The 65,404-nt window shown below is 34.7% G+C and overlaps 4 protein-coding genes across 4 annotated transcripts; all 4 read left to right on the top strand.

Annotated features, from left to right (window-relative positions):
- Nucleotides 1-7,482: 7,482 nt before the first annotated feature.
- Nucleotides 7,483-18,169, top strand: LOC143245954 (abnormal spindle-like microcephaly-associated protein homolog). Its single transcript, XM_076492206.1, has 8 exons — nucleotides 7,483-8,420; nucleotides 9,351-9,638; nucleotides 10,791-10,881; nucleotides 11,921-12,043; nucleotides 13,348-13,540; nucleotides 14,942-15,096; nucleotides 16,701-16,853; nucleotides 17,768-18,169. The coding sequence occupies exons 1-8, from the start codon at nucleotides 7,483-7,485 to the stop codon at nucleotides 18,083-18,085; spliced, it is 2,259 nt and encodes a 752-aa protein (XP_076348321.1). The 3' UTR covers nucleotides 18,086-18,169.
- A 15,163-nt stretch (nucleotides 18,170-33,332) lies between these two features.
- On the top strand, nucleotides 33,333-37,586 carry LOC143245953 (uncharacterized). The gene is made up of 5 exons (XM_076492204.1): nucleotides 33,333-33,352; nucleotides 33,488-33,596; nucleotides 35,674-35,874; nucleotides 36,616-36,810; nucleotides 37,023-37,586. The coding sequence occupies exons 1-5, from the start codon at nucleotides 33,333-33,335 to the stop codon at nucleotides 37,584-37,586; spliced, it is 1,089 nt and encodes a 362-aa protein (XP_076348319.1).
- Nucleotides 37,587-44,452: 6,866 nt separating this feature from the next.
- Nucleotides 44,453-50,340, top strand: LOC143247720 (abnormal spindle-like microcephaly-associated protein homolog). The gene is made up of 5 exons (XM_076496138.1): nucleotides 44,453-44,514; nucleotides 45,828-46,020; nucleotides 47,416-47,570; nucleotides 49,205-49,357; nucleotides 50,021-50,340. Exons 2-5 carry the CDS (start codon nucleotides 46,011-46,013, stop codon nucleotides 50,336-50,338), a joined length of 636 nt encoding a protein of 211 aa, XP_076352253.1. The 5' UTR covers nucleotides 44,453-44,514; nucleotides 45,828-46,010; the 3' UTR covers nucleotides 50,339-50,340.
- A 10,530-nt stretch (nucleotides 50,341-60,870) lies between these two features.
- Nucleotides 60,871-61,797, top strand: LOC143245952 (uncharacterized). The gene is made up of 2 exons (XM_076492203.1): nucleotides 60,871-60,995; nucleotides 61,204-61,797. The coding sequence occupies exons 1-2, from the start codon at nucleotides 60,978-60,980 to the stop codon at nucleotides 61,795-61,797; spliced, it is 612 nt and encodes a 203-aa protein (XP_076348318.1). The 5' UTR covers nucleotides 60,871-60,977.
- The last annotated feature ends 3,607 nt before the right edge of the window (nucleotides 61,798-65,404 follow it).

Below are 65,404 nucleotides of genomic sequence, written 5' to 3'. Positions count from 1 at the left end.
CGCCAAATCTTAGGCTACTCTTTTACCTAGTGGAAAAAGAATAGTTGTATTTACCCTTACATAATAACGCCCCTACGGCTGAAAGGGCGAACATGTTTGGTGCAGCCTTCAGGTTACGAGTGGAACGCCTTAACCCACTTGGCCATGCCGGGCCATTTATATACATTATTATGTGTTTTTTTGTATTGTTTTAATTTCGCGCAAAGCTACTCGAGGGCTATCTGCGCTAGCCGTCCCTAATTTAGCAGTGTAAGACTAGAGGGAAGGCAGCTAGCAATCACCATCCACCGCCAACTTTTGGATTACTCTTTTATTAATGAATAGTGGGATTGGCGTGTAACATTATAACGCCCCCACGTCAAAAGGGCGAGCATGTGTGGTGTGACGGGATTCAAACCCGCGACCCTAAGATTACAAGTCGAGTGCCGTAACCACTTGGCCATGCTGGGCCCATGATTATGTGTGCGTGTGTACATGTTTTCTTATAACAAATCCACATCAGGCTATCTGCTGTATCCACCGAGAGTAATGGAACCCTCATCTCACCGTTGTGAATCCAAAGACTTACCTCTGTCCCACAGGGACATATGTGATTAAAAGCAGTCACTTCTTTAATTTTCCGCATGTTTATATCAAAGGGAAAAAAATAACAATATGCATTGTGGACAAAATTAGATTTCCATGTATTAAACAACTTACATTAATAAATGTACATTTACATTTATATTTATTCCATCTTTTTTGTTTTGTTTAGCTGTTTTTGATTTTTACTAAATTATTTTTTACATACGTAATATTAGTCTCATGCCCCAAGTGACTCAGTGGTAAGTCTGAAAGCTCAAAACGCCAAAATACGGGTTACGATATTCGTGATGGGCACAACACAGGTAGCCCATTGTGTAGCTTTGACCTTAATTCCAAACAAACAAACAAAATACTTTTACTAATTTATTTTATAGCTGCACTGGAAGATACGAAGAAAATGAAAGCTACGTTACAGAGGTAGAAGAAGAGATAGATGATCTTGTCGAAGAAGCCGAATTTGAAAACTTCAGAGAAATAACCACGGTTAGTCAACCACAGGAAAATGAAAAATATAAGTTGTTCTTTTATGAAGAAAGCTTGTTGCGCAACAGTTTCTGTTCACTTGAAGGTTCATTTAAAAAGCTGAAATCCATCAAGCACCATACAGTTTTTCAGTCCAGTAAAGAATTAGAGGGCAGCTATAGAGAACTAGAAAACATGAAAAGTATTTTACAATTTGGATATTCAACAACTCAGTCAGCCACTGTTGACTGTGTTCCAATAAGAACCATGATAAACAGTCAATTACAGGAATATACAGTTACCTTCCTAAAAATAAAAATAAACCTATGGTACAACGGTGGGTATTCCCTTATTCAAACAGCACAGATACTTATAACGAAACCCGAAATGGAAAGAAGTCTGACACATAAAATCGGTAAGATAATTTTAAATTTGATGAAATGGAAATTATTACACAATATTTTTCCACTAAACAAGCTCCATACTGTGGGAGAGTGAATACAGTTACTATTTTAATCAAAGATTAAACCTCTGTAACATTTTGTTCAAAGATTTCGTTGTTTTGCTAAAACAAGTTTCTGTTAATCTAGTTTTGTTTTTTTTTTTTTTTTTTGTTTTTTTTTTCAGCATCTACATCATCAGTGCAACCGTACAGTTCTTTCCTCAATGTCAGCAACTTGAGAAGTTGTTCTTTATTCACACTCCCAAATATCAGCAAAAGTTTCATTTACAGCAGCATCATTTTCATTCTCTTCTATATTTTGGCTTCTTTCATAAATTATCTCATATCATAAACTTTACAAGACTGAGGATCAGCATGAAAATTTATTACTGTACTGAATGCAGTACCTTACATTGTTTTCCATTCCTTCCTGTACTACTTTATATGTTTTAGAAATTGTACATATTTGGTTTGTTTGTTTGTTTTGGAATTTCGCACAAAGCTACTCGAGGGCTATCTGTGCTAGCCGTCCCTAATTTAGTATTGGAAGACTAGAGGGAAGGCAGCGAGTCATCACCATCCACCGCCAACTCTTGGGCTACTCTTTTTTACCAACGAATAGTGGGATTGACGGCCACATTATAACGCCCCTCGTGTTGCTTTCAGCGAAATTCCAAAACAAATGAATTATTTTTTACATTTTGCATTTATCCACAAACGTTTGTGACTCGTGGTTTAAAATGTACATCTTTAATGAGATAGAGATTATAAAACAGATAGAGAAGATTGGATATTTAAATTTCATCTATAGAATTTAATTAATATAATTAATATTATTACTAATCTTCAGTAAATTAATATGAAATAACTGCTAATTTTATATAATTTTCTGAGAATTATTTAGTAATTGAATATCTAAACTTTAGTTAATATTATTTAGTTACCGTATTGATTAACAAAATCACATTTTAAAGGGTTAATAAATTTACTTTTGTATATAATTACAAAATTCTTTTAAAATGTGGTTGTCTTGTAAATTAATAAATACTGTAACTAAATCTGTCATATCATATTTAATGACCTAAAATAATTCTTAAATTATTTTGCCATTGGTTTTGGCCTATTTAGGAATACGGTACAACAGTTCTAGAATGTTGGACTACTTTCTATTCTCTTGAATGAATTTTTAATTGTCCTTCCAACATACAACTTTATTATTTCATGTATTAAGTTTTACAAGACTTGAGTATTATTAATATTTAATTAATTTGTTCTTTGACACTGATATGTTTATATAGAAGACCAATATGCAACTTTAACTCTTATAACTATGTGACCTTTGAAAAACGTTTAAACAGATCACTGGCATACCTATGGAAGCTGACTTTTCATTCAACATGACTTATGTTTATCATTAGTTCAACTAAAATTTGTTGTTAGAAGAGTGAACCTTGTCCCTGTACCTTTGCTTCATCATATTAGAAGCTTAATTTCTATTAAAAATTTACATTATGACTCATCTGACATCTATCTCACAGAACTTAAATTATAACAAAGTAATAACACTAATTATATTGTAAATAATTTAAATTTGAATATTATTTTTCTGGAAGAAAAAAAATGAATTGAATTTTTCATACTTGGTTTATTAATCAGTTGTGTAGAATGGTTCACTTTTTTATGAAACTTAGCACTGACATAAAATGTCGGTGTTTAAGAAGGTTTAACTCATTTTAGATGCAAGAGCTTGGAGGTATTCCCATTTTGACTAAACCAACAGATATGTCCAATACTATTCCTGATGAGAAAGTGGTCATCACCCTGGTAACGTATCTCAGTGCACGACTGATTGATCTGAGTGAAGAAATTCGTGCAGCCCGAATTTTACAACTTGCGTGGAAGAGACGACAAATTAGGAAGGAAGAAGCCAAGAGGAAGGTAGGTTCTGGTCGTGACATTAAATATCATTTTGTTTGTTTTAGTTACCCTACATAACTGTTAGTATGACATTTCACTTTCTTCTAATAACAAATGTTATGGCACAAAGAAATAATAAACTTTGTGTAAAGTCATGATATGGTAGATCTAGACAGACTGAGAATTACTGAAGGTCAGGGTGTTATGATACTGGTAAGAATAACCAACAAGGGACCCTCAGTAAGACAGTGTCTACTGCATCTTTATGCAGAGATGAAGATTGTGACGTAAATGGAATATCTGTAATAAGGCTTAATGTACCTTGTAAGATGGTTTCTGCTCTCGTGTTGAATAAAGTTTTAAACAGCACTAGCATTGCTCTTGGTTCATTGGAAGACAAAATGTACATTTAAAATAAGGGTAAAATATAAGCCAAAACACAAGACTTCAGATGTAAACAAACCTGGTGCCTCAGTGCTGCTAACAGTGCTGTCCTTGTAGCCAATTTGCAAACTAAAGTTTCAACTGTAGAGTACCTCTTGTTTGACTCTGTTGAAAACGTTAGATGTAAGAGACAAACATTTGGGGAATCTTAATAAACAGCTTCCTTATCTAAGAAAACTAAGAAAAGCATATCTTGTATCTCAACTGTATTGAAACATACTTTAAGAGAGAGAGAATGTACTGTATTGAGTATTATTTCTCTTGTGATATTACTCTTTTATCTATATAAGCCATTTACAAAGAGAGTTTACATAGAGTATCTACACCTCACAAATGGTTCCAAATTGAAAAAAGCGTTAGATGTACCTTTTTACAAGCTATATATATATTGTAAGCGACTTTTATTCCAGTTTAGCAGTTTGAGCGTATCATGTGGAGACTATTAACTTGTAACAGTGATAAGTAAGTAACCAAACTGTTTTCATAGTGTGTTGTACTTTTGCTTTATATCTATACATGTATTGTCAGTATTTGTATTGTTTGGTAATATTGTACTTTATGTTGCAGGCCAAAATTAAAGCTGCAACAGTAATTCAAAGAGCTCTTCGCAAGTTTTACACCGGCAACAACTGAACAAACAAAACAGGGCAGCGACCATCATTCAGTGTGCCTTTAAATGTTTTGTAGCAAGGAAACGTTTGCAAAGCTTGCGTATAGAGAAACTATTCCAGCTACCAACAGCTGATGGCTGTTGTTATTCAGGTTTGTAGTAATATATTGTGGTAGAGTACTTAATTAAGGAAAACTTAACATATTTTCCTGTAAACAGCATTGAAAATATGACGTGCATTATGTTTTATTGTATAAACAATGAGGTTTTCATACATCTGCATTTAAACAACTGAGAAAATTTGCTTTGTAACTAAAGTTATGTGCTGTACATTTTCCGATATCTTGTTTGTTTCTTTCCAGGCTGCTTACAGAGGCTTCAGAACAAGGAAGGAAATGAAGGAAAGATTAGTTGCTGCTGTTACCTTACAGAAGTATATCCGCTCCTGGAAGGCACGGAAATCTTACTTGAAATTCCAACTGGCTGTTAAAACAATACAAAGCCAATATCGTGCCCACATAATAGGGTGTACACAGAGAAGAGAATATATCCGTATAAGGTGTTCCATCATCTTCATCCAAGCTCTTGTTCGTGGTTGGTTAGTCAGGAAAAGACTGGAAAGACAGCAGCGAGCAGCTGTGGCCATTCAAGCTGTTGTGAAAGGGTGGTTAGCTAGACTAAAATACCATCAATTGTATGCTGCTATTCTTAGACTTCAAAGAGTCGTGAGAGCTATATATCATGGTCAGCAGTGCAGAATGGCTTATCTGAGAATCCGTTATGCAGTAATAAACATACAACGATGGTACAGGACGAAGAAAACTCGACGGAGTTTTCTGGCAAAAGAAAAAGCTGTCGTTATATTGCAAGCACACGCAAGAAGTTATTTGGCAAAAAATTTCTTTAAAAAACAGAAAACAGCAGTAGTTTGTATTCAGAAGTGGTGGAGGAACACTAAGACGGGACAGAAGGTTAGGCAGGATTATCTTGCTCTGAGAAAAAGTGTTGTCATATTACAATCTTATATCAGGTCCTACCTTCTCCGAAAGAGGTACCTGACCCATAGGTCAGCTGTAATAAAGTTGCAGAGCTACTTTCGTATGTTAATGGCTAGAAAACGTTTTCTTCAGATAAGGCATGCAGCAATCACTCTGCAGCAACATTTTAAAGCTACGTTAGCAAGAAACAAAGAGAGACTGAGGTTCCTTCTACTCCTAAAACTAGTGGTTAAAGTACAAGCACAATTCAGAATGAAAAAAAGCTCGAAAAGACTTCCTGGCTTATAGACAAGCTGTATTGGTTTTACAAGCCAGAATGAAAGGGTTTATTGCACGCAGGCATTATTTGTTAATCAAGAATTACGTTAAGAAAATAGAAGATAGACGCATTGCTACTCTAAACTGTCGGAAGGAAAGAAAAGAGTATATTCTGAAAAGAAATGCTGCAATTCTCATCCAAGCTGCATATCGAGGATTCGTGGAAAGACGAGAGTTCTGTATGCAAAAGAAAGCTGTGATAAAACTTCAAGCATGTGTACGAATGTACCAACAAAGATCACGATACATGGAACTCTGTTTGGTTACCTACAAAATGCAGGAAAGAGTGCGTGCTTGGCAGTGTGGAAAAGAAATTCGGAGGAATTTCTTGAACTTAAAACAAGCCACGATCACTTTGCAGACACAGTTTAGAATGATGAAGTCCAGGAAACGTTATTTAGAGCTTCAGGTAGCTTGTAGAAGGATCCAGAAGCTGATACGAGGATTTCTAGTTAGAAAAGGTTTAGAATTTTAAAATGGGCCACTCTTGTACTCCAAGAAAGGTACAGAGCAAAGAAACTAGCTGTGGTTTGTCGAAGAGAGTATTTACTTGCTCAAGGAGCTGCTATCACTCTGCAAGCTGGAGTCCGTGGCTGGAAGGTCCGGAAAGAAATCCGAATTCAGTCTCATGCGTGTATTTTGATCCAAGCTCAGTACAGAATGTTTCGGCAGAGAAGTAAATATCTGCTAATGCGAAGATCAGCTGTAATAATACAATGTCGTTACCGTGCTTGGAGTTTGGGGAAAAGAACCATGTTACAGTACCACATCAGTAAGGGAGCTATTCTAACAATACAGGCTTGGGTACGGGGGGGTGGATATGTAGACGATTGCTGCAGAAGTATTGCAATAATATTGTGACAGTGCAAGAATGCATCAGACAATATTTGGTTAGGAAGAAATACATTCAACTGAAGCAAGTGGTCATCAACCTACAAAGAAGATACAGAGCTGTCAAGGCTTGCAGGTCGGCAAAACACGAGTTTCACAAGGTTAAAACTGCAGTCGTAACAATTCAAGCGGGTTACAGAGGCTGGAAAATTCGGCAAGAAGTTCGTCAGTGGCATTTTGCTGCAACAAGGATTCAGACTTGCTTCAGAAGATACTCAGATCGCAAGTCTTTTCTTAAACTTAAACAAGCAGTAGTAGTTTTACAGAAAGCTATCAAAGCATATTTGATGGGACAGAAAGATAGAGCTTTCTACTTGAGCTTGAAGGAGTCTGTGATAAGAATCCAGGCAGCATATCGGGATTGGAAGCTTCGATCAGCACTGAAACGCAGACGAGATGGTGCTGTAATAATTCAAACTCTTTACAGAGGATATATAGAGAGAAAGAAATATGCTGCAAGAAAAAGAGCAACATTGGTACTTCAAGCTCATTTCAGAGCTTTTCTGAACGGAAGAAGGGAATTGGAACGTTACTTAGTAATGAAGAAAGCAGTGTTGGTAATCCAGAGCTCTTGGCGAGGGCACCAGGTAAGACAACACTTGAAGAAAGAACACCATGCAGCCATAATCATTCAGAGATACATCAGGGGATTTATTGCTAGAAAGAACTTTCAGAGAAGAAAAGTCTGTTCATCAGGATCCGACAGCTTGTAACTGATGTTTTAATACTCCAGAAACTCAAAAGAGAAATTCTGAGGAAGAGACGGCTACCACATTGGTACAGGCTTGGTTTAAGGGATATTTAGTCAGGAAAAAATGAAGGAAGAAAAGGCTTCAATTATAATTCAGTCCTACATGAAAATGTTTATAGCAAGAAACAAGTTTCTGGAAATGAGGGCTGCTTGTGTTACTTTACAAAAGTATGTCCGTGGTTTGATAAAGAGAGCAGAATTTTTACAGATGTGTCGTGCGGTTACATTCATTCAGCAAAAGTTTAAAGCAAAGCTCTCTGGACGAGCTGAGTACAGAAGGTACCAGTTGCTACGTAACGCTTGCATCAAGGTGCAGGCTTGGTGGCGAGGTTACGTTGTAAGGAAAACGGTTGGTCGTAATCGTTGGGCTGCTACCACAATACAGGCTGCATACAGGACACATAGGACAAGAAAACAATTTGTTCAACTGAAAAAGACAACTGTACTTCTTCAACAGAGATGGAAAGCAAAGTTACAATGCAGGTTGTATCATCAGCAATTTGTGCAATTTCGTCAGAGTGCCATAATAATCCAAAGCGCTTACAGAGGCTTCGTGGCAAGGAGAATTACGAAAACCATGGTTTCTGCACGTATTGTTCAGTCTGTCATACGTTGCGTCATTGTAAGAAAGAAATTCTTAGTAATGAGGTCCTCGGCCATGAAGTTGCAGTCTTGGTATCGCATGGTGCTGGCTAGGGGGAAGTACCAAAAGAAACTCAGGGCAGTATATGAAATACAGAAATACTTTCGAAGTTGGTTGTTAGCAAAAGAAGTGAGAAAAGGCTATCTTGAGCTTCGAAAGAGTGTTGTGATAATTCAAGCGTGCTTTAGAGCAACAATATATAGAAAAAGGTTTCAGGTTGTGAGAAATCGTGTTGTTTACATTCAAACCTCATATCGAGGGCGAAAACTAAGACAACAGTTTCTTCTCCAGCGAAGAGCTGCTGTGGTGATTCAACGTTGGTTTCGGGCAATACGTGAGGATCGAACACAAAAGATTAGGTTTGTTATACTTCTGTGTTGTTTGACCATTGTAGCTATTGTTGCCTGAAAAAAATTCAGTAAATTTGCTTGTATATATTATTTGTTAAGTGAATCATTTAAAGTTTTTCAATTAAGTTTGTTAAGCATATCATAACTTGAAATTTAGTATGCACTGCTGAATTGTTTACAAAGTGTTGGTTTTATAGAATAATAGATACAACTCTATTTTATGTTAAATAATGCAAGTTGAACAACGTGTTGAAATATATACATCAAGATTTGTTTGGATTCAACAAGTGATTTAATTGGAATATGATGTGTACCTGTTTGCTTCTATCAATAATTTGTTTTACTATAAAATTTAATGTAACACTTAAAGTGTATTGGTAAAGTTACTTAGCCAAATAATAGTAATGATTTATAATTTAAATAGATTAAACAGATGAGGATCCCACTGGGTGATTAACTTTATCACGAATATCTTTAAAATGTAAATATGTATTTATTGTAATTAAAATCAACATTTCTCCCTATAGAAGCTGGCTATTTTGAGGCATTTTTTAACAACAAATCTTGCAGTTCATGGAAATTTCTTTTGGCCTTAAATGGTGCGGTTTTAATTACAAAAATAAAGATTTCCACTGAAAGTGTTCATTATATCACATTATATCCAGTTTGTTTCTCACTTGGTAATGTCTTCATGATATCACATTATATCCAGTTTGTTTATCACTTGGTAAAATCTTCATGATATCAAATTATATCCAGTTTGTTTCTCACTTTGTAATGTCTTCATGATATCACATTATATCCAGTTTGTTTCTCACTTTGTAATACTTTTATTCTGAATTTTTCTTCCAACTTGAAGCGAAGATTCATTTCAGTTGCATGTATTACAGAAATTGTAATGAACAGTTTGTGTGAAATAAGTTTAAAAAATGATTACAGGTTTGAGAGATTACAAAGCAGCACAGTGAAGCTTCAAGCAGCTACAAGAGGTTGGTTAGTACGTCGACAAGTGAAAAGGTTAAAGGCAGCCATTACAATTCAAAGATGGTACAAAAGTGCTCTGATTAAAAGACGTTATCTGAAAATCTATCGGCCAGTGTTACTACTCCAAGTCAAGGCACGTAGTTGGTTACAATGCCAGCAACTTCTTCAGATGGACCAGCAACTTGAAATTAGAGTAAAATTACAAGAAGCTGTTCGTGGTTTCTTGGCTCAAAACACCTGGATGTAAGTAAATCATTGTTTCAGATGTTGTTTTTTATCAGCTACTTTATGTATCTATATTAGTCGAAACATTGTCGAGGTCTGTTCATTAGTTGAAATTGTAGATTATGAAATGCTCTAAGATCTAGGTATACTAAATGTGGCACAGTTTACCAATGAGTTTAAGCTGCTTTAGGATGCTAAATGTTGGAAAAACAAACATTAAAACGTTTGATATTTAGTCCTAAAAATCTGTATTCATATCAAAACACTGATTTAACAAGTTTTCATTTTAATCTTTAAATGTTTTGAAACTTGATTTGTTGAATATGTTACTTATGGATATCACTGAGTACCTCTAAAAATAATAAATAGAATGTCTGACCTTTCCATTTACTTATCACAAAAAGTGATAAAACTGAATGTTATATTTAGATTTATAATTAAATAGGGGTGTTTGTGTGAACTTGCTGTGTTAATAACAAAGTTTTTATGCTAAAATTTCTGAAATGTTGAATTTCTTGTTGGTCATATTACTGTAGTATATTTTGTATTATTGAATATTGATAAATAATTATCTTTTGTTTATTTTAAATTATAGGCTTTACTTATGGCAAGAACTGTCAAAGTGGAATGTTTTGTAGCCATGGTATTACGTCATCTATCGGCTGTACGAGTTCAAAGGTTTTACCGACGAATATTAAATTTGAGGTTGGCGAAGAAACAACTGGATGCAGTTGTTGTTATTCAGGCTAGTAATCTTAGTTTTTAAACATTAAATGTTCATACTGGTCAAAGTATATGGGCATTATTTTTATGCATAAAGAGTGCAACTTGATACACATCTGACCCCAGAAATTTGGGAATAAAATCACTTGTAAGCTACCATAATTTCCACACTGCTCTACAGTTTTTCAATTTAAGTACATTGAAGAAAATTTTTGTGGTAAGACTTTTTTTCAGACATTTCATTTTAGAGTTTATTTTGTGTTTGGAAGATTGAAGTGTCTTTGCACTATATATAGTTTTTCTTCCAAAAGTTAAAACTAAGATATGTTTTGGGTGAAAACTATTAAAGTTAAACGTGTTTGACTGCATTTGCTTTTATTTCGTTTATTATTAAATAGTGATTTACAGGTTTTGTAACATTTAATACAAGTTTTTGTCTGTCACAAGTTGCCATCAAGAAAACTTGTCATCTGTACCAGATCTCTTCAACAGAGCTGGACCTGTGAAAATCAAACGTATATGGGAATTCTTATTGTCTGTAAAACAAAACACGTAACAGTTTTGTAGAAGTATTAAAATGATCTTACCAGTCTCAATGTAAGGCATTGTTGTTTTCAAAAGAAGTGGGTGGGCCTGACACTTCTAGGCAGTTATATCACTCAAATCACAATCTGTGGGTTGCGGCTTGTGGCTTGAATCTTCATCCCACCAAACACGCCAGCCCTGGGGGTGGTTTTTGTGATGGTCAATCGTATTGTCTGTTAGTAACAGAGTAGCCCAAGAATTAGCAGTGGGTGGTGATTACAAGCTCCATTTACTCTAGTCTTTCACTGCTAAATTAGGGATGGCTAACACAGACAGTCCTTGTGTAGCTTTATGCAAACTTCCAAACAAACTACAAGAAGTGTGTGACAAGTTCAATTAATATATCATTTATGTTTTTAAGATAATGATTGGTTGAAAGTTGAGCTTGAAAAAAGTTTGTCATGTGAAAAGGTGTGGAAAACTATCAAAAGGATTGTGGAAATGTGTGGTAGGGGGGGTTACTTACATTAAATGGTTTTTTTAATGTTAAATATCAAATTAACTCATCAATGTGAATACTGTGTGATAATCCCTACAGGTATGACTTGCACATTTTAACGTTTTTCTAAACAAAGACAACTTATAAAAACAGCACAATAACTGTTGTATAACCTAGAACAAAACTAATATTTTATTTTTGAGTGTTTATAAAAAATAAAGACAATTTTGTTATGTTTATTTTATTACTATTACTGTAGTTAAGAAGTTTCCTTATTTGAGCTAATATGGCATATTTTAAATTATAAATATGTATCTCTTTGAACAGTGATATACTTCTTAGTGGTTTTGGAAAGTGAAACAGAACATGCTTCTATTTTTATAAGTACTTCTGATTTTTGTAAACTTGCTTTTGCCAAAATTTGATTTATTGTAACTGTACAACTTGTGATGTCTTACATTAAGTATTTCATGACTTCTCCAGAGGTGGATGAGAGGACGCTTGCAGAGACTGTGGTTTTTTACGTCTGCGACAGAACGTAATACTGTTCCAGAGAGCTGCTCGAATTTATCTCCTTACACAAGAAAAGGCAGCAACTGTGATACAGGCAAAAGTGCGTTCATGGTTGGTTTATAGGAGGTTGGTAAAGGAACAAAATGCAGCTACAGTTATACAGGTTTGTACAATCAAGTGTAGATTGGAAGGTAAAGTGTGTACACTGAAGTTTAGCATAAATATTGAGTTGACCTGTTAAGTTTTAGTGGTCAGATTTTTTATAAGGATTATTAGAGCTTGCATAATTCATGTGTGAATAAAATGTTATCCAGATCTTAAGTCAAGAATGGAACCAGTTTCTTCCTGGTCTGTGTAGAGGACCAGATAGAGATTGATGGAGAAGTGGGCTATGTCTTGTAGGTATACATGCTTTAATATTTAGCAGCTGGAACAATAAAACTGTTTGTTGAATGCAGGGGCTACAGAGGAGTCGAAGGCACGTTTTAGGATGGCTTTAGCCCTAGAGAGCTGAACCAATTTGAGTTGTGATAATGGAATTTTGGGTAAAACCAAATAGGAGGCTATTTTTCAACCAAACTTGTGTGTAGTGTAGCCATAACAGATTTGCCCTGTGTCTAATACCTTTGACCTTGAAGCTGTTTTAGGCCTGCCATTCTTGTTCTGATGTTTCCTGCAATGAGACCAGGGCGTTGCAAGTTTATTGGTTTTCTACTGTGATATGTCTACAGTTATCTGTTAACAATGTTTATTATTGGGTGGTATTTTATCACATAAGTGAGAAATAGATCTGTTATTTGTTGTTCATTGCCTTCTACAGGGATTTTTGTTGTTGTTGTTGTTGCAATAATCAGATTTTTGCAGCTAACGAATCATGCTCAGAAAGTGCCTGTTAAATTGGATTTTGTAAAATGAATCTTGACTGGTCTGAGCAGGAGATTAGGGTATGTTTGTGTGGCACCATCCATACAGAAGAGAAGATATATTTAAGATGGCTGACCATTGTGTTGATCCATAATTATTTTATTATAATTCTGCTCATATCCAAAAGTTTCTTGCAATTATTTTATCTAATCAGATTATTTGGTCTGTTTTTCATAACCATCAGTATAACAATTTCAGGTTTGTTATAGTCTCTTTCTCTGGTTCAGTAGATTTAGTTCCTAGATTTGTCGAATCGTGTTGCCTAGTTCAATCGTGTGTTATGTCTGTTAACGAGTCAGGTGGTTCCGGGAATTTCAAAGGTCATGTTTCTGTTATATTACTAAAAATGTTAAAATCACTTACATTAAGTTGTAGTGGTTAGATTATTATTAGATGTGCAAATTAATCTGTTTTCTTTAGATATGTAACAGAGAGAAAAATTAGAACTCTGACAACATGTAGGTAAGTGTATCAGTTTCTTTGTATATCATTTGTCATTGTTTAAAAAATTAATATTGTAGTAATATGTTTCTTTCACATCAGGCTGCTTGGCGAGGGCACGTGCAGCGTTGCAAACTCAAGAGTCGTCAACTGAAAACAATAAGAGAAAGATTGAAAACCGTTAATGCGAACGCTACTGAAGATAAGAAATTATGTAATCGAACAACTTCGGCTCTAGATTTCTTATTACGTTGCCGAAATCTATCCTACATCTTGTCTGCACTGATGCATTTAGGTGAGACTGAGATTTTTTAGCTCTCATGTTACGACACCCACTTGTTTTAATTACTCTCAAGATTTGTAATTAGAAAACAGGAGAGAAATAATTTTTCAAGTTTTATGTATGACCAAACGTTCTTGTGGGTCTTAAATCCAGGAATTTTGTTTTTTAGAACAAACTTAACTAAATTTCTCAATGTTGACGGATGACGTAGCGAAAAATGTCAAAGTTTCACTTGCTTCGGACACGGTGTTGGTTTATCTTTGCTGATGGTTTAATGTATTAAGTCTGTTACCTTTTAAAAAAACAAATTAATCATAATAGTACTAATTTCTGCTTTTATCTCTTCCATTCTGGTTATGAGAAAGTGCAAAGTGCTATTTTATTATCTTATGGATTTCTCTGTTTCTTGGAAATACCAACATATTCAATACATTTCTGTTATATTCTGATGCTCACATTCTAGTGTGACCACTGAGAAAATGTACTGGAAAACTAAATGAAACATTTTGTTTAGTAAGAAGCCTGAGTGTTAATAAAATATTGTGACAACTTTTATCACGAACACGTGCATGTTGTATAATGCTCGAGTGTTTGTGTATGTCGTTCTATTCTGTGCTGCTAGGCAGTGTCAGATCCTTTAATATATGGCTTACAAAATGTTTGTTTTGAATATAAAAGTTGAGATTTTTGTAAGTTTAAGAAGAGTTGTACATGTGTAGTAAGTATTTAATGAATTACAAACGATTTTGTTTGTTGCATTTGCCCTCTGTCTTTATATCTGAGAGTGCATACATTACATAAAAAGTAATTTTTGAGACTAGCAATTACACAAGATTCCATCTGTTGTTGGAATCATTTTTGCAATCACTTAAACGCTAGAGTTAACATTTTAAAATCATGAAAATTTTTCTGTTTCTGGGACCAATAATAATTTTTTTTTTTACATTCTGGAAAAACTGTTAAAATGTTTTTATTCTGCGTAAAGATTTTAATGGTTTTACCTTCACTTGAACTAAACCAGGAAAACTTATTAAACACTGGTGTGTGATATAATAACCATCTGAGGTTGTCTGTTATAGAATGAGTATTGATGTAGAATGTCTAGGATGGAAAAATATATTTTTAGGCCTAACAAAAGTGATAAATTCAGGTTAGACTGTAGATATTTTTTCTTCACGTTTCTCCTAGTAAGTTCCCTTAAGAAATGTAGGTGGAATTTTAAAATGAAACTTTTGTTTAACCAAAGAAAACGATTGTTTTAATTATTTCACTATTAATCTTTCTTTCTTCTAAAATTTTTAAATTTCACTTACTGTGTTTATACCAAAGCTTTTTATGTTGTCCATAATTTCCTTGTAAGGTTGTTTTACATTTTTTGAAAGTTGTGCTAAACCATTTTATGTAATTGCCCAGATGTTGTTACCCGGCTCTCGGCGTCATGTTGTGAGAAGATAGCAGAAGGCAGTGCAGTAGAAATCCTTTTCCAGTTGATACGAAGCTGTAACCGAAGCTTGCCTCACATGGAATTGATTAAATATTCCACAAACATCTTGTTAAATCTTGCCAAGGTTTGTATTCTCCAACAGAGATTCTGTTTCACTTGGGTTGTTACCATGACAACATAGGTTCTGCTTCAAATGTATTATTGTTCATTGATCATTTTATTTCTAAATATGATCTAGGAAGGTCGAAACGTTGGTCTTTGCTTATCAGTAAGTGTTAATACCAGCCGTTCTAAAATACATTTTTATTTCAAGTGGGTTTCTCGTCATCAAGAAAGGCGAGCTGTTTACATTGTGTAACGTTTAGCTTCTTCAATCTTCCTCTTATCCAGTACTGCATGTTTCTGCAACACCTCTATAATACTGAGTTATTTCTTGTTGCAAGTTAACCTTATTTTATTTCATTTCTAAACTGGTTTTTATAAACCAGATGCTTCTGTAATGACAGTTTAACACCCGGCTTTAAACTTACATTAAATATTTTCTGCTATTTTCCTTTATTTGTTTTCATGAAATCTTTGCATTGTTTTATTATTACCATAACAAACAGACCTTAACAAAAGAACTCTGAGAAAGTCATTGTTTTATTATTACCATAACATACAGACCTTAACAAAAGAACTCTGAGAAAGTCATTGTTTTATTATTACCATAACAAACAGACCTTAACAAAAGAACTCTGAGAAAGTCATTGTTTTATTATTACCATAACATTAACAAAAGAACTCTGAGAAAGTCATTGTTTTATTATTACCATAACATACAGACCTTAACAAGAACTCTGAGAAAGTCATTGTTTTATTATTACCATAACATACAGACCTGAACTTTGAAAGTCATTGTTTTATTATTACCATAACATACAGACCTTAACAAAGAACTCTGAGAAAGTTTGTGTGTGAAACTGAAATCCTAACCATTCACAGAGCTTTAAAGGAGTATTATAGGTGGGGGCTAGGGTGAAAAAAAAAAAAAACCCCATTTTGTGGTTTCACTTTTTTGTTTTTTCATGATGGGCTCTGTATAAAACGTTTAGCCTGGGACCTAACTTACCCTTAATTTGTTTCCGTATAAAAACGTTTTTTCCTCAGCTATTACTATAAAAAGACCAACTTAACTGCATCATTTTGTGACTTAAGTTTTAATTTATACCATTTTCATGAGAGTAAGAAGTACAAGGGATTAAAAAAACACTTAAATTGCATTGAAATGAACTTGTAAATGTGTTTCAAACTTTACTACTGAAGAAATGTGTTAATTTCTTTGTTTTATGTATGCATGTGCAGGTATTACTCAAATATTGTATATATCTTATAATTCTGTTGTTTAAGCTACATTATACAATGTTATTGTATTTAAGATAAGTGTCATGTATTTATGGCCTAAGTTATCTTTAATACTGAGAGTACCCTTGTCTTTGATGAAACAAAGCATTATAGTTTATATAATTACACATGTAAGAAAAGCGTACTTAATTAGCTGTACTCGTTATCAAATTAGATTTCAGTTTTGATGTAAGTGGGCATCTGGTTCTTATCACAAATTAATAAGTGTAACTTGATAGCATTCTCTCTCTCTTTGTGTAATAGATGCACAGTGTGTGTTTCACTTGATTTTCTCATCATATTGTAACACAATCTCAATGAATTGTTTTCTTTCCACATCAACAGTATGATAAAACGGTGGATTCTGTGTGGACAGTGACTGGTTCTCTCGATACTCTGCTGGACCTCTTGCGAATCTACAGAGAGAAGGGTGAAACTATTTTTTCGAAAGTCTGTACACTGTTATGGATCTTCTTCCAGGATCCTGGGAAGGCCTCGGTAATAACGACTATCGACCAGCTAGTAGAAATTAAAATCTAGATAGACTTTTATCTTTGTAAACTTGTTACAAGGAAGAGAGCAGCCAAACAGAAATATCCGAAAATTATGGTGTCTGAAATGTGTCAGATTTGTTGTGAAGTGAGATGGTAAAAATGTGATTACATTAATAGGGTGGTGATGGTATACAATTAATTCTTAGTGTTTTAACTACACTGTTGTTTTGTTGTTTTAATAAATGTAAAACAAGAAATATATTACAAAGGATACTGTTTACACACTAGGCTGTAAAATGGCACAGAGGATACTGTTTGCACACTAGGCTGTAAAATGGCACAGAGGATACTGTTTGCACACTAGGCTGTAAAATGGCAGAGGATACTGTAGGCTGTAAAATGGCACACAGAGGATACTGTTTACACACTAGGCTGTAGAATGGCAGAGGATACTGTTTGCACACTAGGCTGTAGAATGGCAGAGGCATACTGTTTACACACTAGGCTGTAAAATGGCACAGAGGATACTGTTTGCACACTAGGCTGTAGAATGGCACAGAGGATATTCATCACAGTTATTAACAGTCTAACAAAAGATTATTTTAGTGTTCATTTTACCTCTACAGTGTTTATATTTTGTGTTCTTAAGTGTTGTAATACTTTGGTTTTTTTCTAACTTGAATTTACATGTGGTATATTTGCAAATTTTCTAATTTGGGTCAGCTTTGATATTGTCCTGGAGAGAACAAACTGTGTAATAATTTTGGTTTGTTTGAAATCTAATTAATTGTGAATTTCTTGTAATGTCTTCTGTCATATTTTTATTTTTGCAACTGTCAACTGTCTTTATTATCTGAAACATATATTACTTGAAAGAGTGTATGAACTTAACTGAATGCTGACTTGACTTTGTTGTAGGTGATGAAATCTAACAAGAATGTGATGGAGAAAATCCAAAGTCTCCATTATCTTACCTGTAGGCGACACAAGATGGAAGAGGAAAGGAAACTGACCAAAGCTCGGTTGTCCACCACTCTATCGTCTTCATTTCTTTCATCTTCTGTGTGTTCCAAGAGCGTGATTTCCAGCATGTCTGTCTGCATTCCCCATGTCACCAAAACCCAGCCACAAATCCAACCAGACTGGATACTTGGACACAAACACATGCGAGAATTTATTGATCCAGTTGATGCTATAGTTGCAGTGATGAATATGTCAAAGAATTCCAAGCACTAGGACTGTGTCTTCCTTGTACATTCTTATGATTTTTATTCGTGTTGTATGTGTGCTGTAGTTCATACACCTCTCATTTTTATCACTTTTTTTAACCTGTATAAAGAAAACAAACAAAAAACAGATTATCATGTACGTTTTATGTTGTATAATAATAAAATTGGATTAAACTCAAAGCGGGAAAATTTTGTCAGTTATTAAAATTAATAAGTTACATTTTTATTTTTTGAATCCCTCGTAACACTGTTTTGTTTCTTTTATTCAAAATAGTAGTTGTATAAAGTATGCATTATGGTACTGAAGGAAGTGATTTACATAAAGGCCAAACAAAATTTTATCTGAATGTGAGAAAAGAATTTGCAAGTTCTAACAGTTTATATCTGAATGTGAGAAAAGAATGTTGTATGTAAACCACAATATATCTGTAATATCTAGTGCTAACAATACCTATGCCTGGCATGACCAGGTGGTTAAGGCTAATACAAACAAAAGAATGTTGTATGTAAACCACAATATATCTGTAACATCTAGTGCTAACAATACCTGTGCCTGGCATGACCAGGTGGTTAAGGCACTAGACTTGTAAACCGAAGATGGCGGGTTCGAATCTCCGTCACACCATGCTCGCCCTTTCAGCTGTGGGGTCGTTATGATGTTACGGTCAATCCCACTATTCGTTGGTGAAAGAGTAGCCCAAGAGTTGTCAGTGGGTGGTGATGATTAGCTGCTTTCCCTCTAATCTTACACTGCTAAATCAGGGACGGCTAGTGCAGATAGCTTTTGTGTAGCTTTGCGCGATATTCAAAACAAACCTGATACTTGTACTTATGAGGCCAACTGGAATACGACAGACATATTTTTAGATTTCACAAACAACGACTGTTGTGGTGTGAATTAGATAAGTGAATTATTATTAATTCTATTTACGTCAGTTACAAATCAGATTGGTAACTTAAGGATTAATAACATAATTACTTGTTTTTCTAACGTCAATTTTTATTATTTTATTTGCATTAATTTTACTGTCCCAAAAGAACTGGTGTTTCTGTACAAATACACGAGATTATAAAAAAGGCATCAGGCTTAGCAACTGTTTTGGAACAAATATGAGGTTATTAAAAAGTCATTAGGCATAGCATCTGTTTCGGTACGACATGTAGGCTTAGAAAAAAAAAAGTTAGGCTTAGCAACTGTTTTGGTACACAACCATGAGGTTATTAAAAAAAAAGTTGTTAGGTACAGCATATGTTTCGGTACGATATATAAGCTTAGAAAAAAATGTTAGGCTTAGCATTATTTTCAGTATAATACGAGGGTTTGAAAACTTGTAGGCAAATGTTACACGAAGTGACTAAGGTATTGCTTTGTTTGTTGTTTTTGAAGCAGACTTGAACCGAGGTGGGGCAAATAAGATGACACATTGATTCTCTACTCGAAATTCTTCAACGAAACTAAACGTTTTAGGAAAGAAAAGACAAAAAAAAATCACATAACTTAGTATCCACTCCGCTGAATAATAATGAATGATTAATTGAGATGATACATCAGAACCTGATCTTACTAGGTTGTTAGTAAAGAAACACATTTCAACCACTATATGTTCCTTAAAAGTGTAGGGTTGTTCGTAAAAGGTGGAACACTTTTATAAACTAATGCGTTTTTTATTTGGTTTTTTCATGGAAATTTTCTGTAGGTTTGTTGATAATAAAGTGTCAACTGCCGCTTTTCAGTTGACTTAAACTGTGATGGATGAGTTAATGATGCTATAGCCACGGTCTTTTAAATGACTGCGCTTTTAACATGATTGACTTTAGAAAAAACCATTTCCTTAATTACGTTGTCGTGGAAGTTGACACTTGTTTTCTTTCTTATTTCAAAAAACAACAACATTGCATCCATTATAAGTTTTTAAAACCCTGTTGTGGGAAATCCTTCATCAAAATGAATCATAGATTCATTGAGAACAGGAGTGATGGAACCTTTCCAGTTCATGTATGTGATGTGCCTATAAATCTGCAGAATGTGTTAAAATTAAAGGAACAAAAAAAAAATTCGATTCTGAGTTTGCCCTCATTCATCAAATTGTCTTAATACAATGATACTGAAAGAAAATTTCGTGCTCGGCTAAACAATACAAGTATCAAACATTCCGGTTCACAAAAGTTAATTTTATTAACCGTTCAGTGCCGTAGACGAGATAACTCGTCCAAGCCGATCGGTAACACAGTGCCACGGACGAGTTAATTCGTTCTAAATAATACCTAACTTCAACGCTAAATGTCAGCACCATACATGCATTTGACCTACTTACAAATTGTTTCACTTTCGATCCAAAATGACGTCACGAAAAAGTTACAAAATGAAGAAGCATTAGAGTTGTATTGTAGCAGCTGAAATACTTGGCAGTCAACAGGTTAATCTAGACATTTTATATTTTTTATTTTGTATTGTATTGTTTCTTATAGCAAAGCCACCTCGGGATATCTGCTGTGCCCACCGAGGGGAATCGAACCCCCTGATTTTAGCATTGTAAATCAGTAGACTTACCGCTGTACTAGCAGGAGGCTTTATATTCTTTAACCTTCATAAATCAGTTAGGTTTCTGATTGTTACGCCTCGTTCTATGGTTAAAATATGCGACGCTACAGTTAGGCTTAGCATATATTTGTTATTAGGGCTAGTATTCGATTTTGTTAGGCCTAGTTCTTACGCTAAACTGCAGTGTGTTAATTATTGTGGGTTTGCTAAACAGTTTCTGGTTACTGTTGTTGGTGATGTCTCTAGACGGACATACCTATCAAACCAGTACTCGTGCACATGTCAGGGTTTTAAGACGGATTATTTTGGTTTGCCTCCCAAATCTTTGCTTATTGAATTACTCCGATGGACCAACGGTGATTTTACAGATTCACACATAATTCCGAGGTTCGATTCCTGCCGATGGTAGACAGATATGTCATTATTATTTATTTATATACATTCTAATTAATCTACAGTTTTATTCACTTTAGTACTGTTATATGTATGTAGTATATACTCTTCAATGATACATTTATCAGCTGATGTATTCACTACTTGCATGATTGAGAATCGAACATGTTGTGCTCCCGCTTACAGAGTAAATTTACGAGTGTGAATTAGCGACTGTCATCGCCGTTTCGGATCTCTGGGTAAACTCTGAGAATCCACCAATACTGACTAGAGCAGCAATCTTCATTTAGTTGTGTTTAGATTCTGGTTCCAATTGTCCTCTGCTGGAACAGCGGTAAGTCTTCGGATTTACACCGCTAAAATCAGGGGTTTGGTTTCCCTCGATGGACACTGATGACCTGATGCGTCTTTGCTATAAGAACACACACACGCACGCGCGTGGTTCCCACTTAAAGGTTCAAGTTGTGAAATGACTGACATTATTAGTTTTAACTTCCACAAGTAGCTTCCTGTTTAGTTTCCGACCACATATCTTTTTCACGAACTCCTGACGAAAGTGACTGCTTGTCACGTTGGTAAGAGAGCAAGCACGTGGATGTTAAATATAATTTTCTTTTCTGATATAATTTTTGCGTGTCAAAAGAACTAGCTGTCTTTCTCAATTTTCATTAATTAAAATCTGAAAAATAGAGTTGTTTTCCTTCTGGTCTATCTTTATAGGTCAACTCAGAAATGTCTTAACTTTTTTCTGAAACTGGAGTGTGATGTGTCGTTTCTGTATAACAAGCTCACTCAGACAATTCAATGAAAACAGTGTTAAATTTCTTATATTTCTTGTGTTCAAATTACAATATATATATTTTTAAAAACAAAACAAAAAGAGTCCAAACACACTGAGAGCTGAAACCAACATTTTTGATTGAAAATTTTAGAAGTTTAACGCTGTGGTTTGTACTTTTTATGCACTTTTAAACAGAAAGCCACATATATGCTTATTTTTGTAACACGTTTTGCTGCTATTTGGAATAGTTGGTAACGTAGGTAGCTATGGATTGTGGGATACCGTATCTGGTATAATGCAGTATAGCGCGGTATAATATAATTCTCGGAAAAGCATCCGTTTCCATTCCAACAGCCAGTGAAGTTACAATGGAGTTTAAGATGCCTGCCGGTAGGTGGGCCACATAACACACTATTGTGAATAAATGTTTCTTTTATTTAGTCGCTTGTGTTTGCTTCCTCTGACGTCCGAGTTTTATTTATTCTTGGGGATAAAATCTTCACTTGATTTGTACGGTACAAATAATATACCCTACAAGGAAAAAATAACATTGATCGCAAAATTCCTCCAGTTTGTTATTATTAATAATAATTTACATAAATAAAATCATATTAAAATGTCCTTTCAGAGAGCTCACACCGTTAAAACAGGGTTTCCATCACTTGCAGTGAGCGCATCACTGATAGATCATTGGGCTAACTTCTCACTTAACTAACAAACAAACACCTATAGGAAAGGCTGAATAACTGAATGATCCCACTCAGCGACAAGTGTGAAGACCTCTAACCCTAAAAACCAGGTTTCGATGCTTGTAGTGAGCACTGCAGATATAGCCCAATCTGTAACGGTGTGTTTGGTTGTTTGTTTTTTTAATTTCGCACAAAGCTACTCGAGGGCTATCTGAGCTAGCCGTCCCTAATTTAGCAGTGTAAGACTAGAGGGAAGGCAGCTAGTCATCATTACCCACCGCCAACTTTTGGGCTACTCTTTTATCAACGAATGGTGGATTGATCGTCACATTATAACGCCCCTACGGCTGAAAGGTCGAGCATGTTTGGCGCGACGTGGATGCGAACCCGCGACCCTCAGATTACGAGTCGCACGCCTTAACACGCTTGGCCATGCTGGGCTGTAAACGATTGTGAGGACTACGAATAGGCTTATCTATTGGTGCGATCCCTTTGCAAGACAAATATAATTAAAACTGCATAACTGACAAAAATATATTAAAATAAAATAACAGGTTGAAAAGTCGCCAATTATATATACGTATTGTTATTTAAAGAAGGATGACGTTTCGAGGTAGCACTCTTCATCAGATCGTACAGTTTACAATAATGGCGCATGCGCAGAATTCAAAGAACTTGCGTGCGAAGTATTTGGAATGTTGACAGTGTAATTTATAGGCAAAATTACATCTATTACATAAACGTTAGAAGTCATGTAAAGCAGTGGCGTGTTTAGGTAGGAGGTAAAGGGGGCTCAGCCCTAGGGCCCAGGGAGCGTAGCCAGAAATGACCATTAGAGGGGGTTTAGTTGAGTGCTTGATGCAAGCGCCGCAGGCACTAAGCCATGCTTGAGAGGTGCGGTGGCATGACCCCCGGGAAAATTTTTAAATAAAAACATAAAAGATAAGCCTGAATTAGGCTTTTATTAGCCTGATTTTTTTATTTATTAGTTTGAGCCTGGTCTCATTTTGAGACCACCTTTTTGACAGATTTCAGAATGGAACACTGAGGTGTTTGCTTTATTTTTTTAATCATACATAAACATATATATTATATATATAATATAATATATAACTAAAAGCTATCAGGCCCAGTAAAGTAGGCTTACATTCCTGTCATCAACATATAAAATATAGAGTCACTCAGGAGAGTGTAAAATATATGTATAGTGTGTATAATCTGTATTCAAATATCATGGACAGTGTATGTTCAGATTCCATGGATTTCAAGAATTAACTACACAAATAAACAGTGGGTGGCACCGTGACAGGTTGACAGCACCATGGCACGAACCTTGAACCATTGGCGACATCTATAGTGTATCATTCATACTGTGAATGTGACTTTGACAAACAGAAGTTGCAATATACAATCATTCACTATGTCAAGCCTGAAAAAGCAAAAGACACTGCATAGGTTCTTTAAAAACCCATTCATGAGGCTGAACCTGATCAATCTGCTCAGAATTGTCAGAGTCATCACCGTGGCCTTCTACCAGTGCTACCACTACTATCTCAGGTTCAGTCTGGGACATTGGAAATTACATTTCTGATGATGTCAGCATTGGTAAACAGGTGAGTCGACTCCTCATTATATTAATTTTGTATTAAAAATCATGCAAACACTCTGATGAGTTTTAGACTGAATATTCATTGCTGCTAGTGATTGTAGGTCAACAGCCACAGGATGTTAGGCTTGCTCTGTAAAGTACAACTCTAAGCCTTTCTCTTCGAAGTTATTGGTTCTACAGTTTAATATGATTTATATGTTTTCGTGCTCAGTTACCGAATCGTCTGCCCGTTTGTCCAATGTATAAATTATTTCATCTTTTGTAAATTATACAGATATCTCTCGTGTAGCTTTGCTCGAAATTCAAAGCAAACAAAACATATATTAAGCTTTGGTCAGCGGTAAGTTTACGGACTTCTGACTCCTAAATCTAGGGATCGCTTGCCGGTAGTGAAGAGAGTGAATGTAGTTCATTGTGAAGCATTGAACTAGAACACCAACAACTTTCATTAGCCTTATGTTGCACTTCTACCAAACGTTTGCAAAATATTATGTTCAATTGAACATTAATGGAAAAACTTGCATGGCCCTTGTTGTGGAAGCATCATTAACAACGTTTAAGGAAAACACTTGAATGAATGTTACGGATATGATGAGTTAAAAGCTATAGAGATGGACGGACATGTTATATGAAAAGGATTTATAATGTCCTTATAATTCATGTCGCCACGTACGATCACAACCTATCTGATGCTAGTGTTGGTTGACAACAGCCAAACAGCACAGTTTGTGTTGTAAAATGCTCCCTAGAAAGAATGTCACATCAAAAAAACACAGACCCTTCATACTTTCCATAATCCACCAACTGTGCAAGGATGTCGGTTAAAGAGCGTTCGTTTCAATAATCTGATCTTACAGAAATTCATATATTTTTAATCCACCCACTGTGCAAGGATGTCGGTTACCCAGCGTTCGTTTTAATAGTCTGATCGTACAGAAATCCATATATTTTAAGGCCAGAGGCTTTACCGGTATACCTTTACATGGAGTAATATGATACTGGTTTCATTCTACAGCTATCTGTGACGATTGAACGGATGTGTCATAGAAGTATCTTTTGTTGACACTTATATCGTTTTCCCGGACGGAGATTCGTCTTGCGTAAGTTGCGTACAAGTGAATGGCTTTTGACGCTGACCTTTATGTTCATGGATTTTACCTATTATATGACATCGCACTTTAATTACCATAATTACAGTACGACTTGTTGCAGGTCTTTTTCTGGATAACCCCTGGTTGATCCATATTTCTATTTTCTCCAATGCTATTAAGTAAAGAAGTGTCGGGAATTTTAAATCCCTCACGATCTGAAGGCACATTTGTTACCTAAGTGTATTAATACCATAAAGTGTTATAGAGAGTCATTACATTGCACATTTGTTACCTAAGTGTATTAATACCATAAAGTGTTATACAGAGATATTACTTTGCACATTTGTTACCTTAGTGTATTAATACCATAAAGTGTTATAGAGAGTCATTACATACATTGCACCTATTTGTTACCTAAGTGTATTATAGATACCATAAAGTGTTATAAGTGTATTAATACCATAAAGAGTCATTACATTGCACATTTGTTACCTAAAGTGTATTAATACCATAAAGTGTTATAGAGAGTCATTACATTGCACATTTGTTACCTAAGTGTATTAATACCATAAAGTGTTATAGAGAGTCATTACATTGCACATTTGTTACCTAAGTGTATTAATACCATAAAGTGTTATAGAGAGTCATTACATTGCACATTTGTTATTAAGTGTATTACCATAAAGTGTTATAGAGAGTCATTACATTGCACATTTGTTACCTAAGTGTATTAATACCATAAAGTGTTATAGAGAGTCATTACATTGCACATTTGTTACCTAAGTGTATTAATACCATAAAGTGTTATAGAGAGTCATTACATTGCACATTTGTTACCTAATTAATACCATAAAGTGTTATAGAGAGTCATTACATTGTATTAATACCATAAAGTGTTATAGAGAGTCATTACATTGCACATTTGTTACCTAAGTGTATTAATACCATAAAGTGTTATAGAGAGTCATTACATTGCACATTTGTTACCTAAGTGTATTAATACCATAAAGTGTTATAGAGAGTCATTACATTGCACATTTGTTACCTAAGTGTATTAATACCATAAAGTGCACATTTGTTATAAGTGTATTAATACCATAAAGTGTTATACATTGCACATTTGTTACCTAAGTGTTTAATTACCTAAGTGTGTTAGTGTTATAGAGAGTCATTACATTGCACATTTGTTACCTAAGTGTATTAATACCATAAAGTGTTATAGAGAGTCATTACATTGCACATTTGTTACCTAAGTGTATTAATACCATAAAGTGTTATAGAGAGTCATTACATTGCACATTTGTTACCTAAGTGTATTAATACCATAAAGTGTTATAGAGAGTCATTACATTGCACATTTGTTACCTAAGTGTATTAATACCATAAAGTGTTATAGAGAGTCATTACATTGCACATTTGTTACCTAAGTGTATTAATACCATAAAGTGTTATAGAGAGTCATTACATTGCACATTTGTTACCTAAGTGTATTAATACCATAAAGTGTTATAGAGAGTCATTACATTGCACATTTGTTACCTAAGTGTATTAATACCATAAAGTGTTATAGAGAGTCATTACATTGCACATTTGTTACCTAAGTGTATTAATACCATAAAGTGTTATAGAGAGTCATTACATTGCACATTTGTTACCTAAGTGTATTAATACCATAAAGTGTTATAGAGAGTCATTACATTGCACATTTGTTACCTAAGTGTATTAATACCATAAAGTGTTATAGAGAGTCATTACATTGCACATTTGTTACCTAAGTGTATTAATACCATAAAGTGTTATAGAGAGTCATTACATTGCACATTTGTTACCTAAGTGTATTAATACCATAAAGTGTTATAGAGAGTCATTACATTGCACATTTGTTACCTAAGTGTATTAATACCATAAAGTGTTATAGAGAGTCATTACATTGCACATTTGTTACCTAAGTGTATTAATACCATAAAGTGTTGTAGAGAGTCATTACATTGCACATTTGTTACCTAAGTGTATTAATACCATAAAGTGTTATAGAGAGTCATTACATTGCACATTTGTTACCTAAGTGTATTAATACCATAAAGTGTTATAGAGAGTCATTACATTGCACATTTGTTACCTAAGTGTATTAATACCATAAAGTGTTATAGAGAGTCATTACATTGCACATTTGTTACCTAAGTGTATTAATACCATAAAGTGTTATAGAGAGTCATTACATTGCACATTTGTTACCTAAGTGTATTAATACCATAAAGTGTTGTGTAGAGAGTCATTACATTGCACATTTGTTACCTAAGTGTATTAATACCATAAAGTGTTATAGAGAGTCATTACATTGCACATTTGTTACCTAAGTGTATTAATACCATAAAGTGTTATAGAGAGTCATTACATTGCACATTTGTTACCTAAGTGTATTAATACCATAAAGTGTTATAGAGAGTCATTACATTGCACATTTGTTACCTAAGTGTATTAATACCATAAAGTGTTATAGAGAGTCATTACATTGCACATTTGTTACCTAAGTGTATTAATACCATAAAGTGTTATAGAGAGTCATTACATTGCACATTTGTTACCTAAGTGTATTAATACCATAAAGTGTTATAGAGAGTCATTACATTGCACATTTGTTACCTAAGTGTATTAATACCATAAAGTGTTATAGAGAGTCATTACATTGCACATTTGTTACCTAAGTGTATTAATACCATAAAGTGTTATAGAGAGTCATTACATTGCACATTTGTTACCTAAGTGTATTAATACCATAAAGTGTTATAGAGAGTCATTACATTGCACATTTGTTACCTAAGTGTATTAATACCATAAAGTGTTATAGAGAGTCATTACATTGCACATTTGTTACCTAAGTGTATTAATACCATAAAGTGTTATAGAGAGTCATTACATTGCACATTTGTTACCTAAGTGTATTAATACCATAAAGTGTTATAGAGAGTCATTACATTGCACATTTGTTACCTAAGTGTATTAATACCATAAAGTGTTATAGAGAGTCATTACATATCCTTCCCAAAGTGATCAGTTTTTGTTGGGGTCACTCTTCCTATGAAACACTAAACAATGTCAAAATGTAGTCCTGATACATTCCGTTCCACAAGGACATTATTTCGGTTGTGGTTGTCATATGACTTGATTTGCATATTCAAAATAGTTGTAACGTAACATAATCAGACCTATAGAACGTGTTTGTACTAAATAATTATTTTGGACAATCATTACGTTTTTTTTTTTTTAAATTAATGCACAAACATTCGTCTCTTACCCAAACCTTCTACAGGTGAGACGTTTAATAAACCACAACGAAAAAAAAGGAACACACTCCTTAAGTTTCTTTACAAAAAGAAGTCCGAAGTCTGATAAGTTAAAATAAAATGATATTATAAGGTCAAGAAACATTGCAAGAAATATTATAATTGTTATGCTAAAAGATAAAATAAATTGTAATGATAATAGTAAAAAAAATTAATTAAGAACAAATACTACAACAAATATAATAAAAACATGTTATTTTAATAATAGCATTTAAGTCAATACCATTAGAGTCTGGTAGATAAACTCTACTGAATACAAAAACTACAATACTGAAATAACTTCATCTTGGTAACAATTTACAACACTATTTTAACTGTGTTTAGAAAGATGTATTCAACCCAGAAACTTTTAACACTCGTTGTTACCCTATGGAGATATCTCGATCTATTATGATTATTATCTAATGTTAATTACCATCTATTATGAAAATAGTTGTTTTTGCTGTAATGAAATACATGTTTTGTTTCTTACACAATACAAACCTAAGTCAAGGGTAACTTGAACTACTCTTAATTTCCTACTCGCCCATCTGTAAACTTGAGTTACAAAATTGTGCAGTATTTGTTCACTTCATAATTTTTACGCGAAGCTATACAGCTATCTGCGCTTAGACATTCATGGTTTTTAACTGATAGATTAGAGAGTTTGCAAAGCACAAAGTTACATAAAGAGCTATCCGTATTTTGCCTATTGCGGGTATCGAAATCCTATGTTAGCGTTGTAAGCTCACTGACTTATCGCTGAGTTACCAGGGGTAGACTAGACAAGAAACAGCTGGTCAGTTATATCATCGCCAACTTCTCGATTCCGTCTCCATCGTCTCGAAGGCTGTAGATGTCCCCCCTCTCCATTCACTAGAGTAATAACGTTATAGGGTTAGATGTGCATACCAATCCCAAAAGCCCGACATGGCTAGGTGAATTAAGGAGTGAAATTCCTAATGTGAGGGTCGCGGGTTCGCATCCCCGTCGTACCAAACCGTCGTATCAATCCCATTATTCGTTGGTAAAAGAGTAGCCCAAGAGTTGGCGGTGGGTGGTGATGATTAGTTTCCTTTCATCTAATCTTACGCTGCTAAATTAGGGACGGCTAGCGCAGAGAGCCCTCATGTAGCTTTGCGCGAAATTCAAAAACAAACAAACCAATCCTACAAAATACCTGTTTAGATTTATCTATCTAAATATTTTGATTTAATATTTAAATTAAACTTTAATTCTTGTGTTTTTGTATCAATTTTTTTCTAAATTTGGGAAACATTCACTCAGTGTCTGGTAATTTAGTGGGGGTTCAGTCCATTGATTTTTGTTGTTTGTTATTAAGAACAATGGGCTATGGTGTATTTCAACTGGCTGTCACTATTAAGCACAAAGCTAAACAATGGGCTATGGTGTATTTCAACTGGCTGTCACTATTAAGCACAAAGCTAAACAATGGGCTATGGTGTATTTCAACTGGCTGTCACTATTAAGCACAAAGCCACACAATGGGCTATGGTGTATTTCAACTTGCTGTCACTATTAAGCACAAGCCACACAGTGGGCTATGGTGTATTTCAAGTGGCTGTCACTATTAAGCACAAAGCCACACAACGAACTGTGGTGTATTTCAAGTGGCTGTCACTATTAAGCACAAAGCCACACAATGAACTGTGGTGTATTTCAAGTGGCTGTCACTATTAAGGACAAAGCTAAACAATGGGCTATGGTGTATTTCAACTGGCTGTCACTACTAAGCACAAAACTAAACGATGGGCTATGGTGTATTTCAACTGGCTGTCACGTTATATCTGCCCCAAGATTGAAAACGCGAGCATTTTTGGTGGCGAGATTCGAGCCCGTGACCTACAAATTTCGAGTCAGAAGTCTAATCATAATTCAAGAAAAGAATAAATAAAGTTTAAAAACTAATCATACCCTAACTTATCCGATTATTCATGTGTGACACCTTCAGGCACTTTTAGAAGTTATGAAATTTCTAAATGTTAACACTTGAGTAATAATATTTATCATGAAAGTTAATTTAATATAATAAAAAAAAAATCACACACTTTCAGATGAAAATAGCCTATTTTCTTTCCGAATAAATAAAACATCAATAATGATATGCTACCACAAACTCTACATCAATACAGGTTTCAAGTTACCAAAACATTTTCTTAATTTATTTTACAACTTCAGAAAGGAAGGAAAGAGCCAAAATAAAATTTAAAAGTTTTTTTTATTGAATGTGATTTTGTCTTATAAAATTCATACAAAAAGAGAATAGTTTCTTAGAAAGTTTATTATTTTAAGTTTTTTTTATAAAATAGACGGACTAAAAAATTTCTTCGGTGTCAAGAACAAATCTGTGCAATGGATTATTTCTGCTGTGCCACCATAGATATGTATACTTGATTTTTAGCATTGTAGGCCTAGATGTTTCCCGTTGTACCATTTTACGACAGCTAATAAAAGAAAATATTAACTAAAGAAAATAACTAAAAGAAAACATTGGGTGAGAGAGGCTTTGATTGTTTGTTTTTGAATTTTACGTAAAGCTGCACGAGGGCTATCCGCGCTAGCCGTTCCTAATTTAGTAGTGTAAGACTAGAGGGAAGGCAGCTAGTTATTACCATCTACCGCCAACTCTTTTACCAGCGAATAGTGGGATTGACCGTCACATTATAATGCCCCCATGGCTGAAAGGGCGAGCATGTTCGGTGCGACCGGGATTCGAACCCGCAACCCTCGGATTACGAGTCAAACGCCTTAACCCACCTTGTCATGACGGGCCGCTCTGATAAGTAAGTTCTTTTTTAGCAAGAAATCTGCCGTCGGCAATGGATGTGACGGACAACAAATGGTTGAAATGCTATTAGACACTTCATATTATTTGTTAGCTCTAGTGGACTAAATAAAGAATACAGTATTATAAACTACAACAGGCCTAACTAACACTGATAACTAGAGTTTTCCACTCTATGCAGTTTAATGACAAGCGTAGATTATCTAATACACCAGATATAGCGTGCTCGTCAAAAATGCTGGATCGGTTTAACAAATTCGACATAAAGAATAATACATCTTGTGTCAGAGAAACTAACAGACGTTTCCCCACAATACTGAAAGAACATTTCGAAGCTCTTTCTCATAAGTTGAACACATGGTTAAGCATAATCACTTCTTTGATTTTTCAGAGTAGATTGTTTGTTTGTTTTTCTTATTTCGCGCAAAGCTATTCGAGAGCTATCTGCACTAGCCGTCCCTAATTTACCAGTGTAAGACTAGAGGGAAGGCAGCTAGTCATCACCACCCACCGCCAACTCCTGGGCTACTCTTTTGCCAACGAATAGTGAGATTGACCGTCACATTATAACGCCCCAACGGCTGAAAGGGCGAGCATTATGCCTTTCTTGTTATTATTACACATATTATTATTATATATTAACATTTATTTTCACAATTCAAAGTTTGTCGCATAGTTTAATAATTTAATACAAAATATTATTGCAAGAGTAATTAGAAAACAGTGGACGATGATAGCTATAAAAAAAGATTTTATTATTGTAATTACGTGAAACAGTATTTTGTATTAAATGCAACAGTCATTTCTTGTTAGACCTCTACAAATTTTGTCTGATACAAGCTTAAAGGAAACATCAGTAATAGCATTAGGGTATTCTTATTTTCTTTTTCGAATGAAATTACCGTGCTCGGTTTATCTAATTTCTGGGTCTATAAGTTTGTCAATATGGTGATACTGTACTAGCTTTCTTTGGAACAGACCAATACAATTTATAAAATTTTGTTAACATATTAAAGAAAGCAATAATATAAGGAATTAATAGATGAACTAACCAGCATCTTTCAATAACACTAATATATTTAAATTTCGTTTTTTTTTCATATTTTTACACATTTGTTTTATTTGTTTGTTTGTTTTTTAAATTTCGCTCAAAGCTACTCATGGGCAATCTGCGCTAGCTGTCCCTAATTTAGCAGTGTAACACTAAAGGGAAGCCAGATAGTCATCACCACCCACCGCCAACTCTTAGGCTACTCTTTTACCTAGTGGGTAAAATAACGCCCCTACGGCTGAAAGGGCGAGCATGTTTGATGCAGCCTTCAGGTTACGAGTGGAACGCCTTAACCCACTTGGCCATGCCGGGCCATTTATATACATTATTATGTGTTTTTTTTGTTTTGTTTTAATTTCGCGCAAAGCTACTCGAGGGCTATCTGCGCTAGCCGTCCCTAATTTAGCAGTGTAAGACTAGAGGGAAGGCAGCTAGCAATCACCATCCACCGCCAACTTTTGGATTACTCTTTATTAATGAATAGTGGGATTGGCCGTAACATTATAACGCCCCACGTCTAAAAGGGCGAGCATGTGTGGTGTGACGGGGATTCAAACCCGCGACCCTAAGATTACAAGTCGAGTGCCGTAACCACTTGGCCATGCTGGGCCCATGATTATGTGTGCGTGTGTACATGTTTTTCTTATAACAAATCCACATCGGGCTATCTGCTGTATCCACCGAGAGTAATGGAACCCCTCATCTCACCGTTGTGAATCCAAAGACTTACCTCTGTCCCACAGGGGACATATGTGATTAAAAGCAGTCACTTCTTTAATTTTCCGCATGTTTATATCAAAGGGAAAAAAAATAACAATATGCATTGTGGACAAAATTAGATTTCCATGTATTAAACAACTTACATTAATAAATGTACATTTACATTTATATTTATTCCATCTTTTTTGTTTTGTTTAGCTGTTTTTGATTTTTACTAAATTATTTTTTTACATACGTAATATTAGTCTCATGCCCAAAGTGACTCAGTGGTAAGTCTGAAAGCTCAAAACGCCAAAATACGGGTTACGATATTCGTGATGGGCACAACATAGGTAGCCCATTGTGTAGCTTTGACCTTAATTCCAAACAAACAAACAAAATACTTTTACTAATTTATTTTATAGCTGCACTGAAAGATACGAAGAAAATGAAAGCTACGTTACAGAGGTAGAAGAAGAGATAGATGATCTTGTCGAAGAAGCCGAATTTGAAAACTTCAGAGAAATAACCACGGTTAGTCAACCACAGGAAAATGAAAAATATAAGTTGTTCTTTTATGAAGAAAGCTTGTTGCGCAACAGTTTCTGTTCACTTTATGTAAAAGGCACTCAGTTTTTCAGTCCAGTAAAGAATTAGAGGGCAGCTATAGAGAACTAGAAAACATGAAAAGTATTTTACAATTTGGATATTCAACAACTCAGTCAGCCACTGTTGACAGTGTTCCAATAAGAACCATGATAAACAGTCAATTACAGGAATATACAGTTACCTTCCTAAAAATAAAAATAAACCTATGGTACAACGGTGGGTATTCCCTTATTCAAACAGCACAGATACTTATAACGAAACCCGAAATGGAAAGAAGTCTGACACATAAAATCGGTAAGATAATTTTAAATTTGATGAAATCGAAATTATTACACAATATTTTTAATCAAAGATTAAACCTCTGTAACATTTTGTTCAAAGATTTCGTTGTTTTGCTAAAACATTTTCTGTTAATCTAGTTTTGTTTTTGTTTTTTTTCAGCATCTACATCATCAGTGCAACCGTACAGTTCTTTCCTCAATGTCAGCAACTTGAGAAGTTGTTCTTTATTCACACTCCCAAATATCAGCAAAAGTTTCATTTACAGCAGCATCATTTTCATTCTCTTCTATATTTTGGCTTCTTTCATAAATTATCTCATATCATAAACTTTACAAGACTGAGGATCAGCATGAAAATTTATTACTGTACTGAATGCAGTACCTTACATTGTTTTCCATTCCTTCCTGTACTACTTTATATGTTTTAGAAATTGTACATATTTGGTTTGTTTGTTTGTTTGTTTTGTTTTTGAATTTCGCACAAAGCTACTCGAGGGCTATCTGTGCTAGCCGTCCCTAATTTAGTATTGGAAGACTAGAGGGAAGGCAGCTAGTCATCACCATCCACCGCCAACTCTTGGGCTACTCTTTTACCAACGAATAGTGGGATTGACGGCCACATAATAACGCCCCCTCGTGTTGCTTTCAGCGAAATTCCAAAAACAAATGAATTATTTTTACATTTTGCATTTATCCACAAACGTTTGTGACTCGTGGTTTAAAATGTACATCTTTAATGAGATAGAGATTATAAAACAGATAGAGAAGATTGGATATTTAAATTTCATCTATAGAATTTAATTAATATAATTAATATTATTACTAATCTTCAGTAAATTAATATGAAATAACTGCTAATTTTATATAATTTTCTGAGAATTATTTAGTAATTGAATATCTAAACTTTAGTTAATATTATTTAGTTACCGTATTGATTAACAAAAATCACATTTTAAAGGGTTAATAAATTTACTTTTGTATATAATTACAAAATTCTTTTAAAATGTGGTTGTCTTGTAAATTAATAAATACTGTAACTAAATCTGTCATATCATATTTAATGACCTAAAATAATTCTTAAATTATTTTGCCATTGGTTTTGGCCTATTTAGGAATACGGTACAACAGTTCTAGAATGTTGGACTACTTTCTATTCTCTTGAATGAATTTTTAATTGTCCTTCCAACATACAACTTTATTATTTCATGTATTAAGTTTTACAAGACTTGAGTATTATTAATATTTAATTAATTTGTTCTTTGACACTGATATGTTTATATAGAAGACCAATATGCAACTTTAACTCTTATAACTATGTGACCTTTGAAAACGTTTAAACAGATCACTGGCATACCTATGGAAGCTGACTTTTCATTCAACATGACTTATGTTTATCATTAGTTCAACTAAAATTTGTTGTTAGAAGAGTGAACCTTGTCCCTGTACCTTTGCTTCATCATATTAGAAGCTTAATTTCTATTAAAAATTTACATTATGACTCATCTGACATCTATCTCACAGAACTTAAATTATAACAAAGTAATAACACTAATTATATTGTAAATAATTTAAATTTGAATATTATTTTTCTGGAAGAAAAAAATGAATTGAATTTTTTCATACTTGGTTTATTAATCAGTTGTGTAGAATGGTTCACTTTTTTATGAAACTTAGCACTGACATAAAAATGTCGGTGTTTAAGAAGGTTTAACTCATTTTAGATGCAAGAGCTTGGAGGTATTCCCATTTTGACTAAACCAACAGATATGTCCAATACTATTCCTGATGAGAAAGTGGTCATCACCCTGGTAACGTATCTCAGTGCACGACTGATTGATCTGAGTGAAGAAATTCGTGCAGCCCGAATTTTACAACTTGCGTGGAAGAGACGACAAATTAGGAAGGAAGAAGCCAAGAGGAAGGTAGGTTCTGGTCGTGACATTAAATATCATTTTGTTTGTTTTAGTTACCCTACATAACTGTTAGTATGACATTTCACTTTCTTCTAATAACAAATGTTATGGCACAAAGAAATAATAAACTTTGTGTAAAGTCATGATATGGTAGATCTAGACAGACTGAGAATTACTGAAGGTCAGGGTGTTATGATACTGGTAAGAATAACCAACAAGGGACCCTCAGTAAGACAGTGTCTACTGCATCTTTATGCAGAGATAAAGATTGTGACGTAAATGGAATATCTGTAATAAGGCTTAATGTACCTTGTAAGATGGTTTCTGCTCTCTCGTGTTGAATAAAGTTTTAAACAGCACTAGCATTGCTCTTGGTTCATTGGAAGACAAAATGTACATTTAAAATAAGGGTAAAATATAAGCCAAAACACAAGACTTCAGATGTAAACAAACCTGGTGCCTCTGTGCTGCTAACAGTGCTGTCCTTGTAGCCAATTTGCAAACTAAAGTTTCAACTGTATTGAGTACCTCTTGTTTGACTCTTAAATTGAAAAACGTTAGATGTACCTTTTTCTATATATTGTAAGCGACTTTTATTCCAGTTTAGCAGTTTGAGCGTATCATGTGGAGACTATTAACTTGTAACAGTGATAAGTAAGTAACCAAACTGTTTTCATAGTGTGTTGTACTTTTGCTTTATATCTATACATGTATTGTCAGTATTTGTATTGTTTGGTAATATTGTTGCAGGTCAAAATTAAAGCTGCAACAGTAATTCAAAGAGCTCTTCGCAAGTTTTTACACCGGCAACAACTGAACAAACAAAACAGGGCAGCGACCATCATTCAGTGTGCCTTTAAATGTTTTGTAGCAAGGAAACGTTTGCAAAGCTTGCGTATAGAGAAACTATTCCAGTACCAACAGCTGATGGCTGTTGTTATTCAGGTTTGTAGTAATATATTGTGGTAGAGTACTTAATTAAGGAAAACTTAACATATTTTCCTGTAAACAGCATTGAAAATATGACGTGCATTATGTTTTTATTGTATAAACAATGAGGTTTTTTATACATCTGCATTTAAACAACTGAGAAAATTTGCTTTGTAACTAAAGTTATGTGCTGTACATATTCCGATATCTTGTTTGTTTCTTTCCAGGCTGCTTACAGAGGCTTCAGAACAAGGAAGGAAATGAAGGAAAGATTAGTTGCTGCTGTTACCTTACAGAAGTATATCCGCTCCTGGAAGGCACGGAAATCTTACTTGAAATTCCAACTGGCTGTTAAAACAATACAAAGCCAATATCGTGCCCACATAATAGGGTGTACACAGAGAAGAGAATATATCCAAATAAGGTGTTCCATCATCTTCATCCAAGCTCTTGTTCGTGGTTGGTTAGTCAGGAAAAGACTGGAAAGACAGCAGCGAGCAGCTGTGGCCATTCAAGCTGTTGTGAAAGGGTGGTTAGCTAGACTAAAATACCATCAATTGTATGCTGCTATTCTTAGACTTCAAAGAGTCGTGAGAGCTATATATCATGGTCAGCAGTGCAGAATGGCTTATCTGAGAATCCGTTATGCAGTAATAAACATACAACGATGGTACAGGACGAAGAAAACTCGACGGAGTTTTCTGGCAAAAGAAAAGCTGTCGTTATATTGCAAGCACACGCAAGAAGTTATTTGGCAAAAAATTTCTTTAAAAAACAGAAAACAGCAGTAGTTTGTATTCAGAAGTGGTGGAGGAACACTAAGACGGGACAGAAGGTTAGGCAGGATTATCTTGCTCTGAGAAAAGTGTTGTCATATTACAATCTTATATCAGGTCCTACCTTCTCCGAAAGAGGTACCTGACCCATAGGTCAGCTGTAATAAAGTTGCAGAGCTACTTTCGTATGTTAATGGCTAGAAAACGTTTTCTTCAGATAAGGCATGCAGCAATCACTCTGCAGCAACATTTTAAAGCTACGTTAGCAAGAAACAAAGAGAGACTGAGGTTCCTTCTACTCCTAAAACTAGTGGTTAAAGTACAAGCACAATTCAGAATGAAAAAAGCTCGAAAAGACTTCCTGGCTTATAGACAAGCTGTATTGGTTTTACAAGCCAGAATGAAAGGGTTTATTGCACGCAGGCATTATTTGTTAATCAAGAATTACGTTAAGAAAATAGAAGATAGACGCATTGCTACTCTAAACTGTCGGAAGGAAAGAAAAGAGTATATTCTGAAAAGAAATGCTGCAATTCTCATCCAAGCTGCATATCGAGGATTCGTGGAAAGACGAGAGTTCTGTATGCAAAAGAAAGCTGTGATAAAACTTCAAGCATGTGTACGAATGTACCAACAAAGATCGCGATACATGGAACTCTATTTGGTTACCTACAAAATGCAGGAAAGAGGGCGTGCTTGGCAGTGTGGAAAAGAAATTCGGTGGAATTTCTTGAACTTAAAACAAGCCACGATCACTTTGCAGACACAGTTTAGAATGATGAAGTCCAGGAAACGTTATTTAGAGCTTCAGGTAGCTTGTAGAAGGAACCAGAAGCTGATACGAGGATTTCTAGTTAGAGAAAGGTTTAGAATTTTAAAATGGGCCACTCTTGTACTCCAAGAAAGGTACAGAGCAAAGAAACTAGCTGTGGTTTGTCGAAGAGAGTATTTACTTGCTCAAGGAGCTGCTATCACTCTGCAAGCTGGAGTCCGTGGCTGGAAGGTCCGGAAAGAAATCCGAATTCAGTCTCGTGCGTGTATTTTGATCCAAGCTCAGTACAGAATGTTTCGGCAGAGAAGTAAATATCTGCTAATGCGAAGATCAGCTGTAATAATACAATGTCGTTACCGTGCTTGTAGTTTGGGGAAAAGAACCATGTTACAGTACCACATCAGTAAGGGAGCTATTCTAACAATACAGGCTTGGGTACGGGGGTGGATATGTAGACGATTGCTGCAGAAGTATTGCAATAATATTGTGACAGTGCAAGCATGCATCAGACAATATTTGGTTAGGAAGAAATACATTCAACTGAAGCAAGTGGTCATCAACCTACAAAGAAGATACAGAGCTGTCAAGGCTTGCAGGTCAGCAAAACACGAGTTTCACAAGGTTAAAACTGCAGTCGTAACAATTCAAGCGGGTTACAGAGGCTGGAAAATTCGGCAAGAAGTTCGTCAGTTGCATTTTGCTGCAACAAGGATTCAGACTTGCTTCAGAAGATACTCAGATCGCAAGTCTTTTCTTAAACTTAAACAAGCAGTAGTAGTTTTACAGAAAGCTATCAAAGCATATTTGATGGGACAGAAAGATAGAGCTTTCTACTTGAGCTTGAAGGAGTCTGTGATAAGAATCCAGGCAGCATATCGGGATTGGAAGCTTCGATCAGCACTGAAACGCAGACGAGATGGTGCTGTAATAATTCAAACTCTTTACAGAGGATATATAGAGAGAAAGAAATATGCTGCAAAAAAAAGAGCAACATTGATACTTCAAGCTCATTTCAGAGCTTTTCTGAACGGAAGAAGGGAATTGGAACGTTACTTAGTAATGAAGAAAGCAGTGTTGGTAATCCAGAGCTCTTGGCGAGGGCACCAGGTAAGACAACACTTGAAGAAAGAACACCATGCAGCCATAATCATTCAGAGATACATCAGGGATTTATTGCTAGAAAGAACTTTCAGAGAAGAAAAAGTCTGTTCATCAGGATCCGACAGCTTGTAACTGATGTTTTAATACTCCAGAAACTCAAAAAGAGAATTCTGAGGAAGAGACGGGCTACCACATTGGTACAGGCTTGGTTTAAGGGATATTTAGTCAGGAAAAAAATGAAGGAAGAAAAGGCTTCAATTATAATTGAGTCCTACATGAAAATGTTTATAGCAAGAAACAAGTTTCTGGAAATGAGGGCTGCTTGTGTTACTTTACAAAAGTATGTCCGTGGTTTGATAAAGAGAGCAGAATTTTTACAGATGTGTCGTGCGGTTACATTCATTCAGCAAAAGTTTAAAGCAAAGCTCTCTGGACGAGCTGAGTACAGAAGGTACCAGTTGCTACGTAACGCTTGCATCAAGGTGCAGGCTTGGTGGCGAGGTTACGTTGTAAGGAAAACGGTTGGTCGTAATCGTTGGGCTGCTACCACAATACAGGCTGCATACAGGACACATAGGACAAGAAAACAATTTGTTCAACTGAAAAAGACAACTGTACTTCTTCAACAGAGATGGAAAGCAAAGTTACAATGCAGGTTGTATCATCAGCAATTTGTGCAATTTCGTCAGAGTGCCATAATAATCCAAAGCGCTTACAGAGGCTTCGTGGCAAGGAGAATTACGAAAACCATGGTTTCTGCACGTATTGTTCAGTCTGTCATACGTTGCGTCATTGTAAGAAAGAAATTCTTAGTAATGAGGTCCTCAGCCATGAAGTTGCAGTCTTGGTATCGCATGGTGCTGGCTAGGGGGAAGTACCAAAAGAAACTCAGGGCAGTATATGAAATACAGAAATACTTTCGAAGTTGGTTGTTAGCAAAAGAAGTGAGAAAAGGCTATCTTGAGCTTCGAAAGAGTGTTGTGATAATTCAAGCGTGCTTTAGAGCAACAATATAGAAAACGGTTTCAGGTTGTGAGAAATCGTGTTGTTTACATTCAAACCTCATATCGAGGGCGAAAACTAAGACAACAGTTTCTTCTCCAGCGAAGAGCTGCTGTGGTGATTCAACGTTGGTTTCGGGCAATACGTGAGGATCGAACACAAAAGATTAGGTTTGTTATACTTCTGTGTTGTTTGACCATTGTAGCTATTGTTGCCTGAAAAAAAATTCAGTAAATTTGCTTGTATATATTATTTGTTAAGTGAATCATTTAAAGTTTTTCAATTAAGTTTGTTAAGCATATCATAACTTGAAATTTAGTATGCACTGCTGAATTGTTTACAAAGTGTTGGTTTTATAGAATAATAGATACAACTCTATTTTATGTTAAATAATGCAAGTTGAACAACGTGTTGAAATATATACATCAAGATTTGTTTGGATTCAACAAGTGATTTAATTGGAATATGATGTGTACCTGTTTGCTTCTATCAATAATTTGTTTTACTATAAAATTTAATGTAACACTTAAAGTGTATTGGTAAAGTTACTTAGCCAAATAATAGTAATGATTTATAATTTAAATAGATTAAACAGATGAGGATCCCACTGGGTGATTAACTTTATCACGAATATCTTTAAATATTTATTTATTGTAATTAAAATCAACATTTCTCCCTATAGAAGCTGGCTATTTTGAGGCATTTTTTGTGATTAACAACAAATCTTGCAGTTCATGGAAATTTCTTTTGGCCTTAAATGGTGCGGTTTTAATTACAAAAATAAAGATTTCCACTGAAAGTGTTCATGATATCACATTATATCCAGTTTGTTTCTCACTTGGTAATGTCTTCATGATATCACATTATATCCAGTTTGTTTCTCACTTGGTAATGTCTTCATGATATCACATTATATCCAGTTTGTTTCTCACTTGGTAATGTCTTCATGATATCACATTATATCCAGTTTGTTTCTCACTTGGTAATGTCTTCATGATATCACATTATATCCAGTTTGTTTCTCACTTGGTAATGTCTTCATGATATCACATTATATCCAGTTTGTTTCTCACTTGGTAATGTCTTCATGATATCACATTATATCCAGTTTGTTTCTCACTTGGTAATGTCTTCATGATATCACATTATATCCAGTTTGTTTCTCACTTGGTAATGTCTTCATGATATCACATTATATCCAGTTTGTTTCTCACTTGGTAATGTCTTCATGATATCACATTATATCCAGTTTGTTTCTCACTTTGTAATACTTTTATTCTGAATTTTTCTTCCAACTTGAAGCGATGATTCATTTCAGTTCCATGTATTACAGAAATTGTAATGAACAGTTTGTGTGAAATATTTTAAAAAATGATTACAGGTTTGAGAGATTACAAAGCAGCACAGTGAAGCTTCAAGCAGCTACAAGAGGTTGGTTAGTACGTCGACAAGTGAAAAGGTTAAAGGCAGCCATTACAATTCAAAGATGGTACAAAAGTGCTCTGATTAAAAGACGTTATCTGAAAATCTATCGGCCAGTGTTACTACTCCAAGTCAAGGCACGTAGTTGGTTACAATGCCAGCAACTTCTTCAGATGGACCAGCAACTTGAAATTAGAGTAAAATTACAAGAAGCTGTTCGTGGTTTCTTGGCTCAAAAACACCTGGATGTAAGTAAATCATTGTTTCAGATGTTGTTTTTTATCAGCTACTTTATGTATCTATATTAGTCGAAACATTGTCGAGGTCTGTTCATTAGTTGAAATTGTAGATTATGAAATGCTCTAAGATCTAGGTATACTAAATGTGGCACAGTTTACCAATGAGTTTAAGCTGCTTTAGGATGCTAAATGTTGGAAAAAACAAACATTAAAACGTTTGATATTTAGTCCTAAAAATCTGTATTCATATCAAAACACTGATTTAACAAGTTTTCATTTTAATCTTTAAATGTTTTGAAACTTGATTTGTTGAATATGTTACTTATGGATATCACTGAGTACCTCTAAAAATAATAAATAGAATGTCTGACCTTTCCATTTACTTATCACAAAAAGTGATAAAACTGAATGTTATATTTAGATTTATAATTAAATAGGGGTGTTTGTGTGAACTTGCTGTGTTAATAACAAAGTTTTTATGCTAAACATTTCTGAAATGTTGAATTTCTTGTTGGTCATATTACTGTAGTATATTTTGTATTATTGAATATTGATAAATAATTATCTTTTGTTTATTTTAAATTATAGGCTTTACTTATGGCAAGAACTGTCAAAGTGGAATGTTTTGTAGCCATGGTATTACGTCATCTATCGGCTTTACGAGTTCAAAGGTTTTACCGACGAATATTAAATTTGAGGTTGGCGAAGAAACAACTGGATGCAGTTGTTGTTATTCAGGCTAGTAATCTTAGTTTTTAAACATTAAATGTTCATACTGGTCAAAGTATATGGGCATTATTTTTATGCATAAAGAGTGCAACTTGATACACATCTGACCCCAGAAATTTGGGAATAAAATCACTTGTAAGCTACCATAATTTCCACACTGCTCTACAGTTTTTCAATTTAAGTACATTGAAGAAAATTTTTGTGGTAAGACTTTTTTCAGACATTTCATTTTAGAGTTTATTTTTGTGTTTGGAAGATTGAAGTGTCTTTGCACTATATATAGTTTTTCTTCCAAAAGTTAAAACTAAGATATGTTTTTGGGTGAAAACTATTAAAGTTAAACATGTTTGACTGCATTTGCTTTTATTTCGTTTATTATTAAATAGTGATTTACAGGTTTTGTAACATTTAATACAAGTTTTTGTCTGTCACAAATTGCTATCAAGAAAACTTGTCATCTGTACCAGATCTCTTCAACAGAGCTGGACCTGTGAAAATCAAACGTATATGGGAATTCTTATTGTCTGTAAAACAAAACACGTAACAGTTTTGTAGAAGTATTAAAATGATCTTACCAGTCTCAATGTAAGGCATTGTTGTTTTTCAAAAGAAGTGGGTGGGCCTGACATTTCTAGGCAGTTATATCACTCAAATCACAATCTGTGGCTTGTGGCTTGAATCTTCATCCCACCAAACACGCCAGCCCTGGGGGTGGTTTTTGTGATGGTCAATCGTATTGTCTGTTAGTAACAGAGTAGCCCAAGAATTAGCAGTGGGTGGTGATTACAAGCTCCATTTACTCTAGTCTTTCACTGCTAAATTAGGGATGGCTAACACAGACAGTCCTTGTGTAGCTTTATGCAAACTTCCAAACAAACTACAAGAAGTGTGTGACAAGTTCAATTAATATATCATTTATGTTTTTAAGATAATGATTGGTTGAAAGTTGAGCTTGAAAAAGTTTGTCATGTGAAAAGGTGTGGAAAACTATCAAAAGGATTGTGGAAATATGTGGTAGGGGGGTTACTTACATTAAATGGTTTTTTTAATGTTAAATATCAAATTAACTCATCAGTGTGAATACTGTGTGATAATCCCTACAGGTATGACTTGCACATTTTAACGTTTTTCTAAACAAAGATAACTTATGAAAACAGCACAATAACTGTTGTATAACCTAGAACAAAACTAATATTTTGTTTTTGAGTGTTTATGAAAAATAAAGACAATTTTGTTATGTTTATTTTATTACTATTACTGTAGTTAAGAAGTTTCCTTATTTGAGCTAATATGGCATATTTTAAATTATAAATGTGTTTCTCTTTGAACAGTGATATACATCTTAGTGGTTTTGGAAAGTGAAACAGAACATGCTTCTATTTTTATAAGTACTTCTGATTTTTGTAAACTTGCTTTTGCCAAAATTTGATTTATTGTAACTGTACAACTTGTGATGTCTTACATTAAGTATTTCATGACTTCTCCAGAGGTGGATGAGAGGACGCTTGCAGAGACTGTGGTTTTTACGTCTGCGACAGAACGTAATACTGTTCCAGAGAGCTGCTCGAATTTATCTCTTACACAAGAAAAGGCAGCAACTGTGATACAGGCAAAAGTGCGTTCATGGTTGGTTTATAGGAGGTTGGTAAAGGAACAAAATGCAGCTACAGTTATACAGGTTTGTACAATGAAGTGTAGAATGGAAGGTAAAGTGTGTACACTGAAGTTTAGCATAAATATTGAGTTGACCTGTTAAGTTTTAGTGGTCAGATTTTTTATAAGGATTATTAGAGCTTGCATAATTCATGTGTGAATAAAATGTTATCCAGATCTTAAGTCAAGAATGGAACCAGTTTCTTCCTGGTCTGTGTAGAGGACCAGATAGAGATTGATGGAGAAGTGGGCTATGTCTTGTAGGTATACATGCTTTAATATTTAGCAGCTGGAACAATAAAACTGTTTGTTGAATGCAGGGGCTACAGAGGAGTCGAAGGCACGTTTTAGGATGGCTTTAGCCCTAGAGAGCTGAACCAATTTGAGTTGTGATAATGGAATTTTGGGTAAAACCAAATAGGAGGCTATTTTTCAACCAAACTTGTGTGTAGTGTAGCCATAACAGATTTGCCCTGTGTCTAATACCTTTGACCTTGAAGCTGTTTTAGGCCTGCCATTCTTGTTCTGATGTTTCCTGCAATGAGACCAGGGCGTTGCAAGTTTATTGGTTTTCTACTGTGATATGTCTACAGTTATCTGTTAACAATGTTTATTATTGGGTGGTATTTTATCACATAAGTGAGAAATAGATCTGTTATTTGTTGTTCATTGCCTTCTACAGGGATTTTTGTTGTTGTTGTTGCAATAATCAGATTTTTGCAGCTAACGAATCATGCTCAGAAAGTGCCTGTTAAATTGGATTTTGTAAAATGAATCTTGACTGGTCTGAGCAGGAGATTAGGGTATGTTTGTGTGGCACCATCCATACAGAAGAGAAGATATATATAAATTACCAGCATTTAAGATGGCTGACCATTGTGTTGATCCATAATTATTTTATTATAATTCTGCTCATATCCAAAAGTTTCTTGCAATTATTTTATCTAATCAGATTATTTGGTCTGTTTTATAACCATCAGTATAACAATTTCAGGTTTGTTATAGTCTTTTCTCTGGTTCAGTAGATTTAGTTCCTAGATTTGTCGAATCGTGTTGCCTAGTTCAATCGTGTGATATGTCTGTTAACGAGTCAGGTGGTTCCGGGAATTTCAAAGGTCATGTTTCTGTTATATTACTAAAAATGTTAAAATCACTTACATTTAGTTGTAGTGGTTAGATTATTATTAGATGTGCAAATTAATCTGTTTTCTTTAGATATGTAACAGAGAGAAAAATTAGAACTCTGACAACATGTAGGTAAGTGTATCAGTTTCTTTGTATATCATTTGTCATTGTTTAAAAAATTAATATTGTAGTAATATGTTTCTTTCACATCAGGCTGCTTGGCGAGGGCACGTGCAGCGTTGCAAACTCAAGAGTCGTCAACTGAAAACAATAAGAGAAAGATTGAAAACCGTTAATGCGAACGCTACTGAAGATAAGAAATTATGTAATCGAACAACTTCGGCTCTAGATTTCTTATTACGTTGCCGAAATCTATCCTACATCTTGTCTGCACTGATGCATTTAGGTGAGACTGAGATTTTTCAGCTCTCATGTTACGACACCCACTTGTTTTAATTACTCTCAAGATTTGTAATTAGAAAACAGGAGAGAAATAATTTTTCAAGTTTTATGTATGACCAAACGTTCTTGTGGGTCTTAAATCCAGGAATTTTGTTTTTTAGAACAAACTTAACTAAATTTCTCAATGTTGACGGATGACGTAGCGAAAAATGTCAAAGTTTCACTTGCTTCGGACACGGTGTTGGTTTATCTTTGCTGATGGTTTAATGTATTAAGTCTGTTACCTTTAAAAAAACAAATTAATCATAATAGTACTAATTTCTGCTTTTATCTCTTCCATTCTGGTTATGAGATAAGTGCAAAGTGCTATTTTTATTATCTTATGGATTTCTCTGTTTCTTGGAAATACTAACATATTCAATACATTTCTGTTATATTCTGATGCTCACATTCTAGTGTGACCACTGAGAAAATGTACTGGAAAACTAAATGAAACATTTTGTTTAGTAAGAAGCCTAAGAGTGTTAATAAAATATTGTGACAACTTTTATCACGAACACGTGCATGTTGTATAATGCTCGAGTGTTTGTGTATGTCGTTCTATTCTGTGCTGCTAGGCAGTGTCAGATCCTTTAATATATGGCTTACAAAATGTTTGTTTTGAATATAAAAGTTAAGATTTTTGTAAGTTTAAGAAAAGTTGTACATGTGTAGTAAGTGTTTAATGAATTACAAATGATTTTGTTTGTTGCATTTGCCCTCTGTCTTTATATCTGAGAGTGCTTACATTACATAAGTAATTTTTGAGACTAGCAATTACACAAGATTCCATCTGTTGTTGGAATCATTTTTGCAATCACTTAAACGCTAGAGTTAACATTTTAAAATCATGAAAATTTTTCTGTTTCTGGGACCAATAATAATTTTTTTTTACATTCTGGAAAAACTGTTAAAATGTTTTTATTCTGCGTAAAGATTTTAATGGTTTTACCTTCACTTGAACTAAACCAGGAAAACTTATTAAACACTGGTGTGTGATATAATAACCATCTGAGGTTGTCTGTTATAGAATGAGTATTGATGTAGAATGTCTAGGATGGAAAAATATATTTTAGGCCTAACAAAAGTGATAAATTCATGTTAGACTGTAGATATTTTTCTTCACGTTTCTCCTAGTAAGTTCCCTTAAGAAATGTAGGTGGAATTTTAAAATGAAACTTTTGTTTAACCAAAGAAAACGATTGTTTTAATTATTTCACTATTAATCTTTCTTTCTTCTAAAATTTTAAATTTCACTTACTGTGTTTATACCAAAGCTTTTATGTTGTCCATAATTTCCTTGTAAGGTTGTTTTACATTTTTTGAAAGTTGTGCTAAACCATTTTATGTAATTGCCCAGATGTTGTTACCCGGCTCTCGGCGTCATGTTGTGAGAAGATAGCAGAAGGCAGTGCAGTAGAAATCCTTTTCCAGTTGATACGAAGCTGTAACCGAAGCTTGCCTCATATGGAATTGATTAAATATTCCACAAACATCTTGTTAAATCTTGCCAAGGTTTGTATTCTCCAACAGAGATTCTGTTTCACTTGGGTTGTTACCATGACAACATAGGTTCTGCTTCAAATGTATTATTGTTCCTTGATCATTTTATTTCTAAATATGATCTAGGAAGGTCGAAACGTTGGTCTTTGCTTATCAGTAAGTATTAATACCAGCTGTTCTAAAATGCATTTTTATTTCAAGTGGGTTTCTCGTCATCAAGAAAGGCGAGCTGTTTACATTGTGTGACGTTTAGCTTCTTCAATCTTTCTCTTATCCAGTACTGCATGTTTCTGCAACACCTCTATAATACTGAGTTATTTCTTGTTGCAAGTTAACCTTATTTTATTTCATTTCTAAACTGGTTTTTTATAAACCAGATGCTTCTGTAATGACAGTTTAACACCCGGCTTTAAACTTACATTAAATATTTTCTGTTATTTTCCTTTATTTGTTTTCATGAAATCTTTGCCTTGTTTTATTATTACCATAACATACAGACCTTAACAAAAGAACTCTGAGAAAGTCATTGTTTTATTATTACCATAACATACAGACCTTAACAAAAGAACTCTGAGAAAGTCATTGTTTTATTATTACCATAACATACAGACCTTAACAAAAGAACTCTGAGAAAGTCATTGTTTTATTATTACCATAACATACAGACGTTAACAAAAGAACTCTGAGAAAGTCATTGTTTTATTATTACCATAACAAACAGACCTTAACAAAAGAACTGTGAGAAAGTCATTGTTTTATTATTACCATAACATACAGACCTTAACAAAAGAACTCTGAGAAAGTCATTGTTTTATTATTACCATAACATACAGACCTTAACAAAAGAACTCTGAGAAAGTTTGTGTGTGAAACTGAAATCCTAACCATTCACAGAGCTTTAAAGGAGTATTATAGGTGGGGGCTAGGGTGAAAAAAAAAAAAAAAAAGCCCATTTTGTGGTTTCACTTTTTTGTTTTTTCATGATGGGCTCTGTATAAAACGTTTAGCCTGGGACCTAACTTACCCTTAATTTGTTTCCGTATAAAAACGTTTTTTCCTCAGCTATTACTATAAAAAGACCAACTTAACTGCATCATTTTTGTGACTTAAGTTTTAATTTATACCATTTTCATGAGAGTAAGAAGTACAAGGGTTTAAAAAAACACTTAAATTGCATTGAAATGAACTTGTAAATGTGTTTCAAACTTTACTACTGAAGAAATGTGTTAATTTCTTTGTTTTATGTGTATGCATGTGCAGGTCTTACTCAAATATTGTATATATCTTATAATACTGTTGTTTAAGCTACATTATACAATGTTATTGTATTTAAGATAAGTGTGTCATGTATTTATGGCCTAAGTTATCTTTAATAGTGAGAGTACCCTTGTCTTTGATGAAACAAAGCATTATAGTTTATATAATTACACATGTAAGAAAAGCGTACTTAATTAGCTGTACTCGTTATGAAATTAGATTTCAGTTTTCATGGAAGTGGGCATCTGGTTCTTATCACAAATTAATAAGTGTAACTTGATAGCATTCTGTCTCTCTTTGTGTAATAGATGCACAGTGTGTGTTTCACTTGATTTTCTCATCATATTGTAACACAATCTCAATGAATTGTTTTCTTTCCACATCAACAGTATGATAAAACGGTGGATTCTGTGTGGACAGTGACTGGTTCTCTCGATACTCTGCTGGACCTCTTGCGAATCTACAGAGAGAAGGGTGAAACTATTTTTTCGAAAGTCTGTACACTGTTATGGATCTTCTTCCAGGATCCTGGGAAGGCCTCGGTAATAACGACTATCGACCAGCTAGTAGAAATTAAAATCTAGATAGACTTTTATCTTTTGTAAACTTGTTACAAGGAAGAGAGTTCTAGGAGCAGCCAAACAGAAATATCCGAAAATTATGGTGTCTAAAATGTGTCAGATTTGTTGTGAAGTGAGATGGTAAAAATGTGATTTACATTAATAGGGTGGTAATGGTATACAATTAATTCTTAGTGTTTTAACTACACTGTTGTTTTAATAAATGTAAAACAAGAAATATATTACAAAGGATACTGTTTGCACACTAGGCTGTAGAATGACACAGAGGATATTCATCACAGTTATTAACAGTCTAACAAAAGATTATTTTAGTGTTCCTTTTACCTCTACAGTGTTTATATTTTGTGTTCTTAAGTGTTGTAATACTTTGGTTTTTTCTAACCTGAATTTACATGTGATTATATTTGCAAATATTCTAATTTGGGTCAGCTTTGATATTGTGTCCTGAGAGAACAAACTGTGTAATAATTTTGGTTTGTTTGAAATGTAATTAATTGTGAAGTTCTTGTAATGTCTTCTGTCATATTTTTATTTTACAACTGTCAACTGTCTTTATTATCTGAAACCTATATTACTTGAAAGAGTGTATGAACTGAACTGAATGCTGACTTGACTTTGTTGTAGGTGATGAAATCTAACAAGAATGTGATGGAGAAAATCAAAAGTCTCCATTATCTTACCTGTCGGCGACACAAGATGGAAGAGGAAAGGAAACTGACCAAAGCTCGGTTGTCCACCACTCTATCGTCTTCATTTCTCTCATCTTCTGTGTGCTCCAAGAGCGTGATTTCCAGCATGTCTGTCTGCATTCCCCATGTCACCAAAAACCAGCCACAAATCCAACCAGACTGGATACTTGGACACAAACACATGCGAGAATTTATTGATCCAGTTGATGCTATAGTTGCAGTGATGAATATGTCAAAGAATTCCAAGCACTAGGACCGTGTCTTCCTTGTACATTCTTATGATTTTATTCGTGTTGTATGTGTGCTGTAGTTCATACACCTCTCATTTTATCATTTTTTTAACCTGTATAAAAAAAAAAGAAAAAAACAGATTATCATGTACGTTTTATGTTGTATAATAATAAAATTGATTAAACTCAAAGTGGGAAAATTTTGTCAGTTATTAAAATTAATAAGTTACATTTTTATTTTTGATTACCTCGTAACACTGTTTTGTTTCTTTTATTCAAAATAGTAGTTGTATAAAGTATGCATTATGGTACTGAAGGAAGTGATTTACATAAAGGCCAAACAAAATTTTTATTTGCAAGTTCTAACAGTTTATATCTGAATGTGAGAAAAGAATGTTGTATGTAAACCACAATATATCTGTAATATCTAGTGCTAACAATACCTGTGCCTGGCATGACCAGGTGGTTAAGGCTAATACAAACAAAAGAATGTTGTATGTAAACCACAATATATCTGTAATATCTAGTGCTAACAATACCTGTGCCTGGCATAACCAGGTGGTTAAGGCACTAGACTTGTAAACCGAAGATCTGGCTTGATCTCCGTCACACCATGCTCGCCCTTTCAGCTGTGGGGCGTCATAATGTGACGGTCAATCCCACTATTCGTTGGTAAAAGAGTAGCCCAAGAGTTTTTAGTGGGTGGTGATGATTAGCTGCTTTCTCTCTAATCTTACACTGCTAAATCAGGGACGGCTAGTGCAGATAGCTCTTGTGTAGCTTTGCGCGATATTCAAAACAAACCTGATACGTGTATTTATGAGGCCAACTGGAATACGACAGACATATTTTTAGATTTCACAAACAACAACTGTTGTGGTGTGAATTAAATAAGTGAATTATTATTAATTCTATTTACGTCAGTTACAAATCAGATTGGTAACTTAAGGATTAATAACATCATGGATGTGATGTGCCTATAAATCTGCAGAATGTGTTAAAATTAAAGGAACAAAAAAAAATTCGATTCTGAGTTTGCCCTCATTCATCAAATTGTCTTAATACAATGATACTGAAAGAAAATTTCGTGCTCGGCTAAACAATACAAGTATCAAACATTCCGGTTCACAAAAGTTAATTTTATTAACCGTTCAGTGCCGTAGACGAGATAACTCGTCCAAGCCGATCGGTAACACAGTGCCACGGACGAGTTAATTCGTTCTAAATAATACCTAACTTCAACGCTAAATGTCAGCACCATACATGCATTTGATCTACTTAGAAATTGTTTCACTTTCGATCCAAAATGAAGAAGCATTAGAGTTGTATTGTAGCAGCTGAAATACTTGGCAGTCAACAGGTTAATCTAGACATTTTATATTCTTTATTTTGTATTGTATTGTTTCTTATAGCAAAGCCACCTCGGATATCTGCTGTGCCCACCGAGGGGAATCGAACGCCTGATTTTAGCATTGTAAATCAGTAGACTTACCGTTGTACTAGCATGAGGCTTTATATTCTTTAACCTTTATAAATCATTTAGGTTTCTGATTGTTACGCCTCGTTCTATGGTTAAAATATGCGACGCTACAGTTAGGCTTAGCATATATTTGTTATTAGGGCTAGTATTCGATTTTTTTAGGCCTAGTTCTTACGCTAAACTGCACTGTGTTAATTATTGTGGGTTTGCTAAATAGTTTCTGGTTACTGTTGTTGGTGATGTCTCTAGACGGACATACCTATCAAACTAGTACTCGTGCACATGTCAGGGTTTTAAGACGGATTATTTTGGTTTGCCTCCCAAATCTTTGCTTATTGAATTACTCCGATAGACCAACGGTGATTTTACAGATTCACACATAATTCCGAGGTTCGATTCCTGCCGATGGTAGACAGATATGTCATTATTATTTATTTATATACATTCTAATTAATGTACAGTTTTATTCACTTTAGTACTGTTATATGTATGTAGTATATACTCTTCAATGATACATTTATCAGCTGATGTATTCACTACTTGCATGATTGAGAATCGAACATGTTGTGCTCCCGCTTACGGAGTAAATTTACGAGTGTGATTTAGCGACTGTCATCGCCGTTTCGGATCTCTGGGTAAACTCTGAGAATCCACCAATACTGACTAGAGCAGCAATCTTCATTTAGTTGTGTTTAGATTCAGGTTCCAATTGTCCTCTGCTGGAACAGCGGTAAGTCTTCGGATTTACACCGCTAAAATCAGGGGTTTGGTTTCCTCGATGGACACTGATGACCTGATGCGTCTTTGCTATAAGAACACACACACGCACGCGCGGTGGTTCCCACTTAAAGGTTCAAGTTGTGAAATGACTGACATTATTAGTTTTAACTTCCACAAGTAGCTTCCTGTTTAGTTTCCGACCACATATCTTTTTCACGAACTCCTGACGAAAGTGACTGCTTGTCACGTTGGTAAGAGAGCAAGCACGTGGATGTTAAATATAATTTTCTTTTCTGATATAATTTTGCGTGTCAAAAGAACTAGCTGTCTTTCTCAATTTTCATTAATAAAATCTGAAAATAAAGTTGTTTTCCTTCTGGTTTATCTTTATAGGTCAACTCAGAAATGTCTTAACTTTTTTCTGAAATAAAAAAAAAATCACACACTTTCAGATAAAAATAGCCTATTTTCTTTCCGAATAAATAAAACATCAATAATGATATGCTACCACAAATTCTACATCAATACAGGTCTCAAGTTACCAAAACATTTTCTTAATTTATTTTACAACTTCAGAAAGGAAGGAAAGAGCCAAAATAAAATTTAAAAGTTTTTTTTTATTGAATGTGATTTTTTCTTATAAAATTCATACAAAAAGATAATAGTTTCTTAGAAAGTTTATTATTTTAAGTTTTTTTTTATAAAATAGACGGACTACAAAATTTCTTCGGTGTCAAGAACAAATCTGTGCAATGGATTATTTCTGCTGTGCCAACAATAGATATGTATACTTGATTTTTAGCATTGTAGGCCTAGATGTTTCCCGTTGTACCATTTTACAACAGCTAATAAAAGAAAATATTAACTAAAAAAAATAACTAAAAGAAAACATTGGGTGAGAGAGGCTTTGATTGTTTGTTTTTGAATTTTACGTAAAGCTGCACGAGGGCTATCTGCGCTAGCCGTCCATAATTTAGTAGTGTAAGATTAAAGGGAAGGCAGCTAGTCATCACCACCCACCGCCAACTCTTGGGCTACTTTTTTACCAACGAATAGTGGGATTGACCGTCAGATTATAACGCCCCCATGGCTGAAAGGGAGAGCATTACTCGAATTATGAATCGAACGCCTTAATCCACTTGGCCATGCCGGGCCCAGGTGAGAAAGGTGGAATTGTAATAAGGAATATAACATTCCAACTCCTATAATGAAAGAACAAAGCAGTAAAGCTAGATTGATATATTGTGTTATTAGAATCGTGAAGATCTCATATTACATTAATGGATATGGTAGTTTTCAACATTCTTAGCCAATGTAGAAAATATTTGGTTATTGTAAGGTTTCCCTTCACTGTATCTTCATATGCCTAAACGACATCGAATTGTATGTTTGTTTTGAATTTCGCGCAAAGCTACTCGAGGGCTATCTGCACTAGCCGTTCCTAATTTAGTAGTGTAAGAGTAGAGGGAAGGCAGCTAGTCATTACCATCCACCGCCAACTCTTTTACAAGCGAATAGTGGGATTGACCGCCACATTATAATGCCCCCATGGCTGAAAGAGCGAGCATGTTCGGTGCGACGGGATTCGATCCCGCAACCCTCGGATTACGAGTCAAACGCTTTAACCCACCTGGTCATGCCGGGCCGCTCTGATAAGTAAGTTCTTTTTAAGCAAGAAATCTGCCGTCGGCAATGGATGTGACGGACAACAAATGGTTGAAATGCTATTAGACACTTCATATTATTTGTTATCTCTAGTGGACTAAATAAAGAATACAGTATTATAAACTACAACAGGCCTAACTAACACTGATGACTAGAGTTTTCCAATCTATGCAGTTTAATGACAAGCGTAGATTATCTAATACACCAGATATAGCGTGCTCGTCAAAAATGCTGGATCGGTTTAACAAATTCGACATAAAGAATAATACATCTTGTGTCAGAGAAACTATCAGACGTTTTCCAACAATACTGAAAGAACATTTCGAAGCTCTTTCTCATAAGTTGAACACATGGTTAAGCATAATCACTTCTTTGATTTTTCAGAGTAGATTGTTTGTTTGTTTTTCTTATTTCGCGCAAAGCTATTCGAGGGCTATCTGCACTAGCCGTCCCTAATTTACCAGTGTAAGACTAGAGGGAAGGCAGCTAGTCATCACCACCCACCGCCAACTCCTGGGCCACTCTTTTGCCAACGAATATTGGGATTGACCGTCACATTATAACGCCCCAACGGCTGAAAGGGCGAGCATGTTTGGCGCGACGGGGATGCGAGTCGAACGCCGTAACTCGCTTGGCCATGAAGGGTCCTCATGGAGCAGAAATAACTGGCAAAAACAATATAAATTATATAAAATTTTCTTTATCAAAAAGGCCCGGCAAGGCCAAGCGTGTTAAGGCGTGCGACTCGTAATCTGATGGTCGCGGTTCGCATCTCCGTCGCGCCAAACATGCTCGCCCTTTCAGCCGTGGGGGCGTTATAATGTGCGGTCAATCCCACTATTCGTTGGTAAAAGAGTTGGCGGTGGGTGGTTATAACTCGCTGCCTTCCCTCTAGTCTTACACTGCTAAATTAGGGACGGCTAGCGCAGATAGCCAGCCCTCGAGTAGCTTTGTGCGAAATTCAAAAAAATAAACAATCTTTATCAAAAAACAAAAAAAACAACTTACATTAACAAATATGCAAGTGTGTGTTTATATTTATTCTTATTTTTACATAATTGTGATATTGTAGCACGTGAAAGAAAGTATTGTTTAAAGTTTTTTTTAAATATGTACATTCGATTTTCCGTTACTAACTAAACAACGTTGTTAAGGGTTAGTTTAAACGTCACTGTAAGATATTGTTGTAATAGTGTTACAATTCGGCATTACTATGACAACAGAATTTTACATTGAAAATAAAAATCTTGTGAAAGGCGATTAATTGTGAGCAATCTACTAATTTGATTTAAATATGGGCAAAATAGGGAGATATGTGAGGAGAAAGTTACGAAAATTGTTTTTGTGTTTGATTCCATCTTGGTACGTGGTTTTTTATGTGATCTAAAGTGCGTGGATACTCCCTAAGCCTTCATTTGCGAGATAACCCTATTGCTTAATTATGCCTTTCTTGTTATTATTACACATATTATTATTATATATTAACATTTATTTTCACAATTCAAAGATTATCGCATAGTTTAATAATTTAATACAAAATGTTATTGCAAGAGTAATTAGAAAACAGTGGACGATGATAGCTATAAAAAAAGATTTTATTATTGTAATTACGTGAAACACTATTTTGTATTAAATGCAACAGTCATTTCTTGTTACACCTCTACATATTTTGTCTGATACAAGCTTAAAGGAAACATCAGTAATAGCATTAGGGTATTATTATTATTTTCTTTTTCGAATGAAATTACCGTGCTCGGTTTATCTAATTTTTGGGTCTATAAGTTTGTCAATATGGTGATACTGTACTAGCTTTCTTTGGAACAGACCAATACACTTTATAAAATTTTGTTAACATATTAAAGAAAGCAATAATATAAGGAATTAATAGATGACCTAACCAACATCTTTCAATAACACTAATATATTTAAATTTCGTGTTTTTTTTCATATTTTTACACATTTGTTTTTTTGTTTGTTTGTTTTTTTAAATTTCGCTCAAAGCTACTCATGGGCAATCTGCGCTAGCTGTCCCTAATTTAGCAGTGTAACACTAAAGGGAAGCCAGATAGTCATCACCACCCACCGCCAACTCTTAGGCTACTCTTTTACCTAGTGGGTAAAGAATAGTTGGATTTACCCTTACTAATAACGCCCCTACGGCTGAAAGGGCGAGCATGTTTGATGCAGTCTTCTGGTTACGAGTGGAACGCCTTAACCCACTTGGCCATGCCGGGCCATTTATATACATTATTATGTGTTTTTTTTGTATTGTTTTTAATTTCGCGCAAAGCTACTCGAGGGCTATCTGCGCTAGCGTCCCTAATTTAGCAGTGTAAGACTAGAGGGAAGGCAGCTAGCAATCACCATCCACCGCCATCTTTGGATTACTCTTTATTAAAGAATAGTGGGATTGGCTGTAACATTATAACGCCCCACGTCTAAAAGGGCGAGCATGTGTGGTGTGACGGGATTCAAACCCGCGACCCTAAGATTACAAGTCGAGTGCCGTAACCACTTTTACATGCTGGGCCCATGATTATGTGTGCGTGTGTACATGTTTTTCTTATAACAAATCCACATCGGGCTATCTGCTGTATCCACCGAGAGTAATGGAACCCCTCATCTCACCGTTGTGAATCCAAAGACTTACCTCTGTCCCACAGGGGACATATGTGATTAAAAGCAGTCACTTCTTTAATTTTCCGCATGTTTATATCAAAGGGAAAAAATAACAATATGCATTGTGGACAAAATTAGATTTCTATGTATTAAACAACTTACATTAATAAATGTACATTTACATTTATATTTAGTCCATCTTTTTTGTTTTGTTTAGCTGTTTTTGATTTTTACTAAATTATTTTTTTACATACGTAATATTAGTCTCATGCCCCAAGTGACTCAGTGGTAAGTCTGAAAGCTCAAAACGCCAAAATACGGGTTACGATATTCGTGATGGGCACAACATAGGTAGCCCATTGTGTAGCTTTGACCTTAATTCCAAACAAACAAACAAAATACTTTACTAATTTATTTTATAGCTGCACTGGAAGATACGAAGAAAATGAAAGCTACGTTACAGAGGTAGAAGAAGAGATAGATGATCTTGTCGAAGAAGCCGAATTTGAAAACTTCAAAGAAATAACCACGGTTAGTCAACCACAGGAAAAAGAAAAATATAAGTTGTTCTTTTATGAAGAAAGCTTGTTGCGCAACAGTTTCTGTTCACTTTATGTAAAAGGCACTCAGTTTTTCAGTCCAGTAAAGAATTAGAGGGCAGCTATAAATAACTAGAAAACATGAAAAGTATTTTACAATTTGGATATTCAACAACTCAGTCAGCCACTGTTGACAGTGTTCCAATAAGAACCATGATAAACAGTCAATTACAGGAATATACAGTTACCTTCCTAAAAATAAAAATAAACCTATGGTACAACGGTGGGTATTCCCTTATTCAAACAGCACAGATACTTATAACGAAACCCGAAATGGAAAGAAGTCTGACACATAAAATCGGTAAGATAATTTTAAATTTGATGAAATGGAAATTATTACACAATATTTTTAATCAAAGATTAAACCTCTGTAACATTTTGTTCAAAGATTTCGTTGTTTTGCTAAAACAGTTTCTGTTAATCTAGTTTTGTTTTTGTTTTTTTTCAGCATCTACATCATCAGTGCAACCGTACAGTTCTTTCCTCAATGTCAGCAACTTGAGAAGTTGTTCTTTATTCACACTCCCAAATATCAGCAAAAGTTTCATTTACAGCAGCATCATTTTCATTCTCTTCTATATTTTGGCTTCTTTCATAAATTATCTCATATCATAAACTTTACAAGACTGAGGATCAGCATGAAAATTTATTACTGTACTGAATGCAGTACCTTACATTGTTTTCCATTCCTTCCTGTACTACTTTATATGTTTTAGAAATTGTACATATTTGGTTTGTTTGTTTGTTTTGAATTTCGCACAAAGCTACTCGAGGGCTATCTGTGCTAGCCGTCCCTAATTTAGTATTGGAAGACTAGAGGGAAGGCAGCGAGTCATCACCATCCACCGCCAACTATTGGGCTACTCTTTTACCAACGAATAGTGGGATTGACGGCCACATAATAACGCCCCCTCGTGTTGCTATCAGCGAAATTCCAAAAACAAATGAATTATTTTAACATTTTGCATTTATCCACAAACGTTTGTGACTCGTGGTTTAAAATGTACATCTTTAATGAGATAGAGATTATAAAACAGATAGAGAAGATTGGATATTTAAATTTCATCTATAGAATTTAATTAATATAATTAATATTATTACTAATCTTCAGTAAATTGATATGAAATAACTGCTAATTTTATATACTTTTCTGAGAATTATTTAGTAATTGAATTTCTAAACTTTAGTTAATATTATTTAGTTACCGTATTGATTAACAAAAATCACATTTTAAAGGGTTAATAAATTTACTTTTGTATATAATTACAAAATTCTTTTAAAATGTGGTTGTCTTGAAAATTAATAAATACTGTAACTAAATCTGTCATATCATATTTAATGACCTAAAATAATTCTTAAATTATTTTGCCATTGGTTTTGGCCTATTTAGGAATACGGTACAACAGTTCTAGAATGTTGGACTACTTTCTATTCTCTTGAATGAATTTTTAATTGTCCTTCCAACATACAACTTTATTATTTCATGTATTAAGTTTTACAAGACTTGAGTATTATTAATATTTAATTAATTTGTTCTTTGACACTGATATGTTTATATAGAAGACCAATATGCAACTTTAACTCTTATAACTATGTGACCTTTGAAAAACGTTTAAACAGATCACTGGCATACCTATGGAAGCTGACTTTTCATTCAACATGACTTATGTTTATCATTAGTTCAACTAAAATTTGTTGTTAGAAGAGTGAACCTTGTCCCTGTACCTTTGCTTCATCATATTAGAAGCTTAATTTCTATTAAAATTTACATTATGACTCATCTGACATTTATCTCACAGAACTTAAATTATAACAAAGTAATAACACTAATTATATTGTAAATAATTTAAATTTGAATATTATTTTTCGGAAGAAAAAAAATGAATTGAATTTTTCATACTTGGTTTATTAATCAGTTGTGTAGAATGGTTCACTTTTTTATGAAACTTAGCACTGACATAAAAATGTCGGTGTTTAAGAAGGTTTAACTCATTTTAGATGCAAGAGCTTGGAGGTATTCCCATTTTGACTAAACCAACAGATATGTCCAATACTATTCCTGATGAGAAAGTGGTCATCACCCTGGTAACGTATCTCAGTGCACGACTGATTGATCTGAGTGAAGAAATTCGTGCAGCCCGAATTTTACAACTTGCGTGGAAGAGACGACAAATTAGGAAGGAAGAAGCCAAGAGGAAGGTAGGTTCTGGTCGTGACATTAAATATCATTTTGTTTGTTTTAGTTACCCTACATAACTGTTAGTATGACATTTCACTTTCTTCTAATAACAAATGTTATGGCACAAAGAAATAATAAACTTTGTGTAAAGTCATGATATGGTAGATCTAGACAGACTGAGAATTACTGAAGGTCAGGGTGTTATGATACTGGTAAGAATAACCAACAAGGGACCCTCAGTAAGACAGTGTCTACTGCATCTTTATGCAGAGATAAAGATTGTGACGTAAATGGAATATCTGTAATAAGGCTTAATGTACCTTGTAAGATGGTTTCTGCTCTCGTGTTGAATAAAGTTTTAAACAGCACTAGCATTGCTCTTGGTTCATTGGAAGACAAAATGTACATTTAAAATAAGGGTAAAATATAAGCCAAAACACAAGACTTCAGATGTAAACAAACCTGGTGCCTCAGTGCTGCTAACAGTGCTGTCCTTGTAGCCAATTTGCAAACTAAAGTTTCAACTGTATTGAGTACCTCTTGTTTGACTCTTAAATTGAAAACGTTAGATGTACCCTACAAACATTTGGGGAATCTTAATAAACATTTTCCTTATCTAAGAAAACTAAGTTCAGCATAGAAAACATCTTATTACTGTGTTGAAACATACTTTAAGAGAGAGAGAGAATGTACATTTAATACAAAGCTGGATGTCTAAAAAAATGTAAGGAAAAAATATCTTGTATATCAAATGTTAAAGTACATTTTGTGCTTAAGTCCATGGATTATTTCTCTTGTGATATTTTACATGGCAGTAAGATGTTTAACAAATCTTTATCTATATAAGCCATTTACAAAGTTAGAGTTTACATAGAGTATTTTGGGTGTTAATCGAAAGGCCATGATGACAGAGGCATACACCTCACAAATGGTTCCATTATTACTTATTAACCTCTGGTTAAGAAAAGCCTGTCACAAATTATCACTTGCATTGTTTTGAAAGTCTTTCTTATGGTTACAAGCTATCCTGACACTTTTTCTATATATTGTAAGCGACTTTATTCCAGTTTAGCAGTTTGAGCGTATCATGTGGAGACTATTAACTTGTAACAGTGATAAGTAAGTAACCAAACTGTTTTCATAGTGTGTTGTACTTTTGCTTTATATGTATACATGTATTGTCAGTATTTGTATTGTTTGGTAATATTGTACTTTATGTTGCAGGCCAAAATTAAAGCTGCAACAGTAATTCAAAGAGCTCTTCGCAAGTTTTACACCGGCAACAACTGAACAAACAAAACAGGGCAGCGACCATCATTCAGTGTGCCTTTAAATGTTTTGTAGCAAGGAAACGTTTGCAAAGCTTGCGTATAGAGAAACTATTCCAGCACCAACAGCTGATGGCTGTTGTTATTCAGGTTTGTAGTAATATATTGTGGTAGAGTACTTAATTAGGAAAACTTAACATATTTTCCTGTAAACAGCATTGTAAATATGATGTGCATTGTTTTTATTGTATAAACAATGAGGTTTTCATACATCTGCATTTAAACAACTGAGAAAATTTGTTATGTAGCTAAAGTTATGTGCTGTACATTTTCCGATATCTTGTTTGTTTCTTTCCAGGCTGCTTACAGAGGCTTCAGAACAAGGAAGGAAATGAAGGAAAGATTAGTTGCTGCTGTTACCTTACAGAAGTATATCCGCTCCTGGAAGGCACGGAAATCTTACTTGAAATTCCAACTGGCTGTTAAAACAATACAAAGCCAATATCGTGCCCACATAATAGGGTGTACACAGAGAAGAGAATATATCCGTATAAGGTGTTCCATCATCTTCATCCAAGCTCTTGTTCGTGGTTGGTTAGTCAGGAAAAGACTGGAAAGACAGCAGCGAGCAGCTGTGGCCATTCAAGCTGTTGTGAAAGGGTGGTTAGCTAGACTAAAATACCATCAATTGTATGCTGCTATTCTTAGAATTCAAAGAGTCGTGAGAGCTATATATCATGGTCAGCAGTGCAGAATGGCTTATCTGAGAATCCGTTATGCAGTAATAAACATACAACGATGGTACAGGACGAAGAAAACTCGACGGAGTTTTCTGGCAAAAGAAAAGCTGTCGTTATATTGCAAGCACACGCAAGAAGTTATTTGGCAAAAAATTTCTTTAAAAACAGAAAACAGCAGTAGTTTGTATTCAGAAGTGGTGGAGGAACACTAAGACGGGACAGAAGGTTAGGCAGGATTATCTTGCTCTGAGAAAAAGTGTTCTCATATTACAATCTTATATCAGGTCCTACCTTCTCCGAAAGAGGTACCTGACCCATAGGTCAGCTGTAATAAAGTTGCAGAGCTACTTTCGTATGTTAATGGCTAGAAAACGTTTTCTTCAGATAAGGCATGCAGCAATCACTCTGCAGCAACATTTTAAAGCTACGTTAGCAAGAAACAAAGAGAGACTGAGGTTCCTTCTACTCCTAAAACTAGTGGTTAAAGTACAAGCACAATTCAGAATGAAAAAGCTCGAAAAGACTTCCTGGCTTATAGACAAGCTGTATTGGTTTTACAAGCCAGAATGAAAGGGTTTATTGCACGCAGGCATTATTTGTTAATCAAGAATTACGTTAAGAAAATAGAAGATAGACGCATTGCTACTCTAAACTGTCGGAAGGAAAGAAAAGAGTATATTCTGAAAAGAAATGCTGCAATTCTCATCCAAGCTGCATATCGAGGATTCGTGGAAAGACGAGAGTTCTGTATGCAAAAGAAAGCTGTGATAAAACTTCAAGCATGTGTACGAATGTACCAACAAAGATCACGATACATGGAACTCTGTTTGGTTACCTACAAAATGCAGGAAAGAGTGCGTGCTTGGCAGTGTGGAAAAGAAATTCGGAGGAATTTCTTGAACTTAAAACAAGCCACGATCACTTTGCAGACACAGTTTAGAATGATGAAGTCCAGGAAACGTTATTTAGAGCTTCAGGTAGCTTGTAGAAGGATCCAGAAGCTGATACGAGGATTTCTAGTTAGAAAAGGTTTAGAATTTTAAAATGGGCCACTCTTGTACTCCAAGAAAGGTACAGAGCAAAGAAACTAGCTGTGGTTTGTCGTAGAGAGTATTTACTTGCTCAAGGAGCTGCTATCACTCTGCAAGCTGGAGTCCGTGGCTGGAAGGTCCGGAAAGAAACTGAATTCAGTCTCGTGCGTGTATTTTGATCCAAGCTCAGTACAGAATGTTTCGGCAGAGAAGTAAATATCTGCTAATGCGAAGATCAGCTGTAATAATACAATGTCGTTACCGTGCTTGGAGTTTGGGGAAAAAGAACCATGTTACAGTACCACATCAGTAAGGGAGCTATTCTAACAATACAGGCTTGGGTACGGGGTGGATATGTAGACGATTGCTGCAGAAGTATTGCAATAATATTGTGACAGTGCAAGCATGCATCAGACAATATCTGGTTAGGGAAGAAATACATTCAACTGAAGCAAGTGGTCATCAACCTACAAAGAAGATACAGAGCTGTCAAGGCTTGCAGGTCGCAAAACACGAGTTTCACAAGGTTAAAACTGCAGTCGTAACAATTCAAGCGGGTTACAGAGGCTGGAAAATTCGGCAAGAAGTTCGTCAGTGGCATTTTGCTGCAACAAGGATTCAGACTTGCTTCAGAAGATACTCAGATCGCAAGTCTTTTCTTAAACTTAAACAAGCAGTAGTAGTTTTACAGAAAGCTATCAAAGCATATTTGATGGGACAGAAAGATAGAGCTTTCTACTTGAGCTTGAAGGAGTCTGTGATAAGAATCCAGGCAGCATATCGGGGTTGAAGCTTCGATCAGCACTGAAACGCAGACGAGATGGTGCTGTAATAATTCAAACTCTTTACAGAGGATATAGAGAGAGAAAGAAATATGCTGCAAAAAAAAGAGCAACATTGGTACTTCAAGCTCATTTCAGAGCTTTTCTGAACGGAAGAAGAATTGGAACGTTACTTAGTAATGAAGAAAGCAGTGTTGGTAATCCAGAGCTCTTGGCGAGGGCACCAGGTAAGACAACACTTGAAGAAAGAACACCATGCAGCCATAATCATTCAGAGATACATCAGGGGATTTATTGCTAGAAAGAACTTTCAGAGAAGAAAAAGTCTGTTCATCAGGATCCGACAGCTAGTAACTGATGTTTTAATACTCCAGAAACTCAAAAAGAGAATTCTGAGGAAGAGACGGGCTACCACATTGGTACAGGCTTGGTTTAAGGGATATTTAGTCAGGAAAAAAATGAAGGAAGAAAAGGCTTCAATTATAATTCAGTCCTACATGAAAATGTTTATAGCAAGAAACAAGTTTCTGGAAATGAGGGCTGCTTGTGTTACTTTACAAAAGTATGTCCGTGGTTTGATAAAGAGAGCAGAATTTTTACAGATGTGTCGTGCGGTTACATTCATTCAGCAAAAGTTTAAAGCAAAGCTCTCTGGACGAGCTGAGTACAGAAGGTACCAGTTGCTACGTAACGCTTGCATCAAGGTGCAGGCTTGGTGGCGAGGTTACGTTGTAAGGAAAACGGTTGGTCGTAATCGTTGGGCTGCTACCACAATACAGGCTGCATACAGGACACATAGGACAAGAAAACAATTTGTTCAACTGAAAAAGACAACTGTACTTCTTCAACAGAGATGGAAAGCAAAGTTACAATGCAGGTTGTATCATCAGCAATTTGTGCAATTTCGTCAGAGTGCCATAATAATCCAAAGCGCTTACAGAGGCTTCGTGGCAAGGAGAATTACGAAAACCATGGTTTCTGCACGTATTGTTCAGTCTGTCATACGTTGCGTCATTGTAAGAAAAGAAATTTTAGTAATGAGGTCCTCGGCCATGAAGTTGCAGTCTTGGTATCGCATGGTGCTGGCTAGGGAAAGTACCAAAAGAAACTCAGGGCAGTATATGAAATACAGAAATACTTTTCGAAGAAGTTGGTTGTTAGCAAAAGAAGTGAGAAAAGGCTATCTTGAGCTTCGAAAGAGTGTTGTGATAATTCAAGCGTGCTTTAGAGCAACAATATATAGAAAACGGTTTCAGGTTGTGAGAAATCGTGTTGTTTACATTCAAACCTCATATCGAGGGCGAAAACTAAGACAACAGTTTCTTCTCCAGCGAAGAGCTGCTGTGGTGATTCAACGTTGGTTTCGGGCAATACGTGAGGATCGAACACAAAAGATTAGGTTTGTTATACTTCTGTGTTGTTTGACCATTGTAGCTATTGTTGCCTAAAAAAATTCAGTAAATTTGCTTGTATATATTATTTGTTAAGTGAATCATTTAAAGTTTTTCAATTAAGTTTGTTAAGCATATCATAACTTGAAATTTAGTATGCACTGCTGAATTGTTTACAAAGTGTTGGTTTTATAGAATAATAGATACAACTCTATTTTATGTTAAATAATGCATGTTGAACAACGTGTTGAAATATATACATCAAGATTTGTTTGATTCAACAAGTGATTTAATTGGAATATGATGTGTACCTGTTTGCTTCTATCAATAATTTGTTTTACTATAAAATTTAATGTAACACTTAAAGTGTATTGGTAAAGTTACTTAGCCAAATAATAGTAATGATTTATAATTTAAATAGATTAAACAGATGAGGGATCCCACTGGGTGATTAACTTTATCACGAATATCTTTAAAATGTAAATATTTATTTATTGTAATTAAAATCAACATTTCTCCCTATAGAGCTGCTGGCTATTTTGAGGAATTTTTTGTGATTAACAACAAATCTTGCAGTTCATGGAAATTTCTTTTGGCCTTAAATAAGTGGTTTTA

This window comes from Tachypleus tridentatus, chromosome 3 (assembly GCF_004210375.1).
Source record: "Tachypleus tridentatus isolate NWPU-2018 chromosome 3, ASM421037v1, whole genome shotgun sequence".
NCBI classification, from domain to species: Eukaryota; Metazoa; Arthropoda; class Merostomata; order Xiphosura; family Limulidae; genus Tachypleus; species Tachypleus tridentatus.
This window is presented reverse-complemented; position numbering and strand designations above follow the sequence as displayed.

Excerpts from the sequence above, each read along its gene's own strand:
- LOC143245954 (XM_076492206.1), top strand. The coding sequence starts at position 7,483 with ATGAAGGAAGAAAAGGCTTCAATTATAATTCAGTCCTACATGAAAATG. Across the intron at positions 12,044-13,347 it reads ATGCAGCTACAGTTATACAG|GCTGCTTGGCGAGGGCACGT; the intron begins GTTTGTACAATC and ends CTTTCACATCAG. Across the intron at positions 15,097-16,700 it reads TCTTGTTAAATCTTGCCAAG|TATGATAAAACGGTGGATTC; the intron begins GTTTGTATTCTC and ends CCACATCAACAG.
- LOC143245953 (XM_076492204.1), top strand. The coding sequence starts at position 33,333 with ATGCCCAAAGTGACTCAGTG. Across the intron at positions 33,597-35,673 it reads ACTTCAGAGAAATAACCACG|ATGCAAGAGCTTGGAGGTAT; the intron begins GTTAGTCAACCA and ends AACTCATTTTAG. Across the intron at positions 35,875-36,615 it reads AGGAAGAAGCCAAGAGGAAG|GTCAAAATTAAAGCTGCAAC; the intron begins GTAGGTTCTGGT and ends ATATTGTTGCAG.
- LOC143247720 (XM_076496138.1), top strand. Across the intron at positions 47,571-49,204 it reads TCTTGTTAAATCTTGCCAAG|TATGATAAAACGGTGGATTC; the intron begins GTTTGTATTCTC and ends CCACATCAACAG. Across the intron at positions 49,358-50,020 it reads AGGATCCTGGGAAGGCCTCG|GTGATGAAATCTAACAAGAA; the intron begins GTAATAACGACT and ends ACTTTGTTGTAG.